Consider the following 69,480-nt stretch of genomic DNA (forward strand, 5'->3'; position numbering starts at 1 on the left):
TTGTGAAATTCTCTTTTTGTTTTCCTTATATCGTTGCATGCATGTGACATCATACACTGCAGCAGTCTTCTCATCCAGCAGTGACTGTGCAGATACTTTAAAACTTCATAACTTTTGAAAGGATTGTCCGATTTTCCTCAAACTTTCACTAATGTGTTCTACTAATATTGCTGCATACTCTCAATCCTTATGTATATGAAGGTGGACTTGTGAGCTCCATTTCCTGAGTGGTGCATCTGCTGGCTTTCTGTAGCGACTAATCCTCTTATCCTAAAGCTACATGTATAGCTTGACAATGGATAGAAAGAATAATATTCTATTAATCCTTACTGGATTGCCATGAAATCTAAAGTGAGTTAGTGTAACATCTCTGTGGTTTTGTCTGGTTAACATATATCATCAAGATTTAAAATCCTACAAATAAGATGGCTTCGCAAGTCTCAGATGTAGTTGAGTGTATTGGGCACATCAAGTGAAAACATTTCATCTAAAACTTGTAAAAATTATCACAACAAAATTATACAGTAGACTTATAGGTTGACAGTCACATTTTATAATCACAAATCAGATAGAAAGAGAGAAAATGGAAGAGAGTTTAAAAAGACACAAGGCTAAAACCAAGAGTATCAAACTGAGTATTAAAATCATATAAAACAGGAATGTAAGTTTTGAGAGACACTTCCTTTGTATATTCAATAATGAAATGTGTATTTAACTATGTCACAACAGTGAAAATACATGTAACATCATGATTACCTCTTCTTTGAAATAAAAATGAAAAAATAAAATGGAATAGATAAATAATGAAACTGATGTGTAAATCTATCATAACTTAATGTTAATTGATAGGTGGATAGATAGAGACACACACAGACAAACAAACTTCCAGGAACTATATATATATATATATATATATATATATATATATATATATATATATATATATATATATATCGATGCAGATTTTTAAACAAAAGAAATACTAAGTACATAAGTTGATTTCTGTACTGTATCACAACATATCATTATACAGTATTCATCGCATAATCGGGACAGGTTGGGAGTAGCAAACACGGCCCCTTTAAGCGGGGTGCCCGATTTCGCGATGAGCACTTACCATACGCTAACGGCATACGACATGTACATGTAGTGCACACACACACACACACACACACACACGCACACATGCATACTGACGTACTGTACATGGACATGAATACACAACCACGCTACCCCTCGGCGCGACCCTCTAGCTCTCCCATTCTCGCAATGATGTAGAGTAATCGCAACTGGGTTCTTCTTCTGTCACCTCTCTTCGAACACAAAATATGTGGATTAAAAGCTAGCACTTTCTTAAACATTCGTAGAATTCTTGGACACGTATGGTGTTCCGTATAAATACATATCCACAACCATGGGAAATGATTACCCAAAACTGATGTGGGAACGTCAATGAAAAGTCCTTCAATCATTCAATCATCACGGCTTGATTGTTTACTTGCCGCGATCACTGCACTGTACATGTGTTGTCAATATGTAGCGATCTAGCTCGCCATAATACACATGAACAGAAAAGCGAAGGCGGGCAGCGAGCTGAAATGTACGTGTACTGGATGGACGGAGGTCAAAACAAACCCGACCGAAGCTTGCTTTGTAAGTTCGATGTAAACGACAACTGATAGGGAATCTTTGAAATATTGTTGTGGTATTTTGGTAGATTTTTTGTGTAAAATATCAACAAAATCAAAGATCGCTTGAAGAAAAATTGTCCCGTTTATCAGAGGTCCCCGCCCGATTATCCAGTGAAAATAACATGCATTGGAAATGTTTCTTGGAAGCGTATGTCATTTAAGCGAGGTTCCCGATTATCAGATGCCCGATTATGCGATGAATACTGTACTGTCTCCAAAGAACATGAGATACATGTATGGCTAGTAAACTTGTGTTTCCTGTTATGGTGCATCCATTCAGGCACTTGAAAGATATACACTGTGTATCTTACAATAAAACTGAATATAATGACAGAGAAAGAGAGACATAACTGCAGAATAGGATACAGAGAGAGATAGAGAAAGAGAAGAGAATGATTCATATAAACAAGTACAGAAATGAGCTAGTTGAGTTTAGCTTTAAGAACAGTCTTACAGGATAAAAATGACAATACATGTACACGCACAAATACATTTTCCAGATTTTAATGATGATAATATATGATACTTCACATTTCATATAACATAGAAGAGCCCTACATGTACATGTATGTGCCCAATGGATAAATTTTACATAGCAATCACCTGGTTTCCAAAACATACTCAAACACTATTGCAATCATATTTGGACATGGCGATAGGTCATCGAGACATCCTTCTGCACAACTACCCCAGTCAAACATGACTTCTGACAGTGGAAGGTTGTCGTGTTCATGATGATCTATAAACTAACACTTCCCCTCCTGCGGTTGCTCACATATGAGGGCCCAATGACTGCATGCAATCAAAGGATAGTGTGAATGGAATCCATAGGAGCACTGTGTTGTGGCTTGTGTCACTAAGCCAGTATTTAGTCATGATCAAAACTTTAATTGACATTGACATGCTTCATGCACCAAACATCTAGATGCAACCTATTAACTTTCAACTAATTGACTATATTAATGAGATATTTCCATTTCAACACTTAAATTCAAGTTTCTGAATTACCTCAATGTAATTTTTTCATCCTGGCGTTCTTTGCATTAAAATGATTGGTTGGAGTAAATATTATCTGAATTGAAGTTCACTATATGCAAACTAAGCTCATATTTCCAAACACTCCATGCTCAAGCCCCTATAAATTACTGTCAGCTGTATGGCATATCCAACTCAAAATTAGACTACACTTGAATCACTTCTCACTTTTGCATGAGTTGTCACAATGACCCAATATGCTTTTGCTACTTAGACCCCGTTTACAGTGCGGGGCTGGGCCGAGCCGCGGCCGAGCCCCGCAATTCTGTCCGTTTACAGTGCCGGGCTCGGCCCAGGCTTTTAATTCAAACCTTTCAATATTTTGTCGTAGTGGCGCTCTGCTTGTAAACAAACACAATGTGGTATAGTCTGGTTTCCAGACCCTTTGCTAACTGGACTCCGTGGCGACGAAGTCGAAGTCGAAGTCACCGTTCGGCAAAGGCCTTTGCCGAAGGAAAAATCCTTTGCAGGACAAAAAAACCTTTTAAACTATACTAGTTTTTGATGTTGAGGGGGGTTAACATCCTGAATAGCGAAATAGTATGGGCAGAGGGTCTGGAAGCCAGACTAAATTTGGTCCCGCATTTGGCCCAGTTTGCATTTACAGTGAGAAAAGGCCGGGCTGAGCCGCGGCTGAGCCGTGGCCTTTTCACTCACTGTAAATGGGGTCCTTTACATGTGGTTGTACAGTTAAACTCGCATAAGTCGATCTTCTCGGGACTGAGCAAAACACATCGACTTAGGCGATTTTCGACTTGTGCGTAAGTCGAAAAAAAAATCGACTTACAGTTTCACCACAGGTACATACATGTATGTTTAATGTACATGTATGTTGTCTACTCTGGAGCCGAGAGCTGGAGCGGTGTGCCGCAGCACGGGTCGCCCAGCAGGGCCGCGGCTAACTTTGCATGGACAGTGCATTAGTATTGGCACAGGTCCGATTACTTTACACCCTTGTTAAACCTTGGGGAAGTGAATATGAATGATATTTGAGCAGTGATTGATTCCAGTTTACCATACCGTGGCTTGAAATGCGTGTAGAGGTGCAATTCTGATTTACCCGTGCCCGTAACTTTCCCCCTACTTTCCGCTTTGAAAACTCAGCAGCTTCATCCATTACACCATTCCACTGCACAGCCGCACGTCCTTAAACAGACCAATGAACGGATATGGCAACACGGCTGGCGCTAGCCAACAGTCCAAGCTACATGTACACTGCAAGCTCAATACTGTACATGTAAGTGAACGCATGTGTACTGTACGAACGCTGTACATACGTAGCGCGACAGCTGATACTGGCTGACAGGGCTGTACCAGCGGACCTCCAAATACGAAGAGAGTTAAACGATCCCATGCGATCGCTTTGAATTTTGATTTTAGATCATTTTTTTTTTTGTCACCTCAAACTCATCTGACAAACAAAATAATGATGAGTAATAAATAATATATAATAAATGACAGTGATTTATCACACAATAAAATCTTATTCGACTTATGCACAGTGAATTCAATGGTTTTTCCGTGAAAGTGTTCTTGGAATTTCATCGACTTAGGCGAGTATTCGACTTACAAAATTCGACTTGTGAGTGAATTAATACACGTACGTCAATGGGGAAAAATCTGGACTTTTTAAAATCATCGACTTACGCGATTATTCGACATATGCGACGTCGACTTAGTATATTGAATATCATTCTTTGTGCAAACAAATTGCAATGTGCTGTAAACTCATAACTGGTGAAAGTACTTACAGGATCACAATTTGTGGAATTTTTTCTTGGAAATATCCTATGGATGGAGGCCTTAGCACTCATACATGAAATCATATTTTTCTTTTTAATTTGTCTCCCTTGGCCTTTCTACAGCTGATGCAGTGGGTAATGAGTGAAAACTTACTACAAATGACCAAAACAAGAATAGAAGTAAGACCCAAGTTTACGGAAACTGATTTAGGCCACATTCAGAGGACAAGCTGATATTTCTTTGCAAGAGTCAATGAGTTAATGTCATAAGGAATAGGAGTGGTTCTTCCTAATCAGCCACCCCCTGTGACATGCCAATCATCAGTGGGAGGCAAAAAGTCTCAATCAACATGCCCGAAGCCCTCGATCACCTTAAAGGTTTCCTGTAACACATGATAACAGCCACTTAGCTCTTGTTCATCAACGGCAGAATCCATAGAAGACACAATCTTTTCAAAACTTTGAAGAATAAAAGAATAATATGACTTCAGTAAATGAGCAAGGCATACCCTCCAACTTCCCTTAAAACAACAACCTTGCTTGAACATTACGTCATTGCTGTAACATGCATCATGAGGTTTCTTGTAGCTTAGTGAGCCTGCTTTGCTCAGCATTTCATATATGGCACTCCTAGTTAAACAATTTTGTGTTCTGCAGTAGCTGTTATACAAAGACAAACTACGATGCTTGCTTTCCAATTGCTTTATCATGGATGGGATTGTATAAGGAAGTGTTTAGGTACCGTACAAGAGAATGACATATTTCTTGTTAAGAAGTCAAGATGTACCATCACAGAATATCTCTCAAAATTATCACTGAGCCGAAATTAAATGGTATTCGTCAATTATAACAATGTCTTCTCGCTGCATGCAATAATAACATAACTGATAATGATAAGATTAATGAGTACTTGTTTTTACCTTAAAATAAACTGCAGTGTTTTACAGAGCAAAGCCAAATGACAAGAACAATTTGATATCTAAGAAGTACACAACAGTGATAAAAAAAAACTAAAATAAAAATGGTCTTAAAACAAACCTGTTACCTAAGCATAAGATAATTGGAATAAGTATTTTTTTTTATTGGATTTGAAAATTTCTAAAGATAGACCTTTTCTAAAGAATCCAGGTAGTCTATTGCAGAGAACATTTAAGGAGCAAACTACCCCATTTGACTAAGATCCTTTAAAACACCATAAAAATTTCAGAGATCAACTACATTATAGGGCCTATACATAAGCTCAGTGATCCCCACAAGATGTCCTCAACTGAATTAAAAGCCGCAGTTCATTTTATAGAAAATCTGATACATTGGACATATCTTGGACAGGTATAGAATTACACTGCTAGGTCAATCTCATACAGAAAGAATACATTATGTCAGTACCAGAATAAATGAAATACACCAGTTGTGCTATACTATCTAATCTATCTTTGTACATGTACTTGAGTTTAGCATTTGGGTCATATCAAAACTATCTTCAAATGTATATGTGACACAGCTACTGTACAGAATAACAATAAGGGCATGATAAAATTGCTATACTACTGACCTTTCCTATAAACTGTGTTTTGGCAAGGATGAAATCTAATGGAATTTGGCCAAAACTTAAAAAAAGAGCCATTTAATAGCTTCAAGCCAAAAATCAGTCTAGTTCTGCTTTCAGACTGTCCACATTTCTCCTTTGTTATCATACACTTCCTATCAGGTTTAGAATTACAGAGTGTTCATGAGTAAAATACAAGTCTGTCTGTTGACCACTATCACAAACCACATAACAACTGTGTGACAAACACCATGTCTTTTAATCAAACATGTACACTGTAGCTTCCAGTACACATGCATGCAAAAGTACATGACGCATTTATGCACAATACATGTACATATCCAAAAGCTGTATGGTTTGTTGACGGAGGTGATATACGGTCATGCTAAGCTCTATTATACCTCTTCAAGGATGTTATGGAGTTCAAACCGAAAACATAAATGATCTTTCCTCCTGACCATGATTGACCAACTGGGATCAAAGATATGTGTTTTGGAGAAAGTTGATTCTAATTGGCATTCATACTAAGAAAAAAAAAATGTAACTGAATTGCCACTAAATGTGTTCTTAAACATGATAACAAGTTCTTTTGCAAGTGTGAAAAGGCTCCAGTGTCCTAGTGCACTCTCACTATACCAATGGCCATCCTGTCTGAAATGACTCATGCATTCAACGCCATGCCGACACTATTTCTTTTTTCTGTTTTATATGCAGTACCATAAAGTTAAGGCCGACTGACTAGAGTTAGATAGATAGAGCTACAATTACAATCTGATGATAATTACTGCTCTAACCGAATGTTGATATGTCCTATGGATTTTACAGCACTGCTTAACCAGGTAGCTGTTATTGACAAGGAGGTCCAGAAACTAACTGTTCAGAAAAATACCACTTTCTATTGCTGACCCTGCCAGACTCTTTGGATGAAGTAGCTGATTTTTTCTTATCCATTAAGCAATCAAATGGACAATTATCTCACTGCAGTACTCTTGTATACTGAAACATAATGTTAACACACTTGTATGCCTTTTAATCCAATATCTCTGAATATACTTGTGTGCATGAATATAAACCCTATAACATGTAATATTCTATCAAGAGAAACACCTCCTCCTGTTCTATAGACTTGAATACCAATAATGGTAGTGGTCAAATATTACTAATGGTTCATTAGTTATAAAAAATATAACATTTATCAAATTATTACTTATCTAACATCACAGTAAGAGTTGTAAACCAGTGGCCTCATTGACATCTCTTGTATCACACATGATTATACAGTGCACTCCCATTATAATGAACAAGGTTATAACAAAATTCCGGTTACAACAAAGTAAAATTTCAGGCCACAACATTATCCACTCTGTATTCCTGTGGTTTATTTATTTGGTTATAATGAAATTTCGATATAATGAAAGAAAACTGCCGGTCCCGAGGACTTCATTATAGCGGGTGTCCACTGTACATTAACATTCATATAACTGTTTATGAAAATGTGTGAAGCTTTCAGTTTTCCATTTCTTATAGCCTATATTCAACAAAACATGCATTTTTTTTCTTTCCTTTATTCCTCACATTAATATCAGCTTGAACAAAACTTGGTATCTTCCTTTAACAGGTAATCTACCAAACAAAGAGGAAAGAGCTAGCAACCTCAGCAAAAAACTCAACATCCATGTAACTTAATATGTGACTCACAGGTATTTTGACACTCCAAATGACTACACTGACTACTGGGGTGAGCAGTATTCAATTAAAAGTTGCTCATGAACACAAGCCAGCATAGGATTGTGTACGTGAAAGTGAGCAAACTTGTTTTTTCCTTTTTCACATCATCCAGCAGCCTTCCCAGTTTAGGTCAATTTAATTTAGTTGGGACCCTGTTGTTTTGGTGTGTCTGTTTTCTTTTCATTTCTGTTTTTTTTTTCTTAAACAGCTGTCACAGACAACATAATGTCATTAGGACAAGTTGGGCTTCGAGCCAGTAGACAGTGTATAGCTCACTGCATGGGACAAGTGCTCTCTACATTACCAGAATATCCATACAGAGGATCCTTATCACACTAAAGGTCCCACACCTGTAAATAATTTTATGCAAAGACCTGGATTTGAAATGAAAACAAAGTACTTCACAGAACCTGTAAACTTCATGTGAGATTCAATGGGTTTCATTTCAGTTCAGTGTACAAGAACGCAAACTTGTGTCGCTTCAATCCTAAAATGTGTATGACATGGTAAGTGCTTGCTCAAATTCCACTTTAAAGGACAAGTTCACCTTCATAAACATAAGGATTGAGAGAATGCAGCAATATTAGTAGAACACATCAGTGAAAGTTTGAGGAAAATTGGACAATCGATGTAACAGTTATGAATTTTTAAAACTTTTGTGTTGGAACCGCTGGATGAGGAGACTACTAAGGCTCGTGATGTCATATGAGTACAATAGTATAAAGAAAATGTAAAGGAAATTCAACATCTTTTCACTTTTTTTCGCATAATAAAAGAGCACTTGACTTGCCTCTTTCTAAAGGCAATGGGAATAATATTACCCATAACATATGTCTGTAACAAGTCAAGGGAATGTGTACTTTTTTCAAAAGATGAAATTTTGTGAAATTCTCTTTATATTTTCCTTATTTTGTTGTACGCATATGACATCATACACTGCAGTAGTCTTCTCATCCAGCGGTGACTGCACAAAAACTTCAAAAATTCATAACTTTTGAACGGATTGTCCGATTTTCCCCAAACTTTCAATGATGTGTTCCACTAATATTGCTACATTCTCTCAATCCTTATGTTAATGAAGGTGAACTTGTCCTTTAAGAGGATGTTAAAGGCAGACTATGGTTAAATACAACTCAAGGACTGCAAATATACTTCTCAAGGCCAATCTTATCTCCATTTTGTTCATGTTTATATAGAAGTAAATTGTACAGCCAACTCACACCACTTTAAAGGACAAATCCACCTTTATAAACATGTGGATTGAGTGACTGCAGCAATATTAGTAGAAGACATCAGTGAGAGTTTGAGGAAAATCAGACAATCCATTCAAATGTTATGAATTTTTGAATTTTCTGCTCAGTCACTGTTGGATGAGAAGACTACTACAGCTTGTGATGTCACATGTGTACAATGATATAAAGAAAGACAAGTAAAATTCAAGATATTATCACTTTTCTCGCATGATAAAAGAATACTTGACTTCTCTCTTTCCAAGGGCAAGGGGGAATAATATGACCCTTAACATGCGTCAGTGATGAGTCGAAGAAATGTGCACTTTTTTCAAACAGTGAAATTTTGTGAGATTCTCTTTATATTTTCCTTATTTCGTTGTACCCATGTAACATCATACACTCTAGTAGTCTTCTCATCCAGCAGTGACAGTGCAGATACTTAAAAAATTCATAACTTTTGAATGGATTGTCAGATTTTCCCCAAACTTTCACTGATGTATTCTACAAATATTGCTGCATTCACTCGATCCACATGTATATGAAGGTGGACTTGTTCTTTAAGCACGATATTGCATCTCATGTGTTTAGCTGATGACTTGATGGATTTCAAGGTTACAACTGATGTGAACCTAACAAATCAATGCTCCATGGTTATGTAGTCTAAAATCACATACATCTTGACACAATCAAAAAACAGTAACATACAAAGCAAAGCAAGGCAGAGAAAACATATTTTGTGATGCTACATGGAAGGCATTAAAACAATACATCTGCACAGTAGCATACATCTGCACTGTGATATGACACCATTCACACTAAGCTTCTATTCAGTCCTATTAGTTTTTAATTTTTTAGTTTTTAGTTGTGTTTGTTTTTTTTGTTTTTTTTTTTTTTTTAACAAAGAGACAAAAGGTCTGAAGCCAGAGAAGTGAAGTCAGCTCAGTGGAATTAAAAAAAAAATGACAAAAGCAAACATCCTTTCAGCTACCGGCCCTAATCAATACAGCACTGTGTGACCTAATTGCTAATTTACCCTCCTGGACAAAGGCCACAACCATATGGCCTGCTTTGAAGTGAAACAAAGAGTCTTTGTAGTGGTGCATGCTCTTCTCACCCTCTCTATCATACTGCACTATAGTGGACATCTCCTGCTTTCTCTACATTTGTCATGCAATGATATAATCTCTCAATACACAAAGCGCAAAAGAGTGTTCTGTGGTAAGTTTGAAGGGAAGATTGCACCTGCTGGTTATGGCTGCTTTGAGCTGTACCAGTTAAACCTTTCATTACCACTGGGAAGCTGTTTGCATAGTGAGCCAATGGCATTCTATGTTCCTGAAAGGGTTAGTGCAGTAGGCAAAGATTTTGTTTGTCATGGGAACATTTTCCTGACACCAAAAAGTCTGTGGTTTGACACTTTTCCTCAAGGGAGGTCAAATTTCAGATCAGCGCATATATAGCCGCATTTACACTTCCTAACAGCGCGATTTTTAAAATCGCGATATTTTGGTTCCACCGTTTACACTTAGGCAAAAGTACGCGAAGTTTGAGCCTCACGAAACATCGCGATTTTTTGGTCGGTAGTGCGCATGTGTAATGTACCTCTTTTCAATGTGGTAGACGAGTGGAAGCGCGGGCTATTCGTATTCACAGCAGTGCAGTCTATTTTGCTCACAGCTAGCAGGGAGGTGAGAGGAAACCTCCCTGCAGCTAGATAGCTGGCTGGAACGTTGAGCCAGGGCTTTTTATCAGTCCAATACAATAAATTTGTGTTTCTCGAGAGTGTAAACTTACGGCAAAACGATATAGCTAATTGGTATATTAGATCTCATTCGTAGCAAGTATGTAAAACTTCAGCTTAGTATGGGAAAGTTGATGAAAGTAGCATTCAAGAGGATTATGAAATTTCGCCGATATGACGAAAGTGAGAAGTATAGGCTCGTTTTTTTAGGACTGATATTTCATCAGGCGACAGCAAGAACTCACCATGTTTTACCGACACTTGTTACGTATTCCTGTATTCCACAAACTCAACCTATACCGAGAGCAGTCCTATGGGGCACTCCAAAATCAACACATTTCTGGGAGAACATTATTTTGTTAAGTCGTTATGGGGTGATGATACGTGGTTGGAGAACTTCAGGTTTGTTACTAGTTTTCAAATACAATATTCAGGGAGGTGAGTAAACACGAGCCGAGGATCAGCCGTTTACCTGTACAGCTTGTACCCTGTACTCTGGCCAGTGGCCGACGTACTCTCTACATGTTCCAAAGAGGGATCGGGAGCGCGCGTAAACGCCCGGTGCAATCCGAGACCGAAGGTCATGTGATGAAAAATCGCGATATTTCTGCAGCTTGGGTTTACACTCGCCAAACTTCGCCTCAAACATCGCGATGTTTCAAAAAATTGCACTCTGGCTGGCGATTTTTCTGGCGATGTTTCGAGGGCGTTTGGGTGTAGTTGCTTAGCAACTTGCACCCAAATGTCGCGATTTTAGAAAAATCACGATTTTTCCAAGCAAGTGTAAATGGGCCTTATATAGGAAGTTATGTTTTGTGGTAATTTAATCTAAAGGGTAGGTAACAAGCAAAGCTTACTTTGTCTAGAGATGTGTCACTCATAATGGGGAAAAAACCACCTACATTCTAATGATTGGGAGGCCCTTATATTTCAATCTGTCTGTCACACATTCTGCTAAGAGATGAATGTACATTCATTGTCATTATGACACAACTACCAATGATATACACAACAATCTGAGAAAAGATCTGATTATTAACTACATTGCAAGGCAAATGAAAGTACTCAGTGTATGTATTCTTATCTTATTTGCTATATCTTGTAGTTCAAAGCTGAATTTTATGTGGATATTAAGATACCTTACAGCTACCAAGAGATAAAATTTGGCAAAGATTTGGAGGAAATGCATAGGTGGGTTACTTTCATTGAAATAACTAGGAAACTATCAGTGTACAATGTATTCATTTCCAAAGAAAAAGGGGAATTTCAAAGAATCTCAGGCAGCATATATATCATGTAAATATCCATAGATAATGCCAGGATCGTGATAACATTTTACATGGCAATTGTATTCTATGCACACATCCACTGCCATTATTCAATCTAAATTTGGTGAAAACTGAGAACATACATGTATATGTCACTGTCTCTCTCAATTAAGTAGAACTGCATATCTTAGTTGACAGGTTAATCACTGTGCATATTTGCAGACCTTTCAATCTCTATACACTGGCACTAAGTACTTGGGATCTTGCCTGTTGTGGTTTTCTTATTATGACTGGGGCAATTAGTGAATTTCCTCACACCACCATGGAGCTACATATACAATACACCAATGCACATTATCCAATGCAAACAGTCTTTTACAAGAATTCCAGCATAAGATATTTAGTAGGAATGTTCCAACTATATCAAATGACAGAAAAGTGAACTTGTTTTTTTCCTGGACCTGAACAGCAGACCAAACTATGACATTCTCTCTTTATATACTACATATTCCACATTCAGCACACATCATTACAGCCTAATATTAAAGCCTGTACAGTCTTTTGTCAGTATGTCAAACTAAATGTGGGCTCCTTTGCAGAAAATATATTTTGGAATAAGGTCCATTTATGATGTTTGTCGCAATACTCTGCAAATATGAAAAAAAAGAAAATATCCGATACTACAGTTTGTTACCCTATCCCATACTGTTCTATAGAGCCTGCAAACATCTACGGATGCATGGAAGAAGAATATTTTGAAGGTACGCTGTAAAACTCTTATCTTTTTGTTCAAAAGTGGGAAAACTGTACATATGAAACATGCTACATGTATATTGAAATCCCCCCCCCCCCAAAAAAAAAAGCTGTCCATCTCAAACACAAATACCAGGTATCATTTTCACACAGAGAAAAAAAAACAAACATACTTAATACTAATAAAAGACCAACAACAACCAAACAAACGAAATATACTTTTGCAAGTAAGCAGCTGTATACAAGCCAATATTATTGCAGGCACACTATTTCACCAAACTGGACTGGTTGGATTTGTGATTGAGAAGAATATGTGTCGAAATTGAGAAATAACAATGCTCTTGAACAAAGTGAGCAATTTCTCACTGTGGAGATGATAATTGCCTTGCATTTGTATCACGAGAGCCAATAGGCCCGTTCACACACAACGAAAATAGAAATTACAATCGCGATCCAAATTTCGATTTCTTTTTTTTCCGACCGTTCATACACAGGGAAAAATCGCACTTCGCAGCAAGGAAAGAACGATCAGTGGCCAAATTGCACACGCGCGAAACTTGCATGACCGAAGACTGACCCATGGTCCCAATAGAGTTTCGCGCGCGCGATTCAAAGAGACTCGATTTTGTAAATTTCCGTATACAGTACGAAGCTATACAGGGATGTCACAGTCACCGATCAAGCTACCGCCGGTCGGGTACAGTTATAGTACTAATACGCGCTATATAAAAAAAACAACTTCATCTTTGATTTGATCGTGATTGGAGCTGAGTTCATGAAGAACGAGATGGGACCATCGACAATGAATTTTAAATTTGAATAAGCACAGACATGACAGAGTAGCATAGTAAATATTTGAAACGAATATCCATGAACAATTGTCAATATTACTGAAATGGTATAAAGCTCACTAATGACGTGACTGAGTAGTACATGCATAGGCATGTAGCTATGTAGGCTAGCACCGCGCAATCGTGATATTGACACGTCGTTGCACGGACATGACCGAGTCGGACTCTCGGAGAAAATGAAAGAACTTTGTCTTTGAAATTTTTGTTTTGAACTAGACTTATGTTCCCACTAAAACAGACAGGAAAAACAACCAACTTCTTCGCTTCAAATGATCCCCACGGAGTGAATACTTCGAGCTCTATCTGTAATCAACAATTGGAGGGCCACATATGAACTTATGAATTTCATGTTACCTCAGATCAACAGCTAGGCATACAAGAAGATAGCTAAACCGTACACATGTATTTGTTTACTACGTACTCATATACGGTACGAAAAGCAGCTGAGCAAACCGGATGTTGACGTTCACGCGCTACGAACGATGGGATTAAAAATACCGATTTCCGAGTCTTGATCGTGCTCACACACACGACGCTTGGCAAAATAATCGCGACTTTTCTGAAAAATCGCACTAATAGTGCGAGTTGGATCGCGATTAGGATCGCGAAAATTAGTGAGATTTTTTTGTCCACACAGGAAAAAATTTTGAAATTTTGATAGCGATAAGAAAATCGATTTTTAAATCTCACTTTTTCCCTTTGTGTGTGAACGGGCCTAATATTTCAACATGCTAAATTTTGCACATAGGCCTATCAGCCAAGTCACACAATTGGTAAACAGTCTGCTATTGAAAGATAATATAACACATGCTGGTACAGTGTTCCCTTGCCAACAACCCACTATGGGCCCCAGGAGTTTCACTTGCTAATGTGCATTCGGGTCTGACTGGATTTTACCTCACTTCACTTGGGGCCCCCGAGAGTACTTCTCACAGAGGAGGCGAGATGCTTAGAATGGTTCTAAACAAAGATTCCCAACAAAGATTCTCTCTCTGAGGGCTGGGACACAGCAGTGGGTATTCTCTGGCAAAAAGCAACAGGGACACTGTGCTCTAGGGTGCTGATATTTTTAGAATATGATGTCATATCACGCAAAATTAGATTTACACAATGCAGACTCAACAAAGACATACTACCAATAACACACATGATCACGGCATGGAGTCTTGCATCTAAATTTGACACTCTCCAAGACTTTGTTTGACTACTGCCCTCGGTTCACCTTTCACAATTAGGTTGTTGGCTGACAGACAATCCAATTTTCCTGCATTTCCTTTTATAGATCTATGATATCTCCTTTGTTCTATGAAAGAAGTTTCATAATATGAATCCTTTCTTTACTTCCCTGATCCTCTCACCAAAAAAATCAAATTCAATCCACATGGTAATTAATGCTGTACCATTTTAAAATGCTGCTATTCCCACTACCTAAGATACTCACCATCTAAAAATGTTACTGCCTACCACAGAAACAGAGTTACAAAACTGTTCAGCTTTGCTGGCACTTTATTTTTGGACCACCTCCTATGTAATATAGTTATATCAATATGAACTACAGTCTGACCTTGATTACATGGCCATCGATTAACCGGATCTCTCTGTTATCTGGACATTGACTGGCTGATATTTTTTCAGCGTTTTCATGTACAAGTATTTTCAGTGCCAAATCTCACTCAAAACAAACACACATATTCCAATCATTGCAGCAGACTGTAACTTAATCCTGCTACAACACTGTAGCTGAAATATTAGTATTATGATCATTTGTTTGTAGACTTATGCCTTTACTTCTCTTTATTTTCACCAAAATGGTGCTTCTCCAGTGAAGCGCAACTTCATATAATATTCCTGCAAACAATTTGATCAAAGTGAATTTGCACCTCGTTGGTGAAACTTGTTTGAAAATCTGCAAAATTTGTGTTCACAATTTAAGTCAGTTCATGAAACAATGTCAATGACTTGTGCCACACTTGTCATTGAATACACGAAGGAACAATACTTCATGTTATTTCTGTATTAAGAAATATGCTGTAAATTGGTAATAACACGTGCATTCCCCAGGTATGATATACTAGAAAGCACTGTATTTGAGCATATGGATCTCTCTTATCCGGCCAAATTGCTTATCCGCATGCCCACTGGTCCCGACATGGCCGTTTAATTGAGGTCAAACTGTACCAATATCAAATCTGAATATGAACATGGCAATGGCTGTACCTGAAATGTATACCATGTAAAAGCATATGCACACATCAGGTTTGCTTTGAATTCTACATGATTCAAACCTTCAAAGAAGTTATCTTTTCTGATTTCAGAGGACACTGATATCAAATTTTAACAATCCAGTAATCATTTCAGTGATTTCAATATTTTGAATATGATATACATGTAACATCTAAATGAGTATGCAATATATTTTCTTAGAAAGTGGTTCACTATCTCTCTGGCAATCTGCCTATCACTGGATAAATTCCAGTAATATACTCACCGGAAAATGTTACAAATATACTACGATACTTTCATTCTATACAATATTCCTGGATTACTTCAACAACTGAAATGTACTATTTCAGGAGAAGGATGTGATATATGAGAACTTCAGTACCCTGATTACTGCTACTGCTTTCAGCAGTAACGTTTTATGGGGTAAGATCAACAAGCTCAACAAAAAATGCTGGTTGCTTTGTTTACATCTCAATTAAGTTTGCTGCAAGTTTGATAGTGCAATTCATGTTATGGCAATAACCTTGGAATAAACAATTTCTGAGCTCTCCCGACAACTCGTTCAAAGAGGAACTCATTTCATACTGAATGCTAAGTTCTGTTTTTGTGAAATTCTTTGTTCAAACAAGTGTACGAAAAATGATGCAGGATAGGTCAGCCTTGTATATAATGGAAGCAATAGAGGCTTAGCAGCAGGTACTACAACGTAGGTTTTTAACAACCTGTGATGTCATAATGAGTGTATGAGTGCTACATGCATTCATGACAACATTCATGATGAATTATGATTATGAATTCAATATTCTGAACATAGTGCAGCAACTCTAAATCATATTTAATGTAATCCCAAATTTGTTTTTATGAAGTTTGCTCCCACAAGGAATTTTTGAGTGCTTGCAAGCTCAAAAAAAAAAAAAAAAAAAAAAAAACACCCTGGTTGCTCTATTTGTGTGAAGTGGAGATCATTACGTATTTGCAATTTGAGCCTTTTCTGTCTTGTGCTAGATGACAAAGCCCCTTGAGACGAAATCCGTTTTCCAGTAAACATATGTTCCCTATATCAGAAAGGCACATACATGCTGATTATGTCAGAAAGGCATTTAATTTTTGGCATCAACAACACCAAGATTTCAGCTTGTCAAAGATTGAGTTTCATGAATCAAATTTCCCAGACAAACTGTTACTGAAACATTGGCTCTATCTATACAGGATAGATGACAGTCTGCTGATACAGAATGTTGATATGCTGGTTACAGCAACCAGAAAGTGATAAGCAGTAAAAGGAAAACTTTCACATCAGAGTTAAAGGAGAACATCAAAGTACCTGAGAGGTAATGCCTTGTTTGTCTGCTTTCAATAATTAAATCCAAAATGGGAGTTTGTCAATGATTTCAACAAAGTGTAATGGTAACATCCTCTTTTTTGCATTACATGATCTTAATTACATTAATAACCCTGTAGTATTATCATACATGTATTACTAGCACTGTCTAACCTCAGCTGGATACCTGATTTTCCCAAGCAGTCTTGACTTGATGTTATTTCAGCATCGTGCCACATTCTATACAAAAATACAATGTAGGTGTATAACTCCTGTGTGGTCACTTCCTCTCTCTATTGTAACTCCCTAATATGAACATAAAGGCAGTAATTGCTGTATACCTGCCATTCCCGGTACTGAAATAAGGGAGAATAGCAGGACAGGAAACATGAAGCATAGCTTGACATAAGGGAAATTGTCAGTTTCCTCATTTTTTTGTTATCAAAACAGTGGCAGGATATTGTGAAAGCATTTTAAAAAGAAGCAACAAATCCTACTGTCAATGTTCTTCATATCACTAGTGGTTATTAATTAACTGCATTTTTTTTTCATGAGTTGGAGATGATTCCTGTGAGCTTGGCATTCATATCATTGAAAAGCCTTTTAATACCTGCACCAAGTAAAAAGAAACCCAAGAAGCCTTTGTTTCTCCTATCAATTAAGGAGGTACTAGGCAAGCTTGCTGGTTTATTTCACCGTCATTTAATCATTCAAAACTTAACTGTTCACTAAACACTAGATGTTAAGCATCTGGAAGACATTGTGGCATTAAATAACTTGAAAGGAACAACCATCTAATTCAAACATTCAACATTGTTAGGTAGATAACACACTCATGAGATAGCACTCCTCAGAATTAAAACAAAAATGCCTATAAACTGCCTAATGGCAGTTTGTAGTTCCTCACAAATCATGAATTACAACAAGGAATAAAAGTGAGAACACTCTCATCATTTATGTCAGATCTGTTTGTTATCTTTTTTTTATTCCTCCTCCATAATCTTGACAATGCAATTATTGGATATATTCAAAATATTTTCTGGTAAAAGAGTTCTTGCATATTATAGTGTATACTCGTATTCTTCTGCCAACCTATTCAGTTTCCCTGCCTCTCCTCATGCAATGATATTTTTGGAGGAAACTTGTCAAGACTTGCATCACCTCTACATGGCACTGATAGTTTTTCCCCTAGGAGCTAAATCTTATGTCTAGCTAAAAAAAACTGGCAATAGCTTGCATCCAAATGGCCATAGGTCATGCATTGTACAAACTTGTTACTTGTCTTTCATTAATTACACACCATAATTATGCCAATGTTAAAGGGATAGTACAGTTTTGGTTGAGATGAGAATTTGGGCTTTTAAAGTTTTGCAAGATACCAGAAAACACTTATGATATAGCACAGAGCATACCATTTTAAGAGCATTTCAAAGTTTATTTGATGAAAATCGGGTTTGGAATTACTGAAACATCCAAAAACAAAATAAAACAAAGCGATCGTTCCAAAGTGTGGGTCCCACACTTTATTAGAATCGCTCTTTTTGGATATCTCAGCCATTTCAAAACCAATTTTTATCAAATAAACGTTGAATTCCTCATAGAATTGCATGCTCTTTCATATTTCGTATGAGATTTCTTATTATCTCACCTAAAAATGTTAGGAACCTGAAATTAGGTCTCAACCACTACTGTACAGTCCCTTTAAGTGGGGAAAAAAATTAGTGGGCAATTTTACAGGAACCAATTATTGTTGTACAATTTGTTTACACCTAACAAATATCAAAGCAGTATATAATCTACAGTATTGCACCAACAGGCCCCATACGCTTTATTTCCATGTGATTTAGTGTTGGGTATGGAAAGTACTCAAAAGATATAAAATCATCACATGAAGTTTGTTCAATCAGGGAGGTGGATCTACCTCCCTGGTTCAATAGCAGACATGAATGCCAGTACATGTATTAGTACCTCCCTCCCAAGCCTCTCATTACTATGTTACCTGCATTAGTGACCTATGAAATCATTATGTTGGCAGCACAATATCTTCTCTTTCGGTGCTTGGTTGATCGCTGAAGGCAAAATATTGGCTTGTTGCCTAATTATATGAAAACCTATGTACATGCCAGCTTGTCTCTGGAAGCTAACATCCACTATGTAGAGCATGGCAAAATAAATGTCACTACTAGCCCAAGAGGGATTCCATTGTTGTTGTTTTTTTATACATAACGCAAGAGCTGATCTTCAGAAAAACAAAACAAAACAAAAACAAAAACAGATAAATAGATTATCACGACTATGAAAGCAAAAGTATTTACACCCAAATTAACAGTATATAAAATGGATAACAAGACACTTTTTCCTTTGTATATTTTTTTTTTCAACAACCTGAGACAAGAATCTCAAGCGTAACAATGCCTGCATTCCTTTGGCTGATGAACAAAAGACTATAAGTGGACTGGATTAGTTAACACTGAGGGTCACCTTTATATCTAGGGTTTGAGTTTAAAGGCATTATTTACCATTTGCAGATGAAACAAAAACCCAGCTTTAGTGCTTTGACAAAGTAGTTTTAAAATGTGAGTCAGGGATAGAAACAACCATTGTTAACATTTTAATAAGTATAGTCAATGTTGAGTATTGTTACATATAAAAAAATGTGAACAATAGTTATAATAAAATTGTTTCTAGACTAAACCAGCTACAGTTATGGTTTAGTACGAAAAGTAGTGATATCTCCTCATATTTTAAGCTTTATTGCAAATATTTTATACGGTAGAATGTTTTGTGATACAACTGATCTACACATATGCATCAAATGTGATAACTCAAACATGTTTTAAATCAGTGCTCCCAAAGGTAAACAGTACCTTTAATTGAGCTGAGTAACACTGATAGAGCTTGGAGTTTCTCATACATTGTATTATCAACAAGGAAAATGAAGAACTTTTAGATACTGGCTAAAATACTGATCAATACACATGAAACGAATAGGATGGCATAAATCATTTCACAAAATTGAAAGCAAAACGGATTCAGCAAGAACATAATATTCTTGCAACTCAAAAACAACTTATACAATGTGTAAACATACAAACATACATGCCCTAAATGAATATTTGTGTAGATTAAATGGTCAGTATTAAACGTGAAGATAGAAAATATGATTTGGGATGGAGATGTAGCAGTAGAAGAACATATATTATTATGTATAATTGGCTAAGATCAAGAATAGGGTGCATGAGAAATTCAGTTTTGCAGTTAAGCTGTAACTTATTCCCCATGTATGATTTCATCTGCACAGAGCATGCAACTCTAGGTATATAGGTCAGGTCAGGTCAGGTCTACACAAAGCTGCTCCCCAGCAAAGGTGTCTTGTGTATACTAGCTGATCATGAGGAGGAACTAGATTATGTCAGGTATCAAATTTCTCCACACGGGAGGTTATTTTGGTCGCTCCATGGACCAACATTGATAAGTGCAGCTATATATATTACAACCAAACAGGCAGATTAATAACAAGTGCACAAGTATTAATATGTGACAACAAGTTATGATCTAGCTGGCCCTAGTCTTTCCAAGATACGGTTGACATCTGTCTAAAATATTTAATAACCTCGCAGTAAATGTACTCGAAGTGGTAAAACAACCCACTGAGCAAATTCGGTGAGATTACTTACACACTGAAGGTTCATACAATGCACAAATCCTATATCCTTCTCCAGCAGGCAGGCTGTCGAGACGATGAGTCACACATAACTCCCGACAAAGTCTAGCGAGAAGCGAAGCGTGTATCTTGCCTCCCAATGCGTACTTCTTCCCTGGACGTTGGACACACTGGCTAACCTGACGGACAGCAGCTCTCGTCGAGAGGCATACGATGGGCTGATATCGTGGACGGGCAGCAGCCAACCAGAGGACTACTACTAAATGTCAAATCCAGCTTGAACAAGTCCTAATACATGATCATTTCAGTCCTAATTTACTAGATATAAGCAAGTCACAGCAGATACTCTTGCCCGTTTAAAATATCTGCATCGACACGATGCGATGATACATCGACACACGGATCGCGTGCTGAAGTGTTTACCTTTTTTCTTGCGATCAGCTGTGAGAGCAATCCGAGACAAAACAAAGCAAAGACGTGTGACCCCAAGTGAGTGGGTCACATCTTGGACTGTCCAATCAGCGGGTTCGGTTGAGTTTGGAGGGGAAGTGCGACAGAGGCATAGGGACATGATGAATATTCATCACTCCGTTTTCGAACTCTTTTTATTGGTCCAATGTCACAAAGCAAATTACATTGGACGTTCAGGAAGTTCTTATTGTTCTGTGTTTTGTGCGTCGCGCCGCGGACAGGAAACCGCTATGTTTTGGTTGTAAAACGCAACAAAGCAAGAAGTAATTCGTGATACTCAAATGGGGGGCCTTCACATTCGAAGAATTTGACTGAAGGCACCACCGCATAGACTGACTAGCTGAGTAATTTTTGAGCTAATCATTCGTTATCAATCAAGCGCGCCATGTTTTATGACTCACTTTAAATTTCATTTGTTGGTATTATGGTTATAGACCTACTGGAGACTGACTTAAAGTGCAGTTTAACCACTCCATGTTCAAGTAAATTAAAAAAAAAAATATAGCACAAACTTCTCATAAGGAAGTTGTGATAGTTGAGATGTCCCCTATTTTCGTCAAAAAAAAAAAAGAAAAGAAAAGAAATGACAGTGGCTCTCATAGAAGTAGATGTAAGTCAGTCTATGAATAAAACATCGTGATTTTGGTGGAAAATTATCGAGAAATTATCCATTATTGCTAGGTTATCACGCCACTTCACAAATTCTATTAACAGCTAAGACTTATTCTTTGTTAATTCAAATGAACATAATTACAGACTTGTGTGCAAGCTAACGAGAAAGGTTTGAGGCAAAGACACCATCATAGGAGATTATCTGTCAAATCCAATATTGACTTTTGAATGTGGAGGTAAACTATCTGTGCAGCAAAATATGAGAAAAAAATCGAGTAGAAAAAAACTTGTGAATATTTTATCCACATAGGTTACAGAAATATCGACTTGGTACGCCAAGTCACGTAGGCCTATTTGTTAATCAGTTTGTTCGCTCTTCATAGAGTATAATAGTGAGCCGGCATTGCTTACAGAATATTAACATTTGCACTTCAAGGAAAACTTCTCTACAAAAAGTATTTGAAGAACATCGTGACTGACTTTTATTAGAACCACGTTATAATGGCTATCATAAATCAGACATTCTACACATGCGATTTACTGCTTGCTGCAAGTGGCAGTCCATAACATACACATTATTGCTGCTTGTTATAAATGACGGTCTCAAGAAAAGTTTTTCTTTTCTTTCCTTTTTTCATCCTGAACTCTATCTGCTCGTTCAAAAAACAAACAAACAAACAAACAAACAAATTACGTCAAAGATCTGAAAGTCTTCAACTCAAGGTAAAAGTGTTATCTCTGGTCACAGAGGAAGATAGACAAATCTGTCCTTGTCAATCTTATACGACTATAATGTTACGTATGATACAGGTAAGTCTGAGAGGTATTAGTGGGAGCAGTGAAATTCATCTTTATAATATCAAGAAAAATGTGTTATTGCTATTTGCTTTTTGATCTTATTACTATGTTATTCATTGAAGTCGAAGTTGATGTCCCTGTCAATGTCAATGTCCGTATGTACGTCCTTGTCTTTGTTGCTGTTTTTGTCTGTCTATGTCTCTGTCTTTGTCCATACATCGGCTTTTTATTTCTATTATCAAACTGCATATGGAATGTCATATTCATTTATGGTAAGGGCACACTCCTCACTTTTGTGTGTGTGTGTGTGTGTGTGTGTGTGTGTGTGTGTGTGTGTGTGTGTGTGTGTGTGTGTTTACTTCAAGAGATTTTTTTGGATAATTCTTTATTCGAATTTCGTTCAATTTCATATTACAGAAACAGAAAGGTTCACTGAAACAAAAACAAAACATTATACAAAGACAAACTGCATTATACACAAACATTGTACAAAATAACGTCAATCTCACACTATAAAGGACAAAATGTAGTAACACCAACATTGTGCAAACTAATGTCAAGTTTAGACTGTAACTCTTTTAACCAAGGAAACGAAATTCGTTGTTTTTTTAAACACATATTCTCGCAAAGAGCCCGCAAAACACGAACATAATAGATAATTTGCTCAAAAACATAAACAGGGCATATTTCATTGCTTCTCGAAAGAAAAAAAAAGAGAAAAAAAAAGAGATGTGCCCCATTATTCTCAGATTGATAGCATGTTACTTGTATTATATCATAGCATGTTACTTGTATTATATCACATTTAAATTTGTTGGAAATAAATGTGACTGAACCTGACCCTGAATCTGTTAATATTGTAATACTAAATCAGAATCCATGGACAAATTACCAGCCGAGCAAGAAAAATATTGTTAAATGACATTTTGTGTGTGTGTGTGTGTGTGTGTGTGTGTGTGTTTGTTTGTTTGTGTGTGTGTGTCCAAACGTAATGAAGATGGATTTGTGATTTGACAACATTACTCCCTCAACACATTAATGATATGTGTCATCGCAAACAATGTCACTACTCCGTGAAAAAAAAAGAAGTTAATGTTAATCATAAGTTAATTTATGTGCGAATTCGATGAAACAGTTACCATGGTGTTTACTGATTCGGCTGTAAATATCAAGTCAAATCTAAAATTGTTTATAGAATCCCACTTTTTAAGTCTTACTAAAGATCTGGCCCGGGAACATTTACTACTTGGTTTTGCCTATATAAAACTCAGTGTTCATTACAATGGATGCAACTTTTTACAACGAGAGGGAGCCATACAGTTGTTACTCGGCTGGAGTACTCGTAGCTATCCTTGGGAACTAGCTCGCAGGAGTGACAGGCAAGCAGATAGAGAGGGTCGTTTCGCGAAACTATAGTCAAGCCACCTTTAAGAGGGTCTTTGGCGAGCTGTCAGAATTTCTTAACTTACACCTTTGAACTACCGAATTTTGCTACATTGTACCAGAGTTTGCCAGCAAAGTTCACAACTAATCAGCATGAGCGACATCTAAAGAAGCCATTCGCCGCCGTAGATCAATTTTATTACTCGAAGTGACTAACTGAATTATTCAGCAGGAATGGTTAGGCTTTCTTCCCCCTGTGAATGATAAGAACGATCACAGATCTCGTTATAGGTCCTTGAGCTCTCTCGTCTCCACTCTCTTGACTTATTATCGGTACTGACAGTCTTTGAAAAAGACTATATGAAATATTGGGATTCTAGTTACCTGAAGAGGTCCCATACACTTCCTTGGCGAGCTACATATTTGGCTATCGAGCAGACCAGAAAGTATGCCCCTTCCGTCCTTGCATTTTGATTTTGTTCATTCCACAAAAGGCTTTAGAGCCAGTATTCCGTGAAACCGGGGGGGGGGGGGGAAGCACGTTGTGTCCTGTGAAAAAGATAAAACATGGCTTCTCAAACAAGGATGACAACTCTCTAAAGCCTAAAAAAAAACTTTTATAAACCCTATAAAATCAGTTTGTTGTTGTTGTTGTTGTTGCCGTCGTGGTCGTCGTCTTTGGAGTGGGATGAATAAAGTCTGAACCCTCCCCCTTTGGTCTGACAGTCCCCACCCCCGCAAATTAACCCCCATATACTCATTATCTTTCATTAAACAAAATGAACACAAAAACAAACTGGACCGTCATTAGTTACCACATCAATTAATGCTGACTTTAACAAATATTCCACCTCGGTTTTTTTTTTTTCTGTTGAGTTGCTAAACTTATGTTGACACAAAGTCTATCTATCTACCTACCTACCTATCTATCTATCTATCTATCTATCTATCTATCTATCTATCTATCTATCTATCTATCTATCTATCTACTTATCTATAGTGTATCTATCTATATATCTATCTATGTATCTATTTATATGTATGTATGTATGTATGTATGTATGTATGTATGTATGTATCTATCTATCTATCTACCTATCTATCTATCTATCTATCTATCTATCTATCTATCTATCTCTTTCTCTGTATCTCAAATTTCTATCTTTACACGTGATCATGAAGAATAACACTGATCTCACAAAATCTATGCACTGTGAGGGTGTACGACTTTCACTCACTCACTAAAAAAATAATGTTTCATGGATTCTGCACAGCGCCATCTGTTGGTGAGATAGTTGTATTCTGAAGTTGTCAACCACTCAGAATTTTATCGGTAGGCCAACAGCTAATAAATCTTGTGTATATATATTCCAGTCGATGTATTCGTATGAGATCTCTTCAGCAGTGAGGCACCTAATAATGCGTGTGTCTTGAGCATATTACGCAATGGTGCTAGAATATTGTAGACAGTGTTTATTCTCTAAATGCTCTTTTTTGGTTCTTTCTCTCTTTTCTTCAATAGATATAGATAGATAGATAGATAGATAGATAGATAGATAGATAGATAGATAGATAGATAGATAGATAGATAGGTAGATAGATAGATAGATAGGTAGATAGATAGATAAATAGACAGATAGATAGATAGATAGATAGATAGGTAGATAGATAGATAGATAGATAGATAGATGGCTGGATAGATAGATACATAGATAGATAGATAGATAGATACATACATACATACATACATACATACATATTATATACATACATATGAAGAGTTTGTTCGCAAAAACCGATAAGTCCATATTTGCCAACTGGAGATATTTGCGATTAAAGGTCAAGAAAAATAAAGAGAATAGTAAGAAATTTTTCGCTTCTTTTGACCATAACTTCAAAAATGTACCTTTATATGTAGTGACTAAATATTTAAAAGATATTATTTTGTACTTTATGACAGAGACCGTACTTCAAAATCTTTAAAAATGGACTTATCGGTTTTTGCGAACAAACTCTTCATATATAGATAGATAGATAGATAGATAGATAGATAGATAGATAGAGAGATAGGTAGGTAGATATTATCATGATGAGTAAAGAGAAAAATATTGCGAAAGACAGACAAAACGATAGATATGAATACATCGAAACCTCACATTCATAAAGCTACTAGTAGATGAAAACTTAACGATTTACGATATCACAGTATTTCACAATAATTATGAGCAACAAACATATGGGTTCTTTTGATGTAAATACAAGTTTTATAGTTTATTCATCATGCATTGAAAACTGTATAATCATTATTACATCTTCAGAAATTTAAGAGTACCGATAAAGAGAACTTACGGAAATCAAGCAAACTTAAAGGCTTGCACCTGACAGTGACTGAACCATGTTCATGATAATATTCTGAATCAAAGGTCTTCCGGAATACCAAAAACATTTTCATAATGGAGTCTCTTTTTTAAAAATCTAGGGTCTGATTGACAAATTAACCTGTTTCATTAAATATACTAGAAACAGATAAATAAATAGTATTTTGGCAAAGGTAACTTAAAAGAAAAACAATACGCTCGTGCCTAATATCCCCTGCGACACTTTCAATTTTGGTTTTATTGGATGGGTTTAATGATAATATACCCATAGAATGTTTTGCCAACTACATCATAAAATGATGAAGTTGGCGAAACATTGTATCGTGTTACTGAACTCTACAGACTGACAATAGTGCTTTGCGAGGGAACATGAAATTCGCAGTCCCGCTATAACAAGAAAAATACATCACAAGCAGACGACAGTGTACAGTCATCAGTACAGTAGGATGCACACGTCAAAACCGATTTTCACTTTGTTGGTTCGTTTTCTGTGCATGTATGTCACCTCGAGGACTATAAACAACCAACCGTGTTCATACCCTCAACACTCTTGTAGCTACAGTAGTTCGCGAATGTTACATCTACGAACAGTGTTACATATTTTTTAGATAACAAAATAAAATACAACCCTGCAATCAACCGGATCAATGACTTTGGAGGAAACGACGTTTCTAAGGAAAAATCATCGTTCAGGCGATATTCCCTCAAAACCTGTCTTAGTTACCTCTGAAGTGTTGTTCATTACCGCAGCTACATTACAGCTAAACATCATGCAAATCGCCGTGTTAAAAGAGCTATGATAAATTACAACAATGCTAGGATAGAAATGCAGCTGGTACGTGCAAAATCCAGCTTTCACGCGATTGTCGAAGACGTAACACAACGATTTATGATTAGTAAGGATTATCGTTCTGTTTCTTTACAATGATTATAAAAACTGGCAAGCAAAGACAAGAGGTAAGTCGGGAAATAGCATTCCAACCAAGCACAATGAAATGATAATAATTATGTGAAGTCTCCTTCTGAGCGACGGACGTCTACCAGCTTTTTGCTGCACATGCATCCGACAAAAATAGTCTGGACGGAGAGTAGTCAAACCACAAGTCGAGCAATCTTCTTACTAACCTTGACGACACTCATTATTTGTTAAGATGGTCTCACACCTAGCTGAGTACTAAAAAGACATTCATTGACAAAACCTGACCAGAGTCAAACCATCAGAAACATAGCAAGTCAAGTACACAACACAGTGTGACATGAAACTTTTGAATATGAGAGTGCACAAACCATGCAGTAACGAGGTACACGTGATCATATACGAGCAGACTCAGGGGATTTATGGCAAACCCCTTTTTCTCGACTTGACTTATTAATGAACATCACGAAATATCTCCTCTATTAAAATAAGAGTGTAGAGTGGAGTGTAATACTGAAAAGTAATTCATGCAAAAGCTGTATATCGAAAGCATGGTTCAGAAAGACGTAATAAAGAGTTGATAATACATGTTGATCGTCAAACGATTTACAAGCGATTGTTGTTTTGCCTCGTCTTCAAGAGAAATATTTCAAAATCAGTAGCAACATTGGAAGCCTCGAATCTGCAGAATTAAAACATGGAGCGAGAGTGTCCCCTATGGGCAAAATGTTTAACCAGTGGTGCATTGTAACACTAGTTATTTACACATCAATGAAAGGCATGCATGTATGAAAATCGAAGAACCTAACCACAGTATAGTTCTGGCACAGGTCAAAGTAGAGTGATGTACCTAATACTCTAGGACACGATACTACTACATGATTCTACTACACGATAATTATTCGTTTTTTTATGGATGATCGTTTGACAAAATGTACACTTCATCTTGGATATGGTTTATTACTTCATTAACGGTACACTGGTTTGACCTAAGGCCAGTGAAGGTAGCAGTTTTCTGTTTTGTTTTGTGGTGTGTTTTATTTTTGGATCACTGGCGCCAACAAGCTTGCTCAGATTTTTCTGTTGTTATAGTTAGAGCAAGCTCATCTGTATTGGAGGTAAATTGAGATCAAGAGTTTAACACCAACTTCTGTTGTTACAGTTGTTGATCAGACTAATCGTCGAGAGAACACTAAGATTATGCTTCGTTTGAGAATCAGGGAGTCAAGTTGTTGTTGTTGTTTTTTGTTGTTGTTGAGGGGGTCAAGTTTGTCGGGACATATTGTTCTCGATAGATGTATTGACTTTATTTGCATAGATCAGTCGTGCTGGTAGAAACACTGTTATCATATCTGAAGTTACATTTATGATAATTTAAAGATTAAAACATCATGCGTTACTGAGTAAGGAATCTATATATCGTAATAGCTCCCTCTGTGTTAATTATTTGCATCTTCCTCCAGACGCAGATGTCAACGGTCTCGTTATAATCTAGCTAATATTTAGGCTCGCGCTTTGTCCTTTTCGGCATTGCTTGCCATTAGATGTAAGACAACACTGGCATCTTTGGTATAAAGTTTTGGGGCGAGTTGGTACTACATGTACTCAGCTTGAACTTTGACCCTCTTCCTCCTCGTCCATAATCGACTGTAACGTCGGCTTCGGCTTCGGCCGCATCGCTTTCGGAGCGATCAGCTGCTGTAGAACATCTACCGACTGTCTTCTGGGAGCCAGTGAGCCGTTGTTTGTGTTCGCCCGCTTTGAGACAAGGATGAGCGTGACGTTGCCATCCGGATCAGTCGTCTGCCAACGTTGCGGACTGATCGGTGAGCACGAGTTGGGCAGCAGCGGGACCAAGTCACCGACTTCACGGACTTTGAACTGCAGGAAAGTAGTGTTCAGCGGGCGTACACTGCACTCGTCCGGAACCCGTTTGAGTGCGAACTGGATGTCCGAGGTGTCGCGAGAGTGTGTCACAAAATAACAGAAATCGTCTTTCTGATATTCCACTTTTCGATTGAGAACCAAACTATAAAACCGCACCATATCCTCCCAGTTTTCGCTGCTACTATACATCATAAATCTGAGATGTTCTTTGCCATAATGGACTTGCCTGACCGCCCAAAGAGGCATATCCTGTTCGGTTGTATAGAAGTTCTGAAAATTTGGTTCACACAAGAAGTATTTTCCCGGAACGTGCGTGTTGTGGTGGTACTTCCAGGGTTTCTTCTTGAGGTATTCCTGGGCCGAGGCTATCCTGCGGTCGTCAGAGTCCTCGTCGATATGGAGGAAGAGCATCACAGCCAGCGCGGGGAAGACGTCGCGATCGACGCCGTTGCCATTGTTGAATTGTCCGTTGGGTCGGCTGCGCTCGGCGATATTGAACATCTTAAACGAGTGGTCGAAATGTTTGACGAGTGGGTGGATGAGCTTCCGTAGCTTGATGCTCTCTCCGGGGTCGGTGACGAAGTGGAGAGTGAGTCCGTATGGGTCCTTCGCCAAGTCACCATCGTTCGACTCCTCGCCTATGTAGCAAGTAGCAAGAAAAAAGAACTTGATTTAATGACGTCACTTCACAAAGAAGAAAATTGCGAAATCCAATCAAATTCATTACAAAAGCTGCGATATGAAAAACACTCTCAAAATTGGGGGGGGGGGGGGGGGGGAGGGGGCTCTCATCCTGACAATCCCGGTAAAAAAAAAGAAAGAAAAAAAGGTATGCTTTGTAAGTACACTGACACAATTCGATAACCCGGTTGGACGGTGGACTATCGACAAAATAATGTACTTCTTGTTGTCCCAGAAATGATAGTCAATGATTCATGTTTGCCACAGGAAGTTCTAAAATGCTAATTCCACCGATGAGACACTAGGGCCCGAATTCACGAAGGTGGCATACTTTTTGTCCATGGTTTAAACCATGGACAAATCCGTGCTTTTGTATGGGGCACCAAGTGTTGCATGACCTATTTCGTTACGAAATCAGTCATTTCGTGGACGAAATGTTCATTTCGTTACGAAATGTTAACATTTCGTCGACGAAATGATAATTTCATGAACGAAATGGTCATTTCGTTCACGAAATGACTGATTTCGTAACGAAATAGGTCATGCGACACTTGGTGCCCCATACAAAAGTACGGATTTGTCCATGGTTTCAACCATGCAGGCGCGGTGGAGCACCCCAATTATCTCGCAGAAATCCATCGGCAGCCGAGCCTCATTTGCATAAAGTAAACAACATGTACTCGCGTAGTTGAGAAAAAGTAAACAACTTCTCAAGCTAATATCAATTTAAGGAAACCTATTTTCGGATTGAAATTGAGTTAGTTTGAATTTGAAAACATGTCCGAATATGCACACATAACATATTAAAGGATTTGACAATGATAAAATGTGAAATTTTAGCGAAAACCTGGCGAGCAAAATTACCAAAAATATGCCTCGAAAATCATCCTAAAATTCACGAAGTGTGATTGAGGAACCAAAGCGCCATTCGAACAAAGTACACCGAAATTTATTTATCTGCTTGCATTTCAAATGTCATGCCGTAATATTCCCGGCCATGGTTGTGTCGGAAAAAAACAGAAGGTGATATCAAAAATGACACGAACGCAAAGCGTACAGGTCGGTCCCATGTATGTATAATCGCGTGACTGTAGCGTTGCATGTCACAGCACACACAACGATTTGCTGCATGCAGCGTGCGCGGCAGCAGCTCATCAGTCACCGCCGTGCGACACTCAGCAAAATTGACTGCGTCACATGCAAACCAACAATGAGCACGAAATCCTGAATCTCACGTACCACGCATGCCCAATATTACGGGAAAAGACATTACGTCATTTTCAATTGCTCCACTGACTACAATTTTCTATTCCAAACCCTGTAGAAACAAGTTGATTTCTCAAAAAGTACAGGTGGAACCAAGCGAAAACTTTCAGCATATATGGATTGAGGCCTGATAAACTTATGTTGCCAATTTCGGACACATTGGAGCCCGGCCATAGTCCAGTCGGAAAAAAACAGAGAGCATGTTTTGCGAGAGGTGATTTTCAAAACGCTTTAATATCTCAAGTTCTAGTGCAGCAAATTTCATAATTTTTTTCCTCAAAAGGAAGGTTTTTAAAAACTTAGATAGTGTGGGAAGTTTGAGTTTACTAGCGGCACGCATAGCGGCACAAGGAGAAGGTAAAGATTTGACTTTTTCATGCACACAGCTGTGGATGCTCGTTGGAAATTCAAATAGAACGGGGCGATAATGAGATGCAAATTGGGGTGCTCCACCGCGCCTGCATGGAAAAAAAAGTATGCCACCTTCGTGAAATCGGGCCATTAGTTTTCTTTATTCTTTGTCACCATTTTGTGTATTTTATACATTTGCAAAATATCAGCAATCTTCTCTCCCTTCCTTCCGTCAAAAAGAAAAAAAATCGCTCACCTATTCAGCTCCCATTATTAAATGAATTATCATAGTAATCTATATTACGTAATAGGCATCAAATCATTCATATTGTCATCAAAGGCTTAAATGTAATGACACGTGACTTACTAGAGACACTTGACCCGGAAGGAGACGACATGCCGTACTGCGGGGATGATGCCGGGTCGATTGGCATCCTGGAAAGAGGGAAACAGAAACAACAAGATACAGGTTAATTTTATAAGATATTGTGCGATTCAACGTAGTTAATTACTGGACAGACTTTGCGAGCAAGATATTCCAGGTTTGAGTAGGCTGTTTCGTTTTAGCATTCATTTTCATTTCGTTTCATTTTGTTTTAGCATTGGATGCTTATAAGCAAGCAATCACGTGACCGACGGCCTTAACACCCCTCCGAAGGACTAAGCAACGAGGATAAAGTGCCTTGGATAAGGGCAATACACATGTAGTTGCAGCCGGGGACTCGAACCAGGAACATCCTGATTGATACTGCGTACTTCTTGTCCACTAGGCTACAACAGCTCCTCCATACATGCATACTTCGGAAAAATCGGTTGCAAGATCCACAGTTGTGTTTATTCTGTTAGATACAATTTAATTGTCTATTTATTTCTGTCAAGAAAAGAATACATGATACAAAGTGGTACATGTGTGTCAATTGGACTTTCATCCAGTTGGGAAGGACAGATCATTGAACACAATACAAAATAATAGATATATGCACGTATAGTATTATAGCAAAAATGGAGGAACAAAGCACACTTTGCCATTGTATAAAAAAGAAGAAGCAATCACACGATGGAAAGGGTGTTCCGCTAAAAGGCTAAGCTTGTAGGGCGTGAAACACTCAAAGAAAACAAACAGCAACACCGATATACCAATAAAATGTATTTATGTTAAATTCGTCTATGTACCATTGTACATTTTTGCTCTTTAAATGCTGGTAATACAAGCATCCTTTTCTGGCAGATTGACGGAAATACTTCTTAATCATACAGCTGAAATGTGAGACAATACTCTACCACTGTATTAAAAAAAGAGAGTTTAGTACATGTCTTTGGCAAATCATGTTTGGTGTTCATGGCACAATTGTTCACGCTAACACAATTATATGTTTTCCTTTATTTTACCGCATGATTTCGCTGCGAGGTGAGCATCGCATGTGGAATTCACGTCGAACCTCGGTCAAATTTGGACGAAAAACTTTAAGCCACTCCATCTCTGGCTGGTAAAGCCCTGTTTAGTTAGGATGACCCACACAGGGAAAGGTCGAATCTCTCTACACTACGAGTATACAAGACGTTAGTCTCATTCAGACACTCTATTCGAAGGCACGATAGTTCATGTCCATTTACTCGGACACTATCAAAGGCGACTTGTTTAGTTACAATATACACGGCACTTCGACGTTGTGGTCGTTAGAGGAGTACTTCCAGCTATACATGCATCCTGACAATTTGGACTGAGCCAACATGTCGGTGTTGGGTTTTTGATAAAAGCCAGGCGCGCCATAGAAAACAACACCAAGCAAATATGAGTAAGGAATCCTTGAACCACCCAAGTTCAGACGATATTCAAAGTCATAGGTGCCATTCCATTGAGCTATCTTCATTGCAAAATGTTCCATGAATGCAAAACAACGAAAAATCCAACACATCCTTATTGGAAATATTGACGAATGTGCGGCAGACACGCGGCAAGAACGAGAGCTCTATATAATACATCCAAGTCCTGAACTGTCAAGCACGCACTTTTGCACTTGAATATTAACCACCTTCCCAATTACCACTGCGAAATACAAATCCATAGCTTGTCTTGTGCTTTCAAGATTATAGAAAAGGGGTTTAAGGATAATCTGCCGTGGAATTGACATAAGTTGGTCGATAATGGACACAAAACCCCCACATCCGATCCAAGACCTAGATGTTCCAAGGAGCGGAAAGGCTCTTTGGAGCGTGAACGCCTCTCTGTGGGAAGGGGAGCTATCGGTCTCCCTTGGTACCGATTCAAAGAGGAAATAATGGGAGATCCATGCAAACAATGAAAGCACGCGGTTAAATCGTTTTATTGGGTAAATGAGAACCATTGTTTGACGGATCATCTCGCTGTCAAAGAGTCGGCCAAGACTCCTTTTACAGATACCTCATTCATTAGAAAATTAACATTTTCGACTATCCTGGAGATCCTGACTTTACCTGGGGGCTGCAAGGCACACAGCATAGAGAAGGCGTTGACTGAGAGAGTAGAACTCGCCCATCAAACTCGATAGATTAAGTGATTATTTTGATTCACCAACCACGACAGAACACTACCATGCTATCTCTTCCAGTCATTGATCTTGCTTATCGCTTTTGAATATGTTTTCGTCGCGGATAGTAGTCAGTATACAGGAATCTTAATCACAGATATCTTAATTTACACAAAACATATCAATGTTGCTTTAATTCAGTCTTTGATTTCTAGACAATATACGAGAGGTTCAGATTAAAAAAAAAAAACTAAGATAATTGATTATGTGAACAACGCACTAAGCTCTTTAGAGCAAGGCATTCAAACACAGCGTTGACCAGCATAAATACAATATTTTCTCGATATTTTCTCGATATTTTCTCGATGTGATGTAAAATCAATGAGACTGGTAATAGATTTCTCTTAGTCTCATACACATGACATGTATAAAAAGTTCCTGAGCTTACGTTTGATGGATTCAAGGAATCTACATTTAAATTTTACATAAAACATCCCTGTATATTGCAATTTCAGAGGGTGCCAGGTGACTCCAGAGAGAGACTATCTGCCTCAGACTCGGAAGGTTACTGATTCGAAACCCGGTGGAATGGACTTAAGTCAAATATATCGTTGCTTAAAGTGTGCCGTCTGGAAAGAGGAAAGAAGTCTGACCATCCGGTTAGACATGAAGCGAAGATGCCGCTTGTTGGAGGACAAAAAAAGTCCCATGAGACAGGGTTTCGAATCAACAATACCTTATAATTTCACGAGTGAATCGTATATATTGCAGTAAATGTTAAAACAGTCATTTCATTAACAATCGTTGGTCTATGACTTACTGGGAAACATAGAAATTAGGTATTCTTTTATTTTGGGAGGTAATATTTGAATAATTATTAATTTGATTTAGGGTTGTCTTCGAAATATCTTAGTACTTTTAAAAACAGCTTACAATTGGATCAGCAGATTATTCTAATTCTATTCAAATGCTTAAAAAATAAATGCATAATTTCACCGCGAGGGTGTTGAAATAAGCTGTCGTTAAAACTGCCAAAGACTACGCCCATGTTTAGAAAACTTGACTGTGTTCCTGCCCGCACTGTCTGAAACAAACCTTTGTGTTTTTCAAATATCACCTTAATGTAAAGGACGTTTTGCTCCGGTTAGTCTAATCCATTTAATCTGACCCCTTCGGCTATTGTTCCTAAAGACAGAAGGCCATTCTAACAACAGCAACGCTGGGGGGGGGGGGGGGAAATAGTGATGACAAAAAACCGCGACTCTACAAAGCGCAAGCTAGCGGTCTGCGATCGATAGCTATTGATCGATAGATTGATCAAGTCAAACCCTACAGTGGAAAGGAGAAAGCGAATCAGGAGACTCGGAGATGCGAGGATTAGAAATGTAGAGAAAGCCAGATCGACCGTTTACTGCTACTTAGAGGTCACGTGAAAATACGTTCTGAAGTGTTGGATTGTATATACTGTATTATATTATTCTGCAGAGTGAGAAAGCATTTTCTACTTTGACACATCTAATTTCACCTCCCCATCCCCCACCCCGCCCTGCAAGCATCTCGTGGTGGACCTGATGTCTGCGCATGCGTCTCAATTTTCAACAGAATTCTATCCAGGATGATGATGGCAGGCAACCTGAAAGGACAGTGCTAACACTTAGGAGGCTACGCAGAACAAAACAATATAAAGATCAATTATTATAATATCAATGATGATTACATTATCACTGTTTTCAGCAGGATGACGACAATGATGATGATGATGATGATGATGATGACAATCATTATCATCATCATCATTATCATCATCATCATCATCATTGTTATTATTATCATCATCATGATCAATATTATTTTTATTACTATCGTCACTTCCAGTGTCACTGTAATTACTATTTTTACTATTTGAAATGCGAGAAGAAGAATAAAAAAGATTTACTGTACATTTCACTTCATCAAATAAAAGAAAATGGCTTGAGAATCGCTTACGTTCGGCACATAATAATTGGTCTTCAAAGAAACACACGAGAACAATAAATATGACTAAACAAAAATACTGACAATATCCAAGCTATAATGCATCGAAAAAAATATTCAGCCTTTCAGTTAAGACGGCTTCAAATTGAAACGGAAATGAGACGGTATGGCTCTGTTACATCTGTTGATGAATCGATTTCTTCACCACATTTGCCAGTGAGAAATGGAACATTCATTTTCTCGATCGCGCATTGTGTATAGTACAGGAAATAAGAATGCTTAGAAGGGCATCGCAAACCAGATACATAAAAATCGACCACAAATATTATTTTTCAAGAAGGATACCCATACTCATACACTAACAAACATTGTATGTTTGCTTGCGAGATACATATAATTACGTTATAATACATGAAGCAGGACAATAGGCCTGAGATTTGAAGTGTCATCAAAACTTCTCGACAAAAAAAAACAAACAAACAAACAAACAAACAATGAGGAGTGAGATTTTTGGTAAAACAACCAACCAACCAAACAAACAAACAGCCAAACAAAAAACAAACAAGCAAACAAACACAACCAGCTGCTATTTCAGCTCAAAATGTGGATGGTTGTTTACCTTTCACTCTTTTGACTTTGAGGTGGCATATCCAACGATTATCAGCGCCTTCTCTTATTTGACGACAAGTATACGAGCTGGTGTGATCAGAAAGAGATGTGGTGGTAAGCATTGATGCTGATGAGATTCTTGAGAGAGATGCAATGAAAACGCTTATGTCAACTTTGAGCGTCGAGAATATAAAGAGATGACTTCGGAGAGTAAGAGATGGCGGGATTCAGAAATGACAAGCCAGGTGTTTTTTCTTCTTCCAGTCCAGAGACTTAATCCTGGGCTCAGAAAGTCACGTGATCTTTCCTCGTATTTCTTTAGTTGGAGAGTTTTGCGTCCAAGCACTAGTTAGTTCCCTTTGCGAAGAATAGCTGAATGCTGGCTGTTAACGACGATCTAATATGATTGATCTCACGTAAACATGCAATACCGTCTCAATTGAAACACAAAACAAAATTATGACAACTTGCTTTGTAGGTCCAGAAAGAAATTCTCGAAGGAGCGAACTGAGTCCAGTATGATAGCTGTCACCTTATTTATACCCTGGCACTCCAATAGAAGATCGATGACAACGGGCAGTGTAAATTCACTCGCACGCGAATTCGTAGAACCACAGTGAGAAGACTAAGCCGTCTTCACGGAAAACAATACTAAGTTGACGTCAATCAGTCTGAAATCGTTAAGAGTGATGTTCTTATAAAATGAAATGTCAGAATCCCTCGCATGTGTGCTTGTTTCAAAGAAGTCCCTGGATCTCACATTCACATTATGACTTTCAGAGGAAGTCGCCCTTAGTTTTTTGTCAACACTACAGAATCTCCTATCATAATTATCATTATTATTGCATCGAACATTGATATCTGGCGTTGACCATTTATAGATACTTTCATGTTTCATGTTTTTTATGTGTGTACATGTGTTTATTTTGTTGATCTGTTTCTATAGTGGGCTTCCAGACCTTCTCTTTACTTCTAATTGATGTTTTTCGTCTGAGGGGCCCACATTCTACAAGACTTGTCTTTTTAGTGGGTCCCTCCATTTTTCGAATTATCCACAATGTTTACTTACTTCAAATCACTTGAGTTTTATGATAATGTGTAATTATTGCAAGGTGCTACAATTATTGTATATTCTTTTCATCCTACATAGTTTTACGCACCTGATTTTCTGTTCAAAAAAAAAAGAAGTGATGTTTGTATTATGTTCTTGTCGAAAAATGTAATAAAACATTGAATTGAATTGAATTGAATTGAATACTACAATATATCCCTAAATTGTTTTACACGGTCTCTATTGACAGTAATCAATGCAGAAAATACACATCAAAATAGCATCTGCTTTTAACAGAAAATGGTGGTGTTATAAACGTGAAATGTTCATCTTCTTTATCTCTCTTTGAATCACGATTCGTGCCTTGCCTGGACAAGTTACCATGACTTGGACCACTGAAAGCTTGTCTGACAACATAAACCCTCAGACATACAATTTAAGTGCGTAAGAATCGGGACATAATGCTTCTCAGATATTTCGGCATAATCTATGCCTTCTCTGATACATGCTATTCGACTGATTTTAATTACAAACAAAGTGGATCCATGAAAATTTCACGACGGGGATTGTTATTATTATTATTATTATTATTATTATTATTATTATTATTATTATTATTATTGTTATTATTATTATCATTATTATTGTTGGTGTTGTTGTTGTTGTTATAATTAGAGTGAAACCGACTGGCGCCAGTCAACAATTAAAGTCTTCGTATCTTGAGGCTTTTAGTTTTGTGATGTTATATTTCATTTTTCATGTAGATGTATAAGTACATAGTTTAACAGCTCTCGTCTCCTCATGACGGTGTAGAATCGCCTCCTTGACATTTTCGGGAATAGCTGTAGAAGAAATTCAGGAAGTTCCTTTCTGCGAACCGCGAGTTTGGCGTGAAGCAGGTCTAGCAAACTGTGTACTTTTAGCGATAGAAAAGGCAAATAGAGTCATGTATTCTATCAATTTCGTGTGTGGTTTTTCCCTAGGTCGTGCCTGAGGCATCTGTCATTAACCTTAATAACTTCTAAGAGGGAGCAAATATGAAATCATCATTATTCTGACATGGTGGTATGTGTACGCCATTCAAAGTTCGTGTAAACTGTCATCAGCCAATAACAGAATCAGAAACAAGCTTCGAAAATGACTGCTAAGATGAGATGACGTCAGTGCTTCGATTTCTATGTTATACTCTAAGAACTACGGATGGGCAGAACTATGAATTGAGTGAACTATGAACGGAGAGAACTATGGATGGAGAGAACTATATATGGAGAGAACCATGGATGGAGAGAACTATGGATGGAGAGAACTATATATGGAGAGAACTATGGATGGAGAGAACTATATATGGAGAGAACTATGGATGAAGAGAACTATGGATAGAGAGAACTATGGACGGAGAGAACCATGGATGGAGAGAACTATGGATGGAGAGAACTATATATGGAGAGAACTATGGATGGAGAGAACTATGGATGGAGAGAACTATAGATGGAGAGAACTATGGATGGAGAGAACTATGGATAGAGAGAACTATGGATAGAGAGAACTATGGATGGAGAGAACTATGGATGGAGAGAACTATGGATGGAGAGAACTATGGATGGAGAGAACCATGGATGGAGAGAACTATATATGGAGAGAACTATGGATGGAGAGAACTATGGATGGAGAGAACTATAGATGGAGAGAACTATGGATGGAGAGAACTATGGATAGAGAGAACTATGGATGGAGAGAACTATATATGGAGAGAACTATGGATGGAGAGAACTATGGATGGAGAGAACTATAGATGGAGAGAACTATGGATGGAGAGAACTATGGATGGAGAGAACTATAGATGGAGAGAACTATGGATAGAGAGAACTATGGATGGAGAAAACTATGGATGGAGAGAACTATGGATGGAGAGAACCATGGATGGAGAGAACTATGGATGAAGAGAACTATGGATGGAGAGAACTATGGATGGAGAGAACTATATATGGAGAGAACTATGGATGGAGAGAACTATATATGGAGAGAACTATGGATAGAGAGAACTATGGATGGAGAGAACTATATATGGAGAGAACTATGGATGGAGAGAACTATGGATGGAGAGAACTATAGATGGAGAGAACTATGGATGGAGAGAACTATGGATGGAGAGAACTATGGATGGAGAGAACTATGGATGGAGAGAACTATGGATGGAGAGAACTATGGATGAAGAGAACTATGGATGGAGAGAACTATGGATGGAGAGAACTATGGATGGAGAGATCTATGGATAGAGAGAACTATGGATGGAGAGAACTATGGATGGAGAGAACTATGGATGGAGAGAACTATGGATGGAGAGAACTATATATGGAGAGAACTATGGATGGAGAGAACTATATATGGAGAGAACTATGGATAGAGAGAACTATGGATGGAGAGAACTACATATGGAGAGAACTATGGATGGAGAGAACTATGGATGGAGAGAACTATAGATGGAGAGAACTATGGATGGAGAGAACTATGGATGGAGAGAACTATGGATGGAGAGAACTATGGATGGAGAGAACTATGGATGGAGAGAACTATGGATGAAGAGAACTATGGATGGAGAGAACTATGGATGGAGAGAACTATGGATGGAGAGAACTATGAACGGAGAGAACTATGGATGGAGAGAACTATGGATGGAGAGAACTATGTATGGAGAGTTAGCTCGAAAGGGAGGTGGAGACCTCGAGGTGTTCCCATACTCGTCATGGAAGTTTGACCCATGACACCATCCATGAATGGCAGGACAGAGCATTTGACAGACACTCTCATGAGGTGATTATTGGTTTTGCTTTTGAAATCTTCTGCATGCAGTAAATACCCTATGGGATTCGCTAAACTCGGTTCACAACATTTCCTTGAACACTGGTGAGGGGGACAGAATTAGAGAGTCGCTTGACCGGTGATGCGGAGAGTACTTGGCGGGACTCGTTCGCCAATCCAACAGATTCGCCCATATCCTAACGTTGGCTATCCTCAATTCATACTCTTCACCTTTCGAAATCATCTCGTATAATGTCCTGGCTCTTTAGTACAACTGTAATAAATACCTACGGAAATTTTCTTTAGATGAGAGGACAGCGAGTATCTAAAATCCTCCCATATCCGTCCTGTTCCGCATCAGGTGGTTGGTTATTCACTGGGTTATCACTTTCTCTCGTTCCACGTATTTGCACCAGGGTTCGCCAGGGTTGACAACGCACCAGTGAAAGAAAAGATTTGACATCTTCTGAGAAAGCTTGCCAGTTCTTCACACTAACCCTCGATAGGCCTCATACAACTCACATGAACCAGAACAAAACAAAACACAAAAACAAAACCAGGATTAACCTAAAACAAAGAGAAATATCGCCTCCTACAGATCTGTTTGCCTGACTAATTCTTGTCTTCTACGAATACATGCCATACGTGACATTGATTGACAAGTAACATAGTATTTTCTATTCGTGCTTTGCAATGATAACATGACAATGTCTGATATCATTAAACGGCAACAAAAGTGTATCCTTTAAGGTTCAATCACTCATTCTATACATTGATTTGTATACTTTCTTACATGCCTATAGCAGGGCTCCACACTAACTTTTATTTTTGGTGGCCCGATCGGGGCACCAAAATGAGTGATTTTTATTTTTTGGTGGCCCGAAGAAAAAAAAAATCAAGAAAAACATAAGAAAAACTAAATCGGTCATACTAAACACAGAAAAATAAATATTAAGCATTACTAAAGTGATACAGGTACCCATGTCTGAAATAAATGAAAAGAAAATTCAATCATCTTACCGTTATTCTGATTATAGATTATTATAAAAGTTGATTCCTATTTAGGTGGTCAAGACTTACGTTTGAAATGAGAAAGTGGGAGCATTTGCAGACATTTGTAAACATCCGACATTTGTTTTAGCATTGTAAAGAGCCGAATGTTATCGTTATTCATTTCTGATTGTAAAAGCAATCATCCAACATTTACTAGTATTTTAGCACCTTATGGAGCCGAATGTTACCGTTAATCATTTCAAATGTATAAGCAAACAACCGACATTCATTTTAGCATCTTACGGAGCTGAATGTTATCCTTATTCATTTCCGAACGTGAAAGCAAACATCCGCTATCTATTTTAGCATCTAACTGAGCCGATTGATACCGTTACTCATTTCCAAATGTAAAAGCAACAATCAGTTATTTATTTTAGCATCGTACGGAGCAGAATATTACCGTTATTCATTTCCAGATTTAAAAGCAAACATCCGGCATTTATTTATTATCGTACGGAGCCGAATGTTACTGCTATCCACTTCCGAAAGTGAAATGAATCATCCCACAATTATTTTACCATCAAACGCAGCTGAATGTTACTGTTAATCATTTCGAAATGTAATAGCAAATGTCCGACATTTATTTTAGCATCGTATGGAGCAGAATACTACCGCTGTTCACTTCCAAACGTAAAAAAAAATCATCTGACATTTATTTTGGCATCTTCCGGAGCCGAATGTTATTGCTATTTACTTTCGTACGTAAAGGCTAACATCCGGCATTTATTTTATCATCGTACGGAGTTGGATATTATCATCATTATTCATTTCCGAACGTCAAAGCAAACATTCGACATTTATTTCAGCATCTTCCGGAGCCGAATGTTATCCTTATTCATTTCCGAACGCAAAATAAAATATTTGACATGAATTTTAGCACCGTAGGGAGCTGAATCTTACCGTTATTCATTTCCTATAAAGTATAAGCAAACATCCGACATTTATTTTAGTATCATACGGAGTCGAATATTACCGTTATTCATATCCAAAATTAAAAGCAAACATCTGACATTTATTTTAGCATCTTACGGAGCCGATTGTTACCGCTGTTCATTTCCAAAAGCATAGGCAAACATCCGACTGTTTTTGGTGGCCCGACGTGCGTTTTTGGTCGCCCCGGGCCACCAGGCCACCGTTAGTGTCGAGCCCCGCCTATAGGTACCTGAATTACCGGGTTTACTGGATGTTTATTCGCGGCTCTCAATTCAATATTTGAAGGACTGTATAGCAGCAGAAAGTCTCATTTAGCATTCCCTTAGTAGCAGTAGGTCCCTACAGCCATCAAGAAAGTGAAGAAAATAAAGTGTTTTCTCTCCTGTGGGGTGATAAATTATTCAAATGCTTCAGAATGTTGTGACTGCAGCTACAATTCATATAGAAAAAAATTGAGTGTTCCCATAAGCAATTCTGATATTGCACTAACATTTGTATTCAACGGTATGATATTACATTTTTGTCAGCATTTGTGAATAAATTTGATGTACATGCACCATGAATTGCACATGTTCTGTGCTTTACAGGTTTCCATCAGAATTTGATCATATTGAGATCTAATATTTTCAGTATATCAAAATCCAGTGTCTGCTTCTATTAAACTGCTTTCAGGCTAGCTGCCTTTCTCTGAGATGAATAAAAAAAAAATAATGATGACATACGTTCAACCCCTGCAAATGAAGTCAATGTAGAAATGTCGCACGTACCGGGGAGCTTCTGAAGGTCCAACAGAAACCTTTCTGCATCGAATTTGGCAACTGCGTCGCACGGATGATCCGCCTTCGCATATCTTTGGAAATCGTTCACGTACCACCATTCAATGTCTTCCCCGTCATCAGATGTAGGCCCTATATCCGCCATCGAAGTGCATCTATCTTGGCGTACGCCCACGCCCGGCAGCAATTGCCTGCGAAGGAGTTCGCTCGCCTTTCAAACCCCACTGATTCACAGAGGAGAGACGAGTGTGATTGTTCAGGCATAGGAGCTAACAGCTCGATACGTAAACCACATGATATTTGGCTTCTTTCCCACTCGGCAAACTTGAGCTGAGGTAGTCACATCATGCCCTGTACAGCATCGGCATTCCATCAAAATAGACAGAGAAGGTTTAATTCTGTGCTATAGAAGAGCTGACTTGAAAGAGATATCACTGAAATACTTGATGTTTACGTGAATGGAATATCCTAAGTCTTCCTCTGCTTCGTAAACGTTCTTGGTCCAAGTCACTTCAAACCCAACAGCCTGTCGTCAACTTGAATGTAAAAGATTACTGCATAGGAGGGTTTCCTAGATAGATAGGCTTGCTCGTAAGAGGTACATCCAATACTTCTTCACAATGACTCTCCAATGATACTTCATATGAATGGATGACACGGGTCTTCTTCTAAAGAAAAGGAGTAAGTAGGAGTTAGGAAAGCCGTCCTTCTGCAGAAATTGATTCGAACACAATAGGATGGGATTACATCATTATGCTCAACTAATTCAACCGACAACGGCAAGTTCAGTAATTCTTCAGTCGCCCAAAGTCAAAGTCAAGAGAGTAACGAGACCCAAAGTAATCCTTCATTAATCCCTCCTGAGGCGATTAGAAACTAATCCTTTAAGCATCCTATTATGTTGAGGGTCTTAATCTTTGAAGTGTGTTCCAAGTAAGATCACACTCTTTGGTCAAGAAGTATAGCATAGAGAAAAGAAACCACTGATCGCAACATCAATGGAGCTTTGCCAACAGCGCATAGAGATATTTTGCTTGAAGCGGATAGAGATGTCATTAATTTTCTCTCAGCTTCTTTATCCTCTTTCACTCAACTTAACATTGTCCCAAAAAGTACGTTGTCGGCAAACTTTGGTGGTTCAACGTCCTTATCCTCCCCCCCCCCCTCCACACACTCACTCACAAATCTATGATGTCGACGTTTCTGTGTAGCCAAATATGTGAGCTCCTGTTTTCTCTATAAGACAAGAGTGTTCCAACTGCATCACTACAAAACTAGTGTCTGGGACAAGGACTGCTGAAATATTCGACTTTAGTGTAAATTTCTTTCCAAAGGAATTTTACGACAAGTACGGCAGGTTCACTTCATATTTTGTGACTGGTATTATATGGGGGATATCAATGTTCAAAGGGATACCTCATGAGTTACTCGATGACATCACAATCGAAGGATCAGTGTCTTTGAAAGTGTGGTTAACTATCACGATGCCTTTGAGTATAATGTTGTGTTTATTAAGTGCAGACCTCTTCTCAGAGCCATGACAGGTCTGAACGACTTCGCGTTCATAATGATTATACTCGGCATATATTCAGACACAGTTATAGAGAACAAGAAGAAAATTTAACAAGCTGCGTGGACATGTGTTATTTAACCTATAGGGGTAAACTCAAACAGAAGATAAACCGATGTTTTAGTAGCAGGGCAGAAATAAACACAATAAACAATTCTGGACTTCACCCTCTCCTTAAAGATGGAAGGTATTGTATCCAAAGCATAATATCGAATCCTGTCGCATTAATATCCAATATTATTATTCATATTTTGATCTGTAAGGGTTGAATGAAATTGCCCCTCAAAAATAATTAAGAACGTCTACGTATAATCTAAAGCGGATGGCTAGTAACTGATCAGTGGGAATAAGTGGGAATGCTGGGGGATAATTGTTCCAGTCCTTGTGGGATTCATTTAAGAGTAGGCCTACATTATATATCTATTGTTGTGTGAAAATTATTTGCTTCAGAATGGTCTCATATTCAAGTAATGTGCAGTTTAATGTTTCCAGGTTAGCATGCCTGTACAGTGACAAGGTGATCATTAACATTAAACTGTACATTACTTGAATATGAGACCATTCTAAAGCAAACAATTTTCACACAACAATAGATATTAATGTACACAAGGATTGGAACAATCATCCCCCTGCATTCCCACTGATTCCCACAGAACAGTTAGCAACCATCCCCTTTAAAGTCATAATTTACCATTTGCAGATGAAACAAAAACCCAGCTTTAGTGCTTCAAAATAGTTCTAAAAAGTTAGCTAGGGACAGAACCAACTAATGCCAAAATTTGAACAAGTATAATCGATGTTATGTATTGTTAAATACACAATATGTGAACAATAGTTAAAAGAAAAATGTTTCCAGATGAAACCGTCTACAGTTATGGTTTAATGAGAAAAATAGTGATATCTCCTTATATTTAAGGCTTTATTGCAAAAGTTTTATATGTTAGGATGTTTTGCAATACAACTGACCTACTCATATACATCAAAAGTGATTTCTTGAACATTTTTTAAATCACCGATCCCAAATGTAAATAGGACCTTTAATACCGTTAGACAAAATTATGTCTTTTGAATACACGTCATTCACATCACACACCTTAAAAGCAGACGTTACGGTCACGCGACGTGACGTCATTAGGGTAATCAGCTAGTAACACTCCGGGTTTGCTGCCTGTGTGGATTGTCATAGATTGTACGTTTTCTGGATGCTCTCTCATGCTTCTAGTCAACATAACATTTCCAAGATACTGTCTTCTTGAATTTCCTCATGAACATCCACAGTTGATTGCTTCACACATGGCTTGACAAAATAAGATAGCAATAATCTGTTTGTGTTCAACAAGGAGCTTATTTTTCTGCGCATCTATTTCGAGTTTCTCATAGGAGTGGACGTCTGATGACAAACTGACGATTAAACTGACCCATATAGTGCTTGGTACCTGCCAAATTCCCTTGCTTCGATTTCAGCAATTTCATGCAAAACAACTTTCTCGTTGACGTAACTATCTTTTAACAGCGACACATCAATAGACAAAGGTGTTTCATCGATCCGTCGGGTCTGAAAAGGACCTCGTGAATCCTAACACAATGAAGACGTTCACTGCAATACAGTATGACGTATAATGTTAACAGCAGCTCCCCTTGTAAACATGCTGTAAAGGGTTGTCATATCGTCCAGCTTTGGGGAAAATATCGCTAAGATAATGTTTTTCTACCTTCGCACAAAACTAATGGCTAATCAGAAAAGGTATCTTGCCATTTACGAATTGCGTCGATAAATGCAACACAAAGTCAACTGAACAAAGCTACTGAGTATTGTTTGGCTCTAACAGCTAAAACAAGGTCCCATTTCATAAGAAAAAAAAAACAACAACAAAGTTGACGTGATAGCAATAGCTGGAATGGCAATTGTCATGGTGACGACAAGAATCCAGCTTCCTGATCATTGCTGATTGGCTGTTGCCATTGGTAGTTGCCATTCCAGCAAGAAATGCTATCCTAACTTCTTTTATGAAATGGGGCCCAGATGGTACATAATTCCATGATAATATAAAATGAAAACGAACAGGTATTATCATGCATATTCAAACTTAAGAATTACGGGTGCATGGGGCACAATAGACAAATCAAACAACTCTAAATACCACAGAAATGCAGGGGCATTAAAGACGGGGTACAAGTTAATGGACAGAAGTGTTGTAGAGATCAAAGTTTGCTAAACATGTCTGGAAAGCTATATCGTATAATGTACTCTAAAGTCTTAATTTTAGCCAAAAGCCTCGATGTAACGTTTTCAAGTTTTAAAGTTCGTGTGTCCCATCTGCAACCCTGGAAATCAAATTCCTTTCATAAGCCTGTATATATTGTAGAGGTGAGTAATTCAGACCTTTTCACAAAATTATGAAACTGGAAACTTCTTTTAATAGGATGGAGAGAGATACAATACTATAGATTTCAAGTGAATTATTTCGGACCCCGAAAAAAATTCCAACCGTTATTCTCGGTACAAAGTGAGAGCGTATTCCCTAGTGACATGTGGTTAGTTTTTTTTTTCATTTTATTTCTTCGTTTCTTTTTCAAAACCTCCGAGGTGTATTACCGCAGAATTTCATGCACCATGTTGAGATACATTATTCTTCAACCATGCAAAATTTCGTGATGTTTGCAAAATAGGATATCTAACCTTTAACAGCATGACATGTGTGGGGTGGGGTCTACTAGTACAAAGCGGTCCTTGCTCAAACTATCTGCGAATAGTACGAGATTGTTTTCTTCACCATGGGATATCCATGATCCCATATAAATGAATCAATAAGAACGCTATAAAGCACTATGAATGTCTTCATAGGAGGACCAAGGCAGCAAGCTATGCAATAAAATGCTCAGTCTCCTCTCAAATACACTATAAAGAGAGCTTGAAACTGAATGAATTATTATTTGTGAAATACCGGTAGGTCATCATTGACACGGCGCCCCCGCAGCCGACCCGCCCTGGGCGGATTCAGGGAAGTTTGACTGACCCGGGACGTACGTTTCTTTCTTTCTTTCTTTCTTTCTTTCTTTCTTTCTTTCTTTCTTTCTTTCTTTCTTTCTTCTTTTCTTTGTGAGTCTGTTGCATAAAGCGTGCATGCAACAGCAATGTGTGTCGATCGAGCTGTGTCAATACATTAGCGTATTTGTTGTAGCCAGCAGTCGCGGGATTCAGCTTTCTGCCACGCGCACACAATGCTGTTCCTCACCCAAGGAACGTGCAGAAAACACATTATTATAATAATACATCTTCACTGCCTGTATCCTGTCATAATATGCATCCGTTTCCGTTTGTCAGCGCTAATCAATGTAAGAAACCCATCCTGCTATGGCATATCAGCCTACGTGATATTCCAAGAAATAATAACCGGTTTGAATCCCACTTGGCACATAATGTAACGATGACTTTCTTGCTCGCTGTTTTTGCAATACCTATGATGACAGCCCAAGCACGTCTGTATAGGCCAATATGCGTCTACCAGTGAGTCATACTGATCAATAAAAAAGGTGAGAGAATCGACAAAAAAGTTTAAACAAACGGGCTAATTTAAAACGAACAGATGGGCAACATTCACAGACGGTGTAAATATTGGCCACAAGTCGATGTTAAATAAAAGTATTAGAGTTCGTCATTGTTTGGCATGGATGACAGCCTATCCTTCTCGCTCACATTATCGTGATTATCTGAACGACATAAGATAATGTGAAGAAAAAAAGGTGTATCATGCATTTATCTTCATTGCTTCTCAACAGAGGTCTTGAAGTGTACATAATAATATTATTAAATCAGCCTCATAAAGACAAATATCTTGTATTGGGACCAAGTCCATGACGAAGTTGTGAGGCAGTGGCATGATTATCTCATAAATTTATGACGTCCAATGTTGTGGCTATTACTGGTAATTTTAATCTCGTGAAAATGTAGGAAATTCTTGATTCTAATATACAATCTTTGGAGATTTTGATTAAACACGGTTTGTTTCGAGTTCAGTCTATTGTAATAAAGTTAAGTTGACTCAAATTTCAATTAATATCAATGCCTTGTGCATCCCCCCAATGAAAATACGAAGGAAAACACAAAAGAATACACAAAAGAATACACAAACAAACAAACAAACAAACAAACAAACGAACGTAAACTTGTGAATAGTGTATCATCTAACATTGCTTAGATGAAGTGTGAGCTAATCACAAAATAAAGAGAAACATATCTAATCTGATGGGTTATGTGAGATTGTACTTAACGGTATAAGATTAACGGAAACCAATGCTTATGGACAGGCGTCACAAGTGAAACGCCTCATTTGGTATAAACCACAACACACTAATTGTATGCCACGTCATTGGAAACAATGAGTACAGAATGATACGTACTGGTGATGAGGGTCATTGATGGAATAGAGACCAGAGGTGCAACAGGAGATATAGTCATAGAGTAATCTCCTCCTCTTGGTATCATCTCCCTTGAATCCGACAGGCATTCTGACTCAGGGGCGCCTGATAACTCCACCATCTAGAAGTAACACCTGCCACAACGTAGGTGCTAGTGAGACATTGAGTCGGCTTTGACGTTCTCAGCAAATGTTTCCCGTAAAGCCTAAAAATGTAGATCTAAGATCGACGGGGTGGTAAGAAAACGAGGAATACTTCGGAAGCGAGCTGGAGTGATCCCTGTAGCGCTATAGATGCTCACATGATACAAGTCGGTGATTTAACCTTCGCATTCAATCCATGGTTAAAAATCAAGTGGGTGTTGTCTTTGCAGACGATCATTCTTTAGACACCACAGCCATGCATGTCGGGGAAAATCCCCATAGAGTCTCATTCAGAAGCATTCATGGTTGTTGTGGTAAGCAGGAATAGATATAATTAAGATATAGGCCTTGACAGACACCGATGTGCGGATCTGTTGCAACGGCTTGTATCAGCAGCTACCTGATAACCAGCTTTGTGACAGCTTCGCAATGGTTCTGCTCAAATCCATGGCTTCATCGACACACCAAGACTGTACTAACATCGCGTGTTGCAAGGGTACGTGTGAATCAGACCAACCGTTGCCCGTCAATCGATCGCTTGTGGAGGCTTGCAAACAAAGGTCGACTCGTTAGGGGACATTATTGCATCCACTGTTTCCGTGTGGTCAAACACGTTCACTGGCAGACTGGTCGTGTGGATTAGTCACCGTGAAGGGAGGATGAGGTCAGTGGACGAAAGGGAGGAGGATGCAAGCGAGGAGCGAAAATGACTCGAGGCAGTCCGTTACTTTACACTCCTCCGCTGCTTCTCATTTCCAAGTTTCTTTGCTGATTGCTTGCTAAATGAGAAGCCGTCTTATTGGAGCAGCGAGAAGGACCCCAATCTTTTTGGCCAAATTGCAGTCGCAATCATGGAAATGGCTACTATTCATCCTGTGGCGAAGGCAACACTCGGCTCGCGGCTTGTCGAGTATCAAACAATTTTCAAATGTCAAAACAGGGCACTCATCAAAAGTGGTCAATAGCGAAATGTTGCAGGGGAAGAAAATCAGAAAGTTTTCAATCAACAAAGGGCAACGTACTTCTCTTCAACCGTTGCTTAATCACTTCGCTTTGTTTTTGTGCCAAGAAGGGGAGGAGGGAGAAAGCATACGGGTTAGATGAGAGGAAACCTGCTACAAGGTGGTTGTCAGTAACCAAGAGTAATCAAAGAGTATTGTTTCAGTGCGACTGAAGAGAATAGTTTTTATGGCATATTGTGATATCGTGTCTTTCACATTTTTTTAAAATTAAAACACACAAAGATTATTACTGCGATGTCTCGCTCGCACTCATAAATTGACCGTCCCTAACATCTAGGATTAAAGTAAGCAAATAGCGACTCCAACATATTGTGGCACACGGCATGATCTCGACTATCTTTGTGACAAACTATTGTCATTTCTATCTTATCTCTTAAAATGATTTGACAATATCAACACATTTGATTTATAGGAGAAGATATCTAGACTTACCAGTAACAAAAAACGAGCTGAATCAAATAATCACGAGACTATCGATTCGCACAGTCGAATGACGGGCATCGCGGTGATATGTGAAGAACGCAATATCGTTGACAGATAATGGCTGTAGACGTATAGACACGTGAGTGCTTTAGTCTATCACGGCAAACTGCTGTATTCATTTAGCCTTTCTACCGTGGATTATAAATGTCACTTATGAGCAGTGCAAGCTTTTCACAAAAATTACCTCTAGAATTGTTTGGGATTCGAAGCTTTCATGGGTACAGCGATGCAAGGTCATTTATACGCGAAGAGCTTCTATGTCGGAGGTATACTGCTTTTATCTTCTCAAACATCGTTTATGAATAAGGGCAGACAGTAGGGGATTCGCTTTGATACCAATTCGCTTGGGTGGGCATATTAACACGTTTGGAGGTCGGCTTTTTGTTGGAAGATTAAATATTTTGAGAGAAGCACACCACGGGCGGGTGCGACAATCAATGCTGGAAGGAGAAAAACGACGAGGATAATGCAAACATAAACTAAACTGGGATGCATATCTTCTCAGAGTCAAGGCTCGCATTACCATTGTCATTGCTTGTCATCATTTTACGCACGTCACCGCAGATAAAAGGTACGATTGTTAACGAAGTTCCTTTCGAATCTCCTCCGCGGTAAAAAGAAATAGGTTGATTGTCGAACCACAACTGAAGGATGAGATGTAGCTCCAGCTTTGGATCGAATTCTTGTAAACAGGGTTCCCTCTCTTGCAAAGGAAGGACAGGTTGCAGATCCGGCAAGACTGCCATCGTATAAGGGGTAATATGTTTATCATTATGCGAAAAGAAAACAGCAAAAGTAACAACAAACCAGACGGTAAGCTGCACGCAGAATCAATACTACTGGTGGGGTAGCACCATGCTACGCTGACTACACGACCTCCACAGTAGTTTGCATTACCCGAGCACGGCGACGCCGCCGATCAACTTACCTTAATTCAATATCGACAGTCATAAACAAAGAAATCAAAGCAATGCCAACTCATTGTGTACCGATGTTAAATTTGTTTCCTTATACCATAGGGCGAAGATTAATGATTTCTTGCAGTCTTTCTTGAAGAAGCCGGTAAAGTTGAAATGTTCAGTAATCCGTTATATACCACGGCAAGGAACCTTTACTGATTACATGATACACCAGTTCCTTGTTCTCACTGATAAATCAACTTTGAAATATAACATGTTGCATTCTGGCAACACAAACACAAAAATTACACCCTTGTTCGTCGCTGTAAGTGATGGAAACAAATTATACAGTTAAGGTCCAGCGAAGTACGGGATATATTCCTTCATCGAACCCTCCTAAATCAAGACATGATGGAATGCTAAAGTAATGTTGCACTTTTCTCCTCTTTTTTTCCCCATTATCATTCCTTCGATTCTGTGTCCATTTTCCAGCATGATTGACAACCTGCATGAGAGAGGATTGGGTGGGGGAGGGGGTGGGAACAGGGAGGGAGAGATGAGGAGGAGAGGGGTTGTTCCTCTTATGGGGCTACCAGTATCAATATAGCTCAATGTCCCTATAATACTAACACGATTAACGTGACTAAGGAAGTAGAACCGCCCTCGGTGAGCTCGCCATACTCCAACTAACCAGGGGCGGATCCAGGAATTCCGTAAAGAGGGGGCGTGTTTACAAAATTAAAGGGGGGGGGGGGCGCACGCACCCCTCCCACCCATTTTTTTCTTTTTATTTCTTTTGTTTCAACAAAAATAAAGGGGGGGGGGGCGTGCGCCGGTTGCGGTCCTCCCTGGATCCGCCCCTGCTAACCAATGTAAAACTGTGCTATAGTAATGCGCCGTGGTTTTTTTTTTCGTAATCCCCTCCTTATCAGCAACCATTCACTGATGCCATATAGGGCATGTTTCCCCCAAATAGTATGTATTCATAAAAAAATTGGCAGAGTAGTACACAAGTAATGGAATTTCACTGAAGAATCGGACAATCTGTTCAAAAGTTCTAAGTTTTTATATTTTGTTTGAGCCCTTCTTTCAAGATGGGAACTCTAAAAAATGTGATGTCAAAATATTGTACAAAAAGAAATAATATGCATAAAGATATCGAAAGATTGAGTGACCTATCATAGCTTAGGCAGAAGGCATTGTAAATAGTATTTGCCTTAATTTTATGTTGCTGTAAACGAATCGAATAAATGCTTACTTTACTTTAAAAATGAAATATGAAATAATGGAAAAAACTTCCTTTTTAATGTAATATATTTCCACACGTCATTGGAAATCCTATCCTATCGATGACAGTCAGTAATGTAATCGGTCACCTGTACGTTGATGAAGGCCAGCTGTCAACGTAAGGCCCTGCCCGGGGATCATGCTGCACTTCACTGTTACGATCCGATCCGTCTTCGGTTTCAGTGAAATCGCCAGTGTCACACATTATACACTTTGACACCAAATGGTGAGGCGTTGGCTGTAATATCCAGTGAAAGCTTTGCGTAAAGTACGTCGGTAATAAATGGAAAATGACTAACGCAACTTGCGCTTGAGGACGAACATGCACTAAGTATCTGCTCTACTTCTGATAATGGCGCCACACTGGGGTTGGGTGTTAAGAATTAAGTCCACATCTAACCTTGACGGTATCATCCAGGAGGGTGACTACCACCACCAAACTTTTCATCGAGACAACAATGACACTGTTCTTGTTGATGATGATGAAGTAAAATGAATAGGGCGATGACATTGCTCACTCTAATAACAGGTGGTATAGAAGACTGTGAAGAAAGGATCACAAACCGCAGATGTTTCGTTATCGAAGGCTGCTATTGCGAAATGTTGAGAAAATCGATCTATTGCATAGATGTTGACCTTGTGGTAGGCTTCATTTGGGAAGTCTAGCGTAGTTGTACCCTTGAAAGGATACAACTGGTTCTGAATGTTGCTTCTTTGTTTGAACATATCACATCATGTGAATGAATCATCTAAAATGTCACCACTGCGCTTTTTTCGATATCATATTCCGACGTATACATCAAACATGTATATTTGTGTGTGAACGGAAACAATACAATTCAAATATAACAGAATGTCAAAACCATTGTTGAACCCCTAAATGCATTTTGTCATGGCTCTTTTTTATCTTATGATAAAAATAGATCGTTTAACAAATTTGACCTGCGAAGTCAAATGCAGTTTTTTTTCATCGTTTTTAAGCAGAACTACCTGATACTTTAAAGGGAACGTACAGTTTTGGCTGAGACCTAATTTCAGGTTTCTAACATTTCTTGGTGAGATAATGAGAAACCTCATTATATAATATATGAAATATGAAAGAGTATGTAATTCTATATGGAATTCAACGTTTATTTGATAAAAATTGGTTTTGAAATAAAAAAAGGCGATTCTATTAATGTGTGGAAGCCACACTTTATTACGATCGCTTTGTTTTACTTTGTTTTTTGATGTTTCAGTCATTCCAAACCAATTTTCATCAAGTAAACATAGAATTCCTCGTAAAATGGTATGATCTGTACTATATCATGTGTTTTCTTGGTATCTGGCAAAAAGTTAAAAGCCCAATTCCCATCTCCACCATTACTGTACCATCCCTTTAAGGGTTAACATTAAAGTATACAGAGTTAAGCTGTGACAGAAGTCCACTACTTGTGCACAGTTAAGTTTCTGATCCAAACTCTGCATGAAATTATTTTCCTCGACTCTGTCTCTGACTTGTCAGTATGAGTCATTAACTGCTAGATGGACATGGGAGCAGGCTAGTAGAAAGTAAATTGATTTACCAAGAAGAAGGACCACGGGAAAGAATTTGACATGACTCAAAATTTTATCATTATAGGGTGGCATGATGGGTTCAATGACATTCATCTACATATCGAAAACAAACCCAGCAAAAAACAGGTACAAAAAGTTCGCGGCAGCCCGGAGTACAACTAGCACAAAGAGAGAATTCAATGGAGGAAAATAGGTTTAGAGTTTTATTCATATCATTCAGAGACAATTAATAACGGGACTTTGCACAAGACACAATTCAGGGTTCACATTCCCTCTCTTCGGAACTCGCTCTGCGTGATCCCCTTGTAAAGACACTCCACCAATTTTCATAGACATGAATGCAGTGAGTCCCAGCACCCAAGAAGTACATGTATTTATTGCCACTGATAGCTGAATTGTGAAGAATACATTTTTGTAACCTTTTGCATCTGCATGATTTTGTCACTGTTATGTCGTGGAATGTAATACCGTATTTTCATCATCTCTTTGAACATTTGACTTAGCCCGAGGTTCCGGTTGTGCTGTCTGTCTCGAAAGTAATCTTTACGACATCGGTTAATGACAGCAAACATGTTTTTAACGGCATACTAATCTAATCACCTTTTTGCTGCAATTGTGACTCAAAATATTCATCTGAAAATGGGTTAAAGTTGTGGTGTGTGATATATTAAAGCAAAAACGCAGAAGAGAAAATTTGCAATGGCGCGGTCCAATTCACGAATGGAATAATTACACTTTACAGACGTATGTTCTTCAGAGTGCCCTCATAAGCATGACTAGCTGAAAGCTGAAAGAGAGTAAACTCAATTACCAAACTTATCATAATTGTGTACTTACTTGATTAGTCTGTGTCATTCTCGAGTAACAGGAAAATACTACCATCAGACGTTCAGACCTCCAAAGCTGATGTGATATGAATTCCACGACCAGTAAAAACTGAACAGCATTCGTCGCATGAACTTAAATTGTTATAGAATTCGACGTGAATGGTTCTTGTGTGGTCCTGTTGGTTGACTGCGTATTAAAATGCTCGGAAGAAAAAAAGGAAATGTCCTCCATATTATAAGCGTCTCAGGTCAAAATCATTCTCTCGTTTCAATTTTGATGTTTTATGGTTGCTATTATGATCACCATACTTCTAATACACTCTAAGAAATGAAAGCAAAAAAGAAACAACATTTATTTGCCTGGCTTTCTAAACCAAATCTGATAACTGCTGCGAGGTGACTTCACTTCACGTTGGTATAAAATCGGCGATGGATGCGAAGGCAGAGTAGCAATATATCAGTCAAAGGTTGATCTTCATCTTCTCTCGCTATCTAACCTCTTGCTGATGAAATACACGCAGATGGAACCCCGGAACTCTTGCATACCCTTTCGCAGTTCGACATTTATTTCCTTGCCGTCTCAGACGATATTCATTAGAGAACGAGAAGCAACCTTGAAAATGTTCTCCATACAGACTCAGCAATTATCATTCGCTCTTGAAAAATATAACGGGATAAAGCGAAAATGTTATCACTTCTTCATTCAAAATCTACAATCAGTGCCGAAACTAACCAGACAACCACAATTCTGTTCTGGAACAGTGTCTTTTCTTCCCTGGCACAGAGTTTGGGTAGAGGTACGTCGCTAAATATCCTTGAAAATGTCCCTTCTCGTCAGTATTCGCGTGAACGCTCAACTCAACCCGCGTTAACTCGCGGACCTGTTATTACTAAACTGCACATCTTGCTCACGCAGTGATTACGCTGTTTAAATAATGTCCATTCCACTTGCCTTTGTATTCATGTTTACCCTTAAGTGAGAGTGCTAATAAAGGTTTGTATTGCTGCCAGTGTTTGACGTGTTGGAGGGCATTTTACGTGACCCCGTCCCACTGAAATGAGAATGGGTCGAGTGTGTCTCGGGGGACATGTCCAAGGGGGTGAAAGGTCGCGTGATTCAGGTAGCACCTAGCTCCACTCTATGTCTCTAGGTTCCATGGTCTTGCGCTTGTAGGATAACACATGTGTTTGATGAAAAAAAAAGAGATCTAAAAAAGTTTTTTTTTTTATAATAAAAAGGTAGGCTGTAGGCTGCATTGTCAAATTGTTATAAAGATGAACTGAAGGTACAGCTCTGCTTGACGATTTTCTCAATTTTTCTTTTTATTTTCGCGATACTACAAGTAAATCATAATAACACCTGATAATCCATTGTATCCACAGAATTGTCTTGCTCATGATTACTTCTAGAAGCATTGGTTTTTCTTGTTCAGTTCTAAGCAGAATGATTCACTGTCTCAACAAACTCGTATATAGTGCTTGATTATAAAGGGAAGGAGACTTTTTTTTATTAATAGTGAGTCTTTGTTGCATCAAGCTACTACAAGATACTGTCTTTGTTAATGTTTCCTTCATATCAGCGTTAGATCGCCAGCAACATAACTGCATGCCGAATTGATTTAGTGCAAGTTGAGCTGAATTATACAGGATGCCGGTAGGCGGGCTAAAGCCTGCCGCAGGACAAGTGGTAATGGACGGTTATATATACATAAGTAAGTGGCAAATATTTCCTAAAGACATATCATAACAAACGGCGAAAAGGTAACGGGTGGAAGCATTTGGTATTCCAGATCCTTTGAATAAGTAAGATCGGCAATTAGAAGAAAAGAGGGAGTGTGTGTATAAATATATGTGTGTGTGGGATGGTGTGTATGTGTGTTAATGGGCCTGTCAAATAATAGTGAAATCCCTCTACACCGGTGGATCTGTCACGAGTTTTAGGATGTTTATAACTCGACTAGACATGCTTCTGAAGATGGTAGAGCTCCCTGATCGATGAGGTTGGGCCAGTGCGAATAATACAAGCGATATGCAAATCCAAGCCAACTCTGCCTTGTTTGATCAAACTGCAAGAACTTCAGACGGTCTCTACAATCATGGAAAATCTTGTGTGCATGCGCATGATTATAATTATGTCTTTTCCGCCAGAGAGTAAAGTCTTCTCCACATAATGATAATTATCATCCATTATTACAAAGCGTTGTGTTCTCTATCGAACAGGAGTTTGTGATTTTTGTTAAACAGTAAAATATCGAAATGTATGTATTATGGGGGCCTTAGAACAGGGGAGGGGGCTGGGGCTACAGCCCCCCCCCCCCCCGATCAACACATTTATGGCTCTTACCAACCTCCCCCTCCCCCCCCACAAAAAAAACACACACACACCACAAACAACAAATATTATAGAATAGCAAACATAAAGAAAACCCACAACTATAGCTATCATATACCGATATTTATATATTTCCATACTGAAATCACAATTCAAGTTTATTAATTGATTTTATGACAATATTTCATTGTCACGAATTAATGCAGAAAGTGCAGAAATGAAGTCCTTCCTAAACACGGAAGCAAATGCACACGCACACACATACACACACACACACAAAGAAAAACACATATAAGTTCGGATTAGCTCCTTCAATCAGCTACGATGTTGTGTGAGCTGTTTCCTATGACATGCTGAAATTTACATAGGCTCTGTACACTATCCACCAAGTTCCAGTGGATAGCAGGTTAAAGGGTCAGACACTCCAGTCACTTGATGGTATCTAGGGTCACCACAAGAATCATGTTTTGTGGACAATGCTTTTACTTTGGGTATGTAAAGTCTCCTCCCCGACGGCTATACTCTTCTCCCTCCTTGGTGGAAAGTTTTACAAGGGAAAGGTGTCAAAGTGATTGGAAAACAATAGGACTGCAGCTCTAGTCTTCCCGGAAGGATGCAATGAGTCCCAGTGAGAATTCAAGTTCCCTCAACACCCGTTTGCTTGCTCCGCACTCGAAAGAAAGTCCAAAAGCTCCTTTGTCATTGTGTGCTTTGTTTATTTCCCCCTCACCCGCCGCTCCGACCAGAATTGCCAAACAAACGGAATCAATTTCGTCGCCACTCCTCTGACCCAGAAGGGCCTCAACCATAAATACCAACAAGTCTGAAGGGTTTGTAGTGGCAGAATGCTAATAAGTCTTTACTAACCCCGTTATTATGTCGGACACAGAGCAGAGATATTCTTCCCACAAGACGGGGTTATTTCACACCACGACGCTACCCAATTTCCTCGCTTTTACCCTCTTGCAGCACAACAAGAAAGTCTCAAAGCAGTTACACAACTCAAAGCAGTTACACAAATGAGGGTGAATTACCATATTAGGGATAACTGCTGCTTACAAATTACTCACGAAGTAAAATGATTTTTTTTTAAATATATATGCACCGAACTACAGCAAGAGTAACACTGTGCGCTTTCCTACGGTAGCAATGCCTTCGACTCTCACTAAGTTTGAATGTTTTGTTATCATTCTTAGGGGTGAAACACAATATGAAATTGATTTAAAATGAGAGAAAAAAAAACCCCGCTGTCTTAACTGATTGTAATATCATGGGACTATGGTATAAGACTTGTTACCTTATTCAGGAGACAAGAGGCACTTGTCTGTGCACGGAAGAGAAATAACACGTTGATAATGGCGTTCGTCATTTAGGCTTTGTTTAGTTAATTTTTTTGAGAGAGAGCAGTAGCCTGTTTCTTTTCTTCTTGATTCACTTCCTCCCTCAAAACAAACAAACAAACAAACAAACAAACAAACAAACAAACAAACAAACAAACAAACAAACAAATAAACAAACAAACAACAAACAAACAAAATTACCACCACCATCACCACTACCAACACAAAACAATTTGTGTTAATACGTTACATTTTAATATTATCTTTCGTCAATTTTTGCAGTCGAATGCACAATACAGGACAAAAATGAGGAGACATGTCACTAATGGAGACAGAAATACACAAAAATGAGAGAGACTGATAGATATATACATGTACATACAGATAATATGCTCAGGTAGGCATAGGCAAAGTAGAGAGAGAGGGAGAGAGAGGGAGAGAATGGGGGATTAGGAAATGAGACGTGGAAAATAATTGTGGCTTTAAACGGATGTAAATATCCGCAAAGCACACCTGTGCAAACATGAAACACGTATAGTAACACTTAGAATCCCATGTGCAATGTCATCAACCAGCATCTTCTGAAAACACCACAGGCATGTGCATATTTCATATTTATATCGTATGATTTCGAAACTGCAATATCAATTTTTATCATCTAGAATGTCATAACCGAGAATGAACTTCAACAAAAATAATACTTTATTATATTATAATCTAGCATATATACAGTCGGTATTATTGCACTGAACGTAGACATGTTCATGTACTCTGAACATACAGGTCCTAAAAGATGTACACTCTTTGTTGTGCGGAATGAATAACGTGTTGATGTTAATGAAAGTGACCAGAGGCTATCCTCACTAGTAAGAATTATCACTGGGCTGTAAAGTCATATGAGATTTTCTCACTGTAAATAACAGAACACAAACTTTAACAATTAGTGTGGGATTTTCTTTCCCTCTTGCAAGCCTACAGATACAGTGTGTGTGTGTGTGTGTGTGTGTGTGCGTGCGTGTGTGTGTGTGTGTGTTTTCAATTTCAGAGCTAGCAGAATACTCGTTATCATGGCGGTTAGTATGATATCTCTGGTTGACCCTCTTGAGTTTGATATCATCATTATTTTTCTTTTAATTCCTATCGTGCATATCACAAACTTGGTTTAATTCATTCAAGGAAAACAAAGTTTTATCGTTTCTTTTCACAGGAGGAAAAAAGAAAAGAAAAGAAAAACATAACCCAGACTTGAAAAATGAAATATAACGGAAGAAACTAGAAGTAAACATTGGGATTTTGCTCACATTGCTCCCTCTTCTTCAGGTAAAACATTTTACTGACTGTCTTGGTATGTGTAACGTGCGTCCAAATTTGTCTGTGCTTCCAGGTGCGTATATGGTTGTTATATTTGTATCTATTCCCTTACAGCATGTTACAAGCCTCTGCCATCCTTGGGTTTTATCCTTCTCAATATTGTCTGCTTTTAAAATTAGGTCTTGAATAATCACCTGTTTCTAAAAAGTGATATCTAACTGTTGTGCATATAAAATGTTATGTTTAGAGAATATAAAAAAAACATTACGTGCTATAAGGTTTGCTGTTCATGTGTGAGTCCTGAAAGGACTGTTGGAATGAGGACGGACAGTCAACTGTCCGAGACGTCACTGAACGTTGAGTCTTTCTCCTTGCTCCATACTCTTCTCTGGTTCACAGTCCTTAATTTTTAGGACTATGCACACACTCTAGAAAGAATACTCTCGCTCACTTTCTCGCTTCTTCCTCTCCTATCATCTCATTTCCCCTTTCATTCCAACAGTCCTTTTCAGGACTCACACACGGTGAACGGCAAACCTAGCATATGTTATGCACACCACCATGCATAATTTTTCCTTCAAAGAACATCAGAATATCACGTTTCCGCCACAAAATAGCAGTGACAGGTAAAGTATCAATAACTTTATATGTTTTCTCTCGCAAGATGAAGTAGGGAAGGTACTCAGGACGTATTGCAATCGAAGATTGCCGATCGATTCTTCCTCCGGCTTGATGACCGGATCGATAGTACAAAATGGATCCCGCCACTGACCACGCCAGAGAGACTATGCGAACCATGTGTCGTCTCAAAAACGATAATTGGTCACAACGACTGGAGAGCGGCTTTTTTCAGAGGGACGATTCATTTCTTGGTTTACAATCATGCAGGTTTTAATGGGGGCATTGGAGCCCCATTTAAGTCGATGTGATGTTCCAATCCGATTTGACTATACACCATCGCATTAAATCGAGACGTATCATGTCGCCGAAGACTTTTTTTTTTGTCGGCAAATCAATATCACTATGAAAGGACAAAACAAATATCCGCTCATATGTTCATTGGATCGCCTTTCGGGCAATAGAACATGTAATAAGACATTGCAGTGCTGCTATCTATCAACCCCCTATTAAGATCTCAATCAGAGTAATGGTATGTTTAAACCCTTCTTACCAGGAAATAGTATTTCATTTGAAACAGTCATGACAACTACAAGAAAATGTATCGCGTTCAACATTAACCCGATGGAAACAATCCAGGCAGTTTAACTGTACCTGAGAAGTGACACAGTGGTATAACGTAGTGAACTATTAAATTAACAGCCAAATTTCCATCATGCAAACTGTGATGCGATAATAGCAAACTTACCAATCGATGGATGGGACATCGTGCTTGGGTGGCGCAAGAAGATTCATGATTCACCGAAGTGGTTATCAAGGTTTAAACAGATATATTCAAGTATTCCAGCACAGTTTGGATCATTCACAGTCGAACATAAGCCTTCATAACTGCTTTCAGTACAAACCGATTGATCAACCTCTGGTACAGAGCAAATCAAGCAATTCGTGGGCCACTGGCTCCAGAAAACCACTCTAGCTATTTTCGAAATCAACGAAGATTGTCATGATTATCTCGAAATGAGAGCGACCAATCATTGACGAAGAAAGGGAGCCAGTTCTACTTCTGACAAGATCGCTGCATGTGGTTCGGAAAAAGAACAATATGTTTTTTTCGTCAGGGTGGCGTTATGACGGTTACCAGTGATGATATTGCCGATCAATTTGATGATTATCAATACAACCTGTCATTGCTTCCCGGTTGGAAGTAAGGTAAGTATTGGCAATACTTGCATTTATGGCCGATGTTTGTGTCTACGATATAACGCGTCTTTAAAGCTTAATCACCGAAACATTGGCCTGGAGTCAACATGATACTTGCATCCAAGAATCACATGCGGAATCACAATGTCACATCGGCACACCGGGTGTCCCCGCTGCTTGATTAGAAACCGGCCAGTGTGCAGACGCAGGCTGGAACGCGAGCTACTTCACCTCTGTCTTGAACAACTCCCGACTCCTGGGGCACCTTTACCATGGGTGCTCATTAGTGAACTGAATTTGCCTCACCTTTGGTTCCTCAGCCGATACCACCCCCCCCCCCCTCATCACCAAACTTTCTGCCTTACCCCCTCAGGGGTATTGATGTTGCGCATGGGTAGTGATGCGGTTACTGGAGGCTTCTTTTTATTTTTCCGGACAGAGTCGAAGCCTATTCTTCATGTCGCGATCACTTCAATCCGCCAAAAAGAGATAACAATCAATTCCTGTCAATATGACCCTTGACCTATACTCATCAAAGGGCTTCGAAGCATCCTTTCGCACACCAAGCCAGTCAACATATGAATAAAACAAATACCTATTTTGAATTATTTATTTGATCGTTTATGTGAATAGCCTCAAGTGATTCTGATGCTATTTTAAAGTGTGGTTTGATCAAACTTTAACGTAACGGTTGCATTCGACAATCAGACTCTATGAATAATGCTGGCAATAATGGATGTAGCAGTCGACAATATTAACGTTTCAGTGTAGAAGAAGTGGACTAGCTAGTAGGTATGGTGATGATAGCAGTTGAAACTAGTGATAATAGCTTCGATGACTTAGGTGGTAATTTTGATAGTGGCTGTGAAAATGGTGGTGATGGTGATGATTAAGGATGGGTGATGGCATTCGTGATGATAAAAATGATAATACTGATAGTATTATAACGTTTTAGTGGAAATGTCGGTGCGAGTGTGTTTATAGGTACGGAGTGGGACTTTGACGTAATTGTCGTTTAGCTGTGATGCAAATCACTTTCATCGTCGTTTTGATGATTTTTCATGCGTGCAAAGTAGTGATGCAAGTAGCAAAGTAATGACAATTATAGTGACTGTGATCTTAATATGATTATGCTCATGATGGTACAACTGTACTGACATGATTTTAGTGAAAACATTTTTAGTATCTTTAAAAAGTATTTTTAAAAATTTTAAATACCAATGTTGTTTAGTATTTGTACAGTAAACGCCACTGTTTTTGCCTTTACCAAAATCGTTGCCATCATCATCATAACGATTGTCTATATCAGTACCAATTCATAATTATCGATACTTTATAACATCGCAAAATAACCAGCATTTTGCAATCACTTTTTCAATGCCTTTCATATATATATATATATATATATATATATATATATATATATATATATATATATATACATATAATGGTATTATTATCCGCGTGTTGGAATAAGAGCATGAAGACGATGAAGACAAACAAGTTGACATAATGCATTAGAATCCAACTTCATTTATTTGTAAACCAAATTTTCGACCCTTGTTACCCTGAGGAAGATCCGTGCAAGGGTCGAAAATTTGGTTTACAAATTCCAGAGTGCGTCTAATTAAACCTAGAATTATAATAAATGAAATAAATGAAGTTGGATTCTAATGCATTATGTCAACTTGTTTGTCTTCATCGTCTATATATATATATATATATATATATCTAAATATGTATATATAGATATGTATATACATATATATATATATATATATATATATATATATATATATATATACATGTATATATATCAAAACATTCATAAGACGTAGTGAATAATCAATGTTAGCTTTCATTATAAAGAACCTTCAACGGCCATTATAGTTCCTCCTGATGTGGAGGGTGAGCCAGTAACATTATGCATTGCTCGAGCAAAATCGACCTTGAGGAATATGTCACGGTCTTCAGGTTTCTGTTGACAAAAACAAATAGAAGGGGGAGCATTGGAAAAAAAAAATAAAGAAGGATTTGAGACGACTGTTAAGTGTAAGATTATGGCATGATCCTCCCGTATTGATACTTTCGGGTTGAGGTGGGATCAACATAGGTGACGACGATCAATGTTAACCGTTTGTCCAGCGCATTGTGGAATGTGTGGAACGTCACGCGTGGCGGATTATGTCTGGTTCGTGCGAAGAAAGGAGCCGAGAGGGGTGTATAGTTAAAGGTGTCATCCCTTAAACGATGAACATTATAGCATTGCATGAGCGTTTATAGTGCGTTTTAGAGTGCGTCTTCAGTTACAGTGCAGTTTAGTAGTTCATCAATCTCAAATACATATCAAACTGGCATCTAATTAAACCTAGAATACCTGTATAGAGTGAATATATGCATGTATAAAGTCAGTGAAAAACCATAAGTCAGTGGAAAACCATACTTCTTGAAGCTACCAACTATTAGTGTAGTAGCATGACAGATCATTGTGGGCGGATGGTCCAAGGCTATATGAAGAGGAAAATGCTTTTCCATCGCGGCGATTTGTTTGGGAATGAGATACCGGACGAACAAGAGCCTAAAACGAGCAACCTGTATATGCTCACTCTGACGAGTCAATAAAGGGTTGATATATGAAAAAAGCAGGAACAAAAATAAGTTTGAAACAATACCATACTCATAAATAAGTATGCTGACAAAATGGAACCTAGCATGAGAAATAAGTTGTGACCCATACAAGTTCTTATAGAAAATCAAAACCTTCAAGATCTTATGAAGATAGAATTATGTCCATGTATTTTTTTTTCTTGTTTCAAGACGGATATAGAATTAATCATCGAGTTCAGTGATGCATCTAAACACTTATTTCTCTTGGCTGCTGGGTCTTCCCTACATTGCCATTTTGCAGAAAATTGCTTACGAAATTACGAAACTAAACTTTCCCACTATGGAAATGGCACAGATTATGTCGATGTTTCTGATCTACAAGTTTGCATACATGTGAATGAAATAGCAAACTACTTTCGACAATGTCCATGAACTGAATTGTTGCAAACTGTCGACTTAGAATCAGCACCACCACATTGATTCAAAGTTGCAATTGAAACGGAGTCGATAGGGAAGTATATCTTCGCTGCTCTAGATTTCTCAAGTACTTGCGAATGAAAAGAACGAACGTAAAGGGGAATGAAGATAGTTGTTTCTTTTTGTCCTTGCAGAGTTTACCAACAGAGTTTCTATGTACGGAGTTTAGGAGCTTCGGTTTTATCTTCCATATATAGAGCATTAGCTGGAGGCAAACATGGGAGAAACGGGAGGGGTTAGAGAGAGAAAAAAAAAAGGTGTGAATGAGGCTCACGAGGTGCTAGAGAATAATGAAACCCCGGCGAGTATGCCTCTAAGTGAAACATTCTAAGCCACCATGAAGGTTGATCCCGACAAAAAGATGCCTCGATCACTCGCAGGATACATTCTTATTGATTTGTTTCGTGAATGGACGAGATCAAACGGGTCGCGATGACGAAGTGTCTGTTTGTTGGTAGAAGTATTATCGAGTTATGTAAAGCATTATCAAGAATTCGATATTGGTAGAAAGCTTTTGCTCTATTTGCAGCCTGATCACTCTACAAGTCATTGATAGCATGACAAAGTCTCTGTTTAATCGACAGAAGGTTGAATTACATGTTTCAAAGAAAACTTACTACATTTGCATTGAAATGAAAACGGTTTCGATCGCCATCTAAAACACAAACGTGAAAACAACCTGCACGCTGAAGCAAAGACATGAAAACAAAGTAAGATGACTGATTATGTTCCTTTCTATACAAAGTTAGATGAACTATATTATAATGATTATTCACAAAATACATCGTCTGTTTGTTAAATAAAAAATCGATATCCTTCACGCCATTCGCTGTGGTAGTTCAGTATACAAAATCTCTATTGTGTGTGAAGACAAAAGTCATATTCTCCAGTTAATGACTTTGCTTTTATTTTCACTTTCCAAATATATTTGTTATTCACTGCGGGATCCACCTGCGAAGCTTTTGTCTGTATGTCCTGAACAAAAGCTGATCAAATGCCATATTCTTGTGCTGGCATCCTATTTTTCCGGGAAATAGATTTTAATCGTTGCGGAACTATTTATATCCGTTTAACTATTTAAAATGGAATTCATTTTTAAGTGTTTTGCTTTCTTTAATAGTCACTAGTGTTTCATTCAAAATGTTGATCACGATTTCAATGTAATGTAGACTACGTCATGAATATGACTAAAATCAACAACCTAAAAAAGTGTCCGGCCAAATGTTCGTTCACAGCTTCGAAGAAGACCTCCCTTTTTAAACCGATCATGTCATGATTTACAATAAACACCAGCACGAATACCTCCTTCACTATTGCCGACGCAACTAATACTTCTTGCAACAAGTATAACTATAGTATACGCCACATCTTACGGCGGCGTCGTCCCAACTTTCAGGGCAAGATCAGGAGCAACAACATGTACGGTTGCAGAGTTCAGTGGAGGGAAAGATGCTACCCAATTTCAGAGGGGAAGAGAATAGAACAATAAAGCAAACGAACCACAATCTTATTCTCTCGCTCCTTTCAGCTCCTGTCAAGGTGGATAACAATACACCCCAATGCATTCAGTTCGCCTTGGCATCAAAAGGGACTGGAATTCCTTTCCTTCTGTTTGTAGCCCAAACGGCGGCTATTCAAAGGTTGATAGTGCCAGCTTTAAATCAATGTAATTGAATTCGGAGGTCAGGATAGATTCTACAGCGACTGGTTCAGACCGCGGTAAGGGCTCCAGTCCCGTGTCATTAAAAAAACTAGTATACAATATGACTTGAGAATTATACTGCCTTAAAAAATATTACTGTACCAAATGGATTATTACCGTATCTACAGCTATAGCTATAAACAGCTATAAATTCACCACAGACAGCAGGCGAAACAAAGGCACACAACCTGCAACCTGGACTATAGCCTTTTATCGCACGCTGTCTTCCACACCGAATAGATATGAATAAAGCTGGCACATGCTGAGACAATATTGTTTTCAGTCACTATGAAACCTTCACAATAGTGAGCGACAGTGTAATGAAATATTGACAAATTTCAATAGGTATCTCCAGGGTCATTAAAGCGCCACCCGTTTCACATTCACAAAGCGGTGTCGGTATGCGCACGAACCATATTACAGTAGTGATGTATGGTACACTTTATGAATTCTAAGGTAATCTTCATGCTTATATCTGGAATTTTTGATGGGAGACATCATGCGAACGAAATCTTGTGCGGCACTGCTGTGATCCGTAAGCCTGTAGGAAGTCGTCGATTTTCACACCCTCTCGACATTCATGTCTGAAAGTCCTTATCAACTTGAAAGCATGTGCACTATAATTATCCCCTTGCGCAGAGTACAACTGATATTGTACAACTCTTGCCAATGTACCCTTTTCTCGTGCCTTAATTCTGGACAAGGATAGATTGAAATCCCCCTGAACTCTGATGGTATATAGAATGTATCATAGTGTTTGGATGAAGACACAATGGTGGGTCATTTTACTGAAGGCAAAATATTCAGGTTACTAGTATTCCATGATTCGTCCTCTGTCATACCTTTAATCTCTGTGTTCCTTTGTGCTTTGAGAATAGCTTTAGTCAGCCCAGCTCTCTTTTTGCCATTCTCATTTTGAACAAAACGTAGTATACATTTTTGTGTGCGCGCATATACACATACACACGCACACACATATGAATAACAAACACATAAACACATAACACTTACACACATTACACTCACATCCACTTCGAAAAAATGGGTGCTGTTCGTTATTCCGAAGGTTCGCTATTCCGAAGGTTCGCTATTCCGAAGGTTCGTTATTCCGAAGGGTCGTTAATCCGAAACACACAAATTCCCTATACCTATAGAGGTTCGTTAATCCGAAAATGAAAAAGGGTTCGTTAATCCGAACATTTGTGGCGTTATTCCAAAGATTCGTTATTCCGAAGATTCGTTAATCCGAAAATGAAATTCGGAACAATGAACCTTCGGAATAACGAATCTTCGGACTAAAGAGCCTTCGGAATAACGAACCTTCGGAATAACGAGCTGTAACCGAAAAACTAGCCAGATGTTGTTGGTATCATGGTATCACTCATACTTCAGTGTGAGATTTACACAAGTGTCTGCACAGGGCTCGAAATTAGCTGTAGCCCGGTAGCCCTATTGGACAAACTAATATTCAAATAAAAAGAATAAAAATAACAATCATCTTGGGGCCTTGAAATCGACTATTAGTTAAGTATCAGAGATTCATTGAGAATTGATGTGTTCTCGATATTATATTGTTGAAAGTCGGGGAGAAATTTGCACCAAATTATGAACTACAACAAGGAAATCAAACTATAGTTTCTTATATCTACAGAGTAACTTTAACTATACATTGTGCAGAATCTCTGAAATTGCGCAAATCTGAATAAAAGGGTGTTAGAAATGTGTTAACACTGATGTATCCCGACTTTTCATTATGAAGTATTAGGTGTGCAGGATATTATCTGCTCATTGTATATAGGCTCGGAGCCGCTCAAATTGTTTTTACTTTGACTCAATGTTTCTGATGTTTCTAATATGATGATTATTAATTTTGAAAAGCCAATTATTTTACCGAATAGATGTCAATCTTTAATCAATGAGGTAATCATCAGTGTACTCAAAATGTCAACGAGATATTTATTTCTTGAAGTTTATCAGCCCGGCATTTATAGATCGTATTTCAAAATAAAATTCGGAGAGACAACACAGATTGTTGTTATATACAATACCTTTCTGATACAGCCTTATACACACAAAATAAGGAGACAAAATCAAAATTTCTTCGTTTCATTTTTTGTTTTGTTTTGATTTGTCTTTTGTTTCCCACCAATGCATTTCTCTTTTCGGAACGAGCATTGGACCGAGTCCTGCATTTGTCCATTTCATTTTCACTCTACTGCTATGATTGGACCACTATGATAGTGTAGTCCTAAAAACTCATGGTACATCCACGGAGCTGCTTGTACCTTGGAAATGTAATTGGCATTCTTGGAATCCTGAAGATAATTTTAAAGCACCCAAATCTTTATTTCATACATACACAATCTCTTCCATCAAGTGTGAAAGCATGTGTATGACATTTATACCTCTGAAAGAGCATAAAATTGATATTTCCACAATGTATCTT

At 38.3% G+C, this 69,480-nt stretch overlaps 1 protein-coding gene across 1 annotated transcript; it reads right to left on the bottom strand.

The window, feature by feature from the left end:
* Positions 1-28,958: 28,958 nt before the first annotated feature.
* LOC140244379 (protein FAM124A-like) lies at positions 28,959-49,318 on the bottom strand. Its single transcript, XM_072324018.1, has 3 exons — positions 49,212-49,318; positions 31,906-31,973; positions 28,959-29,878 (listed from the first exon to the last, which is right to left on the bottom strand). The coding sequence occupies exons 1-3, from the start codon at positions 49,316-49,318 to the stop codon at positions 28,959-28,961; spliced, it is 1,095 nt and encodes a 364-aa protein (XP_072180119.1).
* Positions 49,319-69,480: the final 20,162 nt, after the last annotated feature.

Source organism: Diadema setosum, chromosome 21, assembly GCF_964275005.1.
Source record: "Diadema setosum chromosome 21, eeDiaSeto1, whole genome shotgun sequence".
NCBI classification, from domain to species: domain Eukaryota; kingdom Metazoa; phylum Echinodermata; class Echinoidea; order Diadematoida; family Diadematidae; genus Diadema; species Diadema setosum.

Coding starts and splice junctions, on each gene's coding strand:
- LOC140244379 (XM_072324018.1), bottom strand. CDS start 49,318: ATGCCTGTCGGATTCAAGGGAGATGATACCAAGAGGAGGAGATTACTC. Junction 31,974..49,211: donor ATCAATGACCCTCATCACCA/GTACGTATCATT, acceptor CCCTCTTTCCAG/GATGCCAATCGACCCGGCAT. Junction 29,879..31,905: donor TTCCGGGTCAAGTGTCTCTA/GTAAGTCACGTG, acceptor CTTGCTACATAG/GCGAGGAGTCGAACGATGGT.